This window comes from Arachis hypogaea, chromosome 4 (genome assembly GCF_003086295.3).
Source record: "Arachis hypogaea cultivar Tifrunner chromosome 4, arahy.Tifrunner.gnm2.J5K5, whole genome shotgun sequence".
In the NCBI taxonomy this organism is placed as follows: domain Eukaryota; kingdom Viridiplantae; phylum Streptophyta; class Magnoliopsida; order Fabales; family Fabaceae; genus Arachis; species Arachis hypogaea.
This window is the reverse complement of record NC_092039.1, coordinates 121,989,758-122,061,308: the sequence shown is the minus strand read 5'-3', so window position 1 is coordinate 122,061,308 and position 71,551 is coordinate 121,989,758. Positions and strand designations below refer to the sequence as shown.

The 71,551-nt window shown below is 32.2% G+C and overlaps 7 protein-coding genes, 2 long non-coding RNA genes and 1 pseudogene across 14 annotated transcripts; 4 read left to right on the top strand and 6 right to left on the bottom strand.

The window, feature by feature from the left end:
- Positions 1–6,025: 6,025 nt before the first annotated feature.
- Positions 6,026–7,129, top strand: LOC112797732 (uncharacterized). Its single transcript, XR_003199855.2, has 3 exons — positions 6,026–6,230; positions 6,382–6,601; positions 6,821–7,129. It is a non-coding gene; the product is annotated as an uncharacterized lncRNA (long non-coding RNA).
- A 459-nt stretch (positions 7,130–7,588) lies between these two features.
- Positions 7,589–10,794, bottom strand: LOC112797731 (hypersensitive-induced response protein-like protein 2). 2 transcript variants are annotated; one of them, XM_025840814.3, is made up of 6 exons: positions 10,376–10,794; positions 9,398–9,597; positions 8,912–9,032; positions 8,672–8,763; positions 8,484–8,580; positions 7,589–8,124 (listed from the first exon to the last, which is right to left on the bottom strand). In XM_025840814.3, the coding sequence occupies exons 2-6, from the start codon at positions 9,584–9,586 to the stop codon at positions 7,754–7,756; spliced, it is 870 nt and encodes a 289-aa protein (XP_025696599.1). In that variant the 5' UTR covers positions 9,587–9,597; positions 10,376–10,794; the 3' UTR covers positions 7,589–7,753. The 2 variants fall into 2 exon arrangements, with proteins under 2 accessions (XP_025696599.1, XP_025696597.1); XM_025840812.3 differs by having other exon boundaries at positions 9,743–10,507.
- Positions 10,795–13,514: 2,720 nt separating this feature from the next.
- On the bottom strand, positions 13,515–14,184 carry LOC112795353 (sugar carrier protein C-like; annotated as a pseudogene).
- Positions 14,185–23,270: 9,086 nt separating this feature from the next.
- On the bottom strand, positions 23,271–25,914 carry LOC112795352 (protein FAR-RED IMPAIRED RESPONSE 1-like). The gene is made up of 3 exons (XM_072234576.1): positions 25,185–25,914; positions 23,767–24,566; positions 23,271–23,522 (listed from the first exon to the last, which is right to left on the bottom strand). Exons 1-3 carry the CDS (start codon positions 25,912–25,914, stop codon positions 23,271–23,273), a joined length of 1,782 nt encoding a protein of 593 aa, XP_072090677.1.
- An 8,093-nt stretch (positions 25,915–34,007) lies between these two features.
- LOC112795351 (serine/threonine-protein phosphatase 7 long form homolog) lies at positions 34,008–35,710 on the bottom strand. The gene is made up of 4 exons (XM_072234575.1): positions 35,642–35,710; positions 34,688–35,251; positions 34,365–34,451; positions 34,008–34,280 (listed from the first exon to the last, which is right to left on the bottom strand). Exons 1-4 carry the CDS (start codon positions 35,708–35,710, stop codon positions 34,008–34,010), a joined length of 993 nt encoding a protein of 330 aa, XP_072090676.1.
- A 1,172-nt stretch (positions 35,711–36,882) lies between these two features.
- Positions 36,883–37,644, top strand: LOC114927593 (uncharacterized). Its single transcript, XM_029297644.1, has one exon. It carries the CDS (start codon positions 36,883–36,885, stop codon positions 37,642–37,644), a length of 762 nt encoding a protein of 253 aa, XP_029153477.1.
- Positions 37,645–43,762: 6,118 nt separating this feature from the next.
- LOC112797730 (uncharacterized) lies at positions 43,763–47,261 on the bottom strand. Of its 2 annotated transcripts, none has more exons than XM_025840811.3 (2): positions 46,715–47,261; positions 43,763–44,083 (listed from the first exon to the last, which is right to left on the bottom strand). In XM_025840811.3, the coding sequence occupies exons 1-2, from the start codon at positions 47,182–47,184 to the stop codon at positions 44,020–44,022; spliced, it is 534 nt and encodes a 177-aa protein (XP_025696596.2). In that variant the 5' UTR covers positions 47,185–47,261; the 3' UTR covers positions 43,763–44,019. The 2 variants fall into 2 exon arrangements, 1 of the variants encoding a protein (XP_025696596.2); XR_011880594.1 differs by lacking the exon at positions 43,763–44,083 and adding an exon at positions 44,527–44,850 and having other exon boundaries at positions 46,715–47,196.
- A 359-nt stretch (positions 47,262–47,620) lies between these two features.
- On the bottom strand, positions 47,621–51,498 carry LOC112797729 (serine/threonine-protein kinase PBL36). 4 transcript variants are annotated; one of them, XM_025840809.3, is made up of 7 exons: positions 51,160–51,425; positions 50,659–50,871; positions 49,864–50,198; positions 49,644–49,779; positions 49,293–49,432; positions 49,069–49,192; positions 47,621–48,589 (listed from the first exon to the last, which is right to left on the bottom strand). In XM_025840809.3, the coding sequence occupies exons 2-7, from the start codon at positions 50,855–50,857 to the stop codon at positions 48,081–48,083; spliced, it is 1,443 nt and encodes a 480-aa protein (XP_025696594.1). In that variant the 5' UTR covers positions 50,858–50,871; positions 51,160–51,425; the 3' UTR covers positions 47,621–48,080. The 4 variants fall into 4 exon arrangements, with proteins under 4 accessions (XP_025696594.1, XP_072090024.1, XP_072090023.1 ...); XM_072233923.1 differs by having other exon boundaries at positions 49,293–49,429; positions 51,160–51,380; XM_072233922.1 differs by having other exon boundaries at positions 50,659–51,498.
- An 8,321-nt stretch (positions 51,499–59,819) lies between these two features.
- On the top strand, positions 59,820–62,168 carry LOC140183986 (uncharacterized). Its single transcript, XR_011880593.1, has 2 exons — positions 59,820–61,362; positions 61,754–62,168. It is a non-coding gene; the product is annotated as an uncharacterized lncRNA (long non-coding RNA).
- A 4,582-nt stretch (positions 62,169–66,750) lies between these two features.
- On the top strand, positions 66,751–67,982 carry LOC112797728 (thioredoxin H2). Its single transcript, XM_025840807.2, has 3 exons — positions 66,751–66,985; positions 67,105–67,227; positions 67,688–67,982. The coding sequence occupies exons 1-3, from the start codon at positions 66,836–66,838 to the stop codon at positions 67,817–67,819; spliced, it is 405 nt and encodes a 134-aa protein (XP_025696592.1). The 5' UTR covers positions 66,751–66,835; the 3' UTR covers positions 67,820–67,982.
- Positions 67,983–71,551: the final 3,569 nt, after the last annotated feature.

Below are 71,551 nucleotides of genomic sequence, written 5' to 3'. Positions count from 1 at the left end.
TCAGTGAGGTGTTCATGTCCTCCGCTATCTAATTCGTGCATCCCAAAATTTAATAATACTTGAAAAATCTATCTATATTATCTAAAATAGAAGTTGATATTAAGATAAAATGAAGAGTAAAGTTTTGAGGGACTAACTTATAATAGAAACGGTAACAATAATTATTGAAGTAGAAAGAACAGCAGTAAAAAGAGTAGAAATATAGTTCGGGTCGCATTCACAACACTATCTCCAAATTCAGATTCTTTATGTACATATTAATCTTTCTAAACTTTAAAATTAAATAGATTAGTCTTTCAAAATATTAAAATTAAACAAATTAGTACCTGTCAATTAACTAACAGGAAAGTCTATGAAGGTGATGGACGCCATGACAAGGATGAAGATTAACATTATGTGTCTACAAAAAACGAAATAGGTTGGTACAAAGGTTAGGGAGTTTGATACTTCTGGTTTCAAACTTTGGTATATAAGAAAGGTGAAGAATAAGAATGTAGTTGGAATAATTGTGGATAAGCAGTAGAAGAAGGACGTAGTGGATGTCAAGAGGGTGGGAGATCGGATCATCTCTATCAAACTTGTGGTGGAGGGAGGTACTTGCCATGTGATTAGTGCCTATGCACCGCAAGTGGGTTCGGACGAACAACACAAGATAAGGTTTTGGGAGGATCTAAAGAGTTTGGTTCAAGGCATACCTTTGGGAGATAAGATTTTCTTAGGAAGAGATTTAAATGGCCATGTTGGGAGAGAAGTGACTGGATATGGGAGTATTCACGGAGGCTATGGTTTCGGGGTGATCAATACCGATGGTAAAACTATTTTGCACTTTTCCTAAACCTTTGATCTTCTCATCGCAAATACATGTTTTAAAAAGAGAGACGAACATCTTATAACCTATAAGAGTGGCATGACAAACTCTCAAATCGACTTCTTCTTGTTGAGGAGAGTCGACCGAAAATTTTGCATTAACTGTAAAATTATCCCGGGAGAGAGTTTGACAACACAACATAGGGTGCTCATCATGGATTTTCGCGTTGAGCAAAAGTTGAGGAAAAGACATCATACGAAGAACTCAAGGACGAGGTGGTGGCGAATGAAAGGTGAGAAACAAAGAAGCTTCCTAAGACGGGTAGGAGAAGAAGCAAAGTGGGATGGGAATAGAAGCGCGGAAGAGATGTGGAGGGAGATAGCAGAAGTTATTAGAAGAACAATAGAAGAAAGTTTTGGTGAATCTAAAGGAATCGGACCAAGAGACAAGGAGTTCTGGTGGTGGAATGCGAGTATACAAGAAAAGATAAAGATAAAAAGGAAATGCTTTAAAGAGTGATATTTATGCCGCAATGCAGATAACTGGAAAAAATATAAGGCGGCTAAGAAAGAGACAAAAGTGGCTGTAAGTGAAGCAAAAACAAGAGCATATGAGGGTCTCTACCAGTCTTTAGGCACGAAAGAAGGAGAAAAAGGTATATATAGAATCGCAAAGAGTCGAAAAAGAAGAACGAGAAATTTGGATCAGGTTAAGTGCATAAAGAATAAGGATGGAGAAGTGTTGGCTCAAGAGGAGAAGATTAATGAAAGGTGAAAGAACTACTTATACGAGTTATTTAATGAAGGACAGAAGACTCTTCCGAGCCTTGGTCGATTATGCACAAGGGAAGAAGATCAAAACTTTGACTACTATCGAAGGATTCGAGACTTTGAAGTAAAAGAGGCTCTAAAGGAGATGAAAAATGGCAGGGTAGTAGGACCTGATAATATCCCGATTGAGGTTTGGAAGGATCTTGGAGAAAAAGGCATCAATTGGTTAACCAAGCTTTTTAATGAGATTTTAAAGTCAAAGAAGATGCCTGATGAGTGGAGAAAGAGCACCTTGATACCTATCTACAAGAGTAAGGGGGATATATAAAGTTGCATAAACTATAGAGGGATTAAACTTATGAGTCATACTATGAAATTATGAAAAAGGGTGATAGAACGGAGGTTGAGAAAAGAGACACAAGTAACAGAGAACCAATTTAGATTTATGCCAGGAAGATCTACCACTGAAGCGATATACCTATTAAGAAGGATGATGGAGAGGTATCGTAGTAATAAAAGGGATCTACATATGGTGTTTATTGATTTGGAAAAAGCGTATGATAGGGCACCAAAGGAGGTCTTATGGAAGGTTTTAGAAAAGAAGAGAGTAAGGATCGCATATATTCGGGCAATTAAAGACATGTATGATGGGGTCACAACTAGTGTGAAGACTCAAGGTGGTGTGACGGAGGAATTCTCTATTGGTATAGGATTACATCAGGGATCATCCTTAAGTTCATACCTTTTCACATTAGTCTTGGAAGTACTCACAGAGCACATCCAAGAGCCTGTGCCATGGTGCATGCTTTTTGCCGATGATATCGTCCTTATGGGAGAGTCAAGGAAAGACCTAAATAAGAAGTTGGAGTTATGGAGAGAAGCTTTAGAAGTGTATGGTCTGCGCATAAGTCGTAGCAAGACGGAATATATGGAATGTAAGTTCAGTTTGAGAAGGAAAAACCCAATATAGAGGTGAAGATTGGAGAAAACATCCTAGGAAAAGTTAAAAGTTTTAAGTATCTTGGGTGCATCATACAGGATAATGGAGAGATTGAACAAGATGTAAATCATATGATCCAAGCAGGTTGGTCAAAATGGCGGAGTGCATCTGGTTTTATATGCGACAAAAAAGTGCCTTTAAAACTTAAAGGTAAATTCTATCGCACCGCTATAAGACCGGCTATGCTGTATAGTACAGAGTGTTGGGCGGCTAAAGGGGAGCACGAACATAAGCTGAGTGTGGCAGAGATGAAGATGTTGAAATGGATGAGTGGTCATACGCGATTGGATAAAATAAGGAATGGAGATATAAGGGAGAGAGTTGGAGTAGCACCCATTGTGGAAAAGATGGTTGAATCGCGTCTCAGGTGGTTTGGACATGTGAGAAGAAGACCGATAGAACATCCAGTTAAGAGGGTAGATGAGATGGAAGATGGAGAAAGGGCGAAAGGCAGAGGAAGACCTAAGAAAACCATCCATGAGGTGGTCAAACGAGATCTACATGTAAACGGTCTCTCTGTAGAAATGATACATAACAGAGCACAATGACATCGTTTGATTCATGTAGCCGACTCCACTTAGTGGGACAAGACTTTGTTGTTGTATTTTAAATATATTAAATATATTAAAATTTAAATTTTTTATTATTATACTCTTAACATGTTTTTTTAGGATACAAATTAGTTAATTTCTTTATTATATATATATTTTAATTTTTAGAATTAATTTTTATTATATTATCAATATAAATAAATTTACACGTACATCTAATTACATAATGTCATGTCATAAAAAATAATTATTTTTTACATCGATCATGTAAATGATAATCCAGAAGAACATAATAACTGAACAATTGTTTAAAATATTTTATACAATCAATACATCAAAATTAAACTCTAATTTATATCTAAAAATATAAAATAAAAATATATATTAAATCAATTTAATAAAAAATAAAACATTACTGTAACATTATAAATTAATAAATTTATTTAGTTAAAGTTTATATCTTTGAGTTTTTTATTTAACTTTTTATTATTATTATTATTATTATTATTATTATTATTATTATTATTATTATTATTATTATTATTATTATTATTATTATAAAAAGTTAAATTAATAACTACGTTATTATTTATTTATATATCAATATTAATAATAAATAAATAACAAATTATTTAATATTTAATATTTTTACATTATTTATTTTTATATATTTTGATATGTTTGTGTAATTTTTTATTTTTATGTATTATATATTTATTTCTACAATTTAAAATTTTTGAATCTGTCATTGAACTTCACGTATCCGACGAAACGTCAAAAACCTATTCGATAATTTTTATTTTTTAGGGATAAATTTGTTCGCACAAAAGTTTTTAAAGACTAAATAATCACCCTAAAATGAAATGAGTTTATGTTTATTATTCTTTCTAGCTAATTATGTTATGCCAGTAAATTTTATTAGATGTAAATTCTTTCTATTTGTTTTCTTCCCTAATTCATGCTACCAAGAAATACCATAACACAACAAAAATTATATAGAATCTTATCCTACTAAATTGCATCAAATACATAATCTAAGTATCTAACTCCATCATTATGTTTTATCATAGCAATGCCTGCACTTAGTTTATTTAGACTTAGATATTTTTTGATAAATTTGCAAGAGTTTAATTTTAATATATCGACAGTATAAAATATTACAGTATAATTATATTTGTTCAATTTTTTATAATTTAATTCATAAAAATTTTTATATTCAATCTATAAATATTTGTATTTTTAAATTTCATCAAGATCTTTAAAAAAAATTTTTAATTGGATTTTTTTTATATTCATTCATGTAGTTAATATATAGAGTAGTGATTTTTATTGATATGTCATTATATAATAAACTCTTCTCAACCTGATTTTATTTTAAATACACACGAAAATAATAGAGTCATCTAAACTTGTATCTTACCTACAAAATTATTATTTCAGTGAAAATTACGAGAAAGATTTTGCTTATATATATATATATTAATTTTTTAAATTAGTCTTTAAAAGATTTTTTTTAGTCATATTAGTTCTTAAAACATAAAACGTAAATTAAATTGGTCATTCCATTAGTTAGATGATAACAGCTGATGACGTATTACGTTAAGTACCATGTGGCATGATGACATGACAGATTAATGCCGCGTGTCACTTGAAAATTAATCCCTGAAAATTTAGACGTAAGTCATTTTCATCTTTAAAATTTTAAAAATTAATCAAATTAGTCCTTATATAAATTTCTTTTATTTTTTCTTCATAATATTAAATTTGAAGTATTTTTAATAGTACTAATTTTAATATTATTTTTAGACCTTAAAAAATAAAGTTTCTTTAAATAAAATAATAAAAATAATTAAATTATTATAAAATTATTTTGTCATTTGTATTTTAACTTTTATATTTTTAAATTGTAATTTTTTATAGCAAAATTTTTTTATTTAAACAAATTTATCAAATTATTGCTGATTATATATTTAAAAATTTAGACGTTTTAAATCTTACTATATAATATAATATTTATTTTAAAATTTAAATCTTTTAAATTTTTAAAATTATAATTTTTATTATTAGTTAATATATATGGTAGAACTCAATAATTAAAAAATTGATTTGTGGAATTACTTGTTGAATATTAATATTTTAATATATATATATTTTTTAAAATAACTACTATATTTATAAAGTGAGATATAAAAGATTAGAACATTTAAAATAACTACTATATCTATTTAGTAAAATCCAAAATATTAAAATTATATTTTGAATTATATTTTTAAATATATAATCAACAATAATTTGATAAACTAATTTAAATAAAAAATGTCACTATAAAAATTATAATTTAAAAATATAAAATTTAAAATACAAATGACAAAATAATTTTATAATAATTTAATTATTTTTATTATTTTATGTAAAAAATTTTATTTATTAAGGTCTAAAAATAATATTAAAATTAGTACTATTAAAAAATATTTTAAATTTAATATTATAAAAAAAAATAAAAGAAATTTATATAAGGACTTTGATTAATTTTTAAAATTTTAAGGATGAAAATGATTTTCGTATATATTTTCAGGGACTAATTTGATTATAAATAATTTTTTTACACGTCAAGTGACACGTGACATGTTAGATGTCATTAACCTGACACGTCAACCAATCATATTGTGACACATGGCATTAACCTGTTACGTCATCATGCCACGTGACACTTAACGTGATACGTCATCATGCTGTTATTATCTAACTAACGAAAACACCAATTTGACTTATATTTTATCTTTTAAGGACTAATATGACTAAAAAATTTTCGGAAGACTAATCTAAAAAATGAGCCATCTTTCAGGATAAATTTGACTATTAATTCTATATATATACCTATTGAATTTTAGACAAAGGAAAAACAAAAATCATCGCCTTTAGATTATTCAAGGGAACAGCTTTTCAATGTCTAATTGTTAATGCAACTCATTTATTTTTTCGTATGATAGTTTTGCTAAACTTGATTCACGATGGTTCTTTCAGCTCTTCACAACCATCACTGTTGATGAGCCTACCCCTGGTTTGAAGGCTATCTTTAGCTTCAAAGTTCCTGATCAAAGGTCTGGCAAGCTAAGAGCATCATAAATTTATGCATATTCATGCCTCTAGAATAATTATGCAGTTAGAGAAATCAACCTCGATAAATCTGGGTAAATTTATTACATTCTAATACTTAATTGGTATTAAGTTGTTGGATATTCTTTTAAACAGGTGGAACTTCAGTACTTGCACGACTATGCTGGAGACTGGAGTGAACACCAGTGTTGGGTTGACGGCAAACCCAATTGTGAACCTAGCTTTCTGCTGTTTTTGGAACTAGCATTCTTGCTCTCGGAGTGGGTCTTTCATATGATACCAAAAGTGGGGATTTGACAAAATCGAACGCTGGAGTCAGCTTCACCAAAGATGACTTGATTGCCGCATTGACTCTGTGAGTAATAGATGCCCCCTTTCAAGCCATAATTTTAGTTGAATTGTCTGCATTTATTTCACTTCAACTTTAATGTTTACCACGTGTGGAGATACTGAATTTTATGATGATCTGTTTAGAATTTGTAGCTTGTATGCTTACAGAATTTAACATGAAAAAATGAATTGATGTGTTCTCTTTTTAGTTTAATTCTATTTTGATACGAATTCTTGCGTGCAGGAATGACAAAGGCAATGCTTTGAATGCATCATATTATCATATTTGGATTGGGTTTGGTTCTCAAGCCCTAGGAGTTTTTATCCATCTTGGCATGACCTTTGTTATAGGGGGGAAGGGGGATAGGAAGCATGCAGTTTTTATTTTCTTAAAGTTGGTGGTTCTACTTGGGCAAGAAGTGTTTATGTTTTCTTTATATTTGAGCAATTCAACTTTGTAAAAATAAGTAGGTTTTTTTATAAACCAAATGGTTTGACTCATTGTTGAGGCTTTAACTTGCGCGAAATTTTTATATTGTTTTTGTTCCTACAATGGTTGTTTGTTTATTATGCCTCTTGGATGGGATACATGTTTGGTTCTGTTTCTGAAGAAATAATTGTAGGTATAATTGATTTTGATATAAAGTGATTGATGTATTTGTTTAATTTCTTTTAAGAATAACGTTTTCGAACTACATAAGCAAATATTAGTTGTAAATTTTTTTTTTCTGGCAAAAAAGGTGCAAATGTATGCTTACGTTTGGGATTTGTTTTAGAAGTGTTTTTTTTTTATAGGAAGTAAGATTTCATTTTTCTCAATGAATTATAGAAGCAAGAATCAATACCTTAGTTTGGATTCTGTAATATGATGTGAGTTTCCATCTCTCTATTCTTCTATCTATTAAGCTCCTTAGGAAGCATGATTAATAAGCTAAGGCAATTTTAATTGTTAGCAAGAATATACAAAATGTAAATTTAAACACACACAAATAAGACATAATTAAAAAAAATCTAAGAAGTAATCCTTGCAGCTTCCACCAATCTTTAATATTGAAAGCTTTAACAGCTAGTCTTTAACACTCAAAATCAAGCACAAAAACATCGATTATCCAGAAAGCACACACACACACACATACAATATACATTAGTATTGTTATTCACAACTCCAGAAAAAGGCTTAATTTAAGAGATTTGGTGAGGCATTGGCCTGAAGTAAACCATCTCTGATTTGCTCAGCAACATCCCTAACAGCACCAGGACCATGTGGTATGAACACTGCTGAGGACTTTGAAGAAGCACCAATTTCCTTCATTGTGTCGAAGTATTGTGTCACCAGAACCATGTCCATGATATCTTTTGCTGTCGTCCCGGGCACGTTCTCGGAGAATTCAAGCACACTGTCCCTCAGTCCATCCACAATGGCCTGGCGCTGTCGAGCTATTCCGAGTCCCGACAGGTATTTGGACTCGGCTTCTCCCTCGGCTTTCTTGATCTGAAGTATTTTCTCTGCTTCAGCTTTTTCATTAGCAGCTAGCCTCAATCTAGCAGCTGTTGAGAAAATAGTGAAATGGTTATTAGGAGATATAACCTTCATTACAATGATAAACCAACTGAGAAAAGGGTTTTAAGAACACTCTTTCTGTCCACTTATGCAGGTCATGTCTTTAACACATGCGCGCACACACTCACAAACTTGGGGTTTGAGACAAGAATAGCTCATGTCTTTAAATTTAAGACAAGAAAAGAGTTCCAAGTCTACCAAATGAGTGATTATTATTATATTTACTTAATTAGTTTGAACTTTGAAAGAGAAAGTTGAAATGCAAGCAAATATATGAAAAGCTGCATGTATATATGAATATTTATGCATGTTAAAAGTAAGTTTTGATCAACTAAGAACAGATTACCTGCATTAATCTCATTCATAGCTCTCTTGACATGAACATCAGGCTCTATATCAACAATAAGGGTCTGAACAATCTCATATCCATAAGCAGACATGGCCTAAAACAAGAGTTTAAGATAATTTGTTAATCACAAAGTAATTGACAAGGATTATGATAACAAAAGCCGAAATTGCAGGCCGAAATAACACCTTTTCAAGCTCATCTTCGACGGCCCTTGCAATGTCGTTCTTCTGCTCAAAGACAGCATCCAGCTCCAACTTTGGCACACTTGCCCTGATAACTGAAGAAATACAAAAAAAAGCATAAGCAGCATTTTATAGAAGCAGTAGATACTAGATAGTTCCATTAATGGAGTGATCTTGCATTAATTTCAGGTAAGTAACATTTCTAAAACAGAATCAAGCACAATAATCGATCATTCCACATACCGTCGAAAACATATGACTGTATCTGTTCCTTTGTGTTGGTGAGCCTATAGAAGGCGTCAGATGCTTTATCGGCCAAGGCGCGGTATTGCACGGAAGCAACCACATTGACAAACACATTATCCTAACAAGTATATCAGAGTTAACCTTTAACAATTGTTCAAAATAGATCAAATTGAAAATACACACCTACCTTCTAAATCTTAAAAGGTAAAAGGTATATTGGAGAACAAGGAAATTTCCTGAAGCATAGATCAAAAGAAATAACAAATGGAACAATATGCAACTGTACTACTTCTTTGCAAAATTCATCACAGTTGAAAAATTAGAAGTTTTAAAATTCACAGAATTTCTCATAGGCAAATTGTTGTTCTTAAACAATTATAACTTTCAGTAGTGTTCTGAACAGAAAGCAAAGTGATCACAGATCATATCATCTAAAGAAGAGCTAATATTACAGAAGGAGGAGGAAAAGGAAGCAAAAGAAACCTTGGTTTTTGTCTCGCATTTGACATCGAGTTGCTGCACACGGAGCGAAAGGCCGCCGGCTATCTGGTATCCGAGGCACCAAGGCAAGCAGTGACACCCAGGTTGCAGAACATCATCAAATTTCCCAAAGTGTTCCTTAATTGCCACATTTGATTGTCCAACTATAATACAACCTAAAGCTTGACCCATATCTTTCAATTCTGCACTTGGATAGCATTTACTCAATAAACTAGGTTACAATTAATGAAATAATCTTTGTCAAAACACAAGAATCTAGCAAAAATTTCAACACAAAACATATATCCAAGGAGAAATTTTAAACAATAAGAAAAATAAAGGTAATACCAAGTTTTCGTTTTAAGCTATTTATGGCTATGATCTTGGTGTTTCAGGTAAACATGCATAACTTCATTGAGGCTCTTAAATAGCAGCTGTCGTTCCATAGTGTTGGTCCCTTTGTCTTACAATGTTCTTCCAGAACCAGTGATTTTTAAAGAGGAGATTAATTTTCTCAATTGGAACTTGTTTTGTTTCTGGCAAGAGGAAGAAGATAAACATACTCATGAAGACAATTAAGCCACCAAACAGCAAGAAAATCCCATATTTAAGATGGTAAAGTGACATAAGGAACAACTGTGTCGCAAGTGCAGGGTGTCGATATAGTTATTCCTCATGTCACTTTGCCAACTCAAATATGGGATCTTCTTGCTGTTTGCTGGCTTAATATGTTTATCTTCTTCCTCTTAAAAACAAAGCAAATTCTAAATGAAGAAATTAATCTCCTCTTTAAAAACTACTAGTTCTGAAAGAACATTATAGGACAAAGGGACCAACACCATGGGACGACCAGCTGCTGTGATGTTGAATGCGCTGCTGTGATGTTGAATGCGCTCCAGCTGACTTTGAGGGGGGGGGGGGGGGGGGAGGGAATCTCTAATGAATACACTAAGTGGGTGAGGAGAAGCGGGAGGCTATTACCTCCCGAATGGACGATGCCCGACCTTGTTAGGGCTGTTATTGGAGACGACCTTGTTGATCAGTCAATCTCCACTCTTTTCAGCTTTTTTTCTTTTGTTTAAAATAATCAAGGAATTTTTCCTCCACTGCAGTACTTAGTTCTGAACACGGTTGACTATTTAAAAGAATACAATGCATAAGCAAGAAAATGCCAATTTTTTGTTTTTAATAAAATAAATTAAAATATTACAAGCAACCTTTAATTTGCTTATAACTAAAAAAATATTTTTACATACTACTATTACCTACTAAAATAATCTTCACGTTAATTAAGCATTATAATACAATTATCTTTGTTAAACATTTGCTGTCAGAAAGACAGAAACGCGTTATTTGAACTTGAGCATTTCTGAAAGGAACAAAGAAAAAGGAATCGGATAATTTATGATGCAATTGTCCTTAACTGAAAATTATATACATGTTTGTCTTGCTTTAAATTTGTCTAATTTTTTAGATCCTAAACCGTATTTTAAGTTTTCACGTGATTTATTTTATGTTACAGCGATTTAAGAAGAAACTGCCCAACAAAGTAGATTATTGTGTGCTAAATTGGATTGAAAAAATTTAGAAAGTAAATATTTTTATTAAAATTTAGTCAATATTTAAATAATTATAACCTAAATAATTTACATGAAAATCTCTAAATGATTTAGAGTGCTACAAATTATACAGATTTAAAACAAAAGAAAAATATAAAAAATATATATAATTTTCAATCAGGGTAATTTTACGTAATATCTCAACTCAAACAATTTATACACGTAAATTACTCGAAGGAAAAAACCAAAGAGAACAAAATTTATGGGAAGAGCTTCATAGGCACACAATAAATGTTGCAGATACAATAGTTATTATCAATTATGATGATGATGATGATGGGTAGTGTGGTAGTAAATGCAATTAATAGCTTCCATTGTTGCGTGTTGAGAGCACCCTGTTTAATTTTCTGACGGTGCACGTGTAGCACATATGTCTAATAATGTATATATCATCATTTCTCGATGCTACTCTTATTTTGTAGAGGCTTACTATACATACAAGTCTTTTTGACTTACAAGTTTTACAAGTTGCTACACATTAGGGTCTTTTAATGCGTTATTCAGTTTCCAAAGCGCTACATTCACAGTGAATTATGAACGACTCCTCTTCCTCTTCCTCTTCCTCTTCCTCTTCATCACTCACCGTGGATTATGAACAACTCATCTTCCTCTTCCTCTTCCTCTTTCTCTTCCTCTTTCTCTTCCTCTTCCTCTTCCTCTTCTTCTTCTTCTTCTTCTTCCTCCTCCATGTATTTCTTCGTTATTCTCTTTGCCTTTTCATTAGTTGTTTTACTTGCGTTTATTATTGGTATTCTTACTTCGTTTTTTTTCGATTTTCATGGTTTCTGAAATCAAGCTTTGAAATCGTTTTGAAGATAATGGAACTTCAGAAATACACCCAAACGATTACAGAAATACACCCAAACGATTATAGAAATACACCTAAACGATATTTCTTCGTTATTCTCTTTGCCTTTTCATTAGTTGTTTTACTTGCATTTATTACTGGTATTCTTGCTTCTTTTTTTTTCGATTTTCATGGTTTCTGAAATCAAACTTTGAAATCGTTTTAAAAATAATAGAACTTCAGAAATACACCCAAACGATTATAGAAATACACCCAAACGATTACAGAAATACACCCAAACGATATTTCTTCGTTATTCTCTTTGCCTTTTCATTAGTTGTTTTACTCGTTTATTACTGGTATTCTTGTTTCTTTTTTTTCGATTTTCATGGTTTCTGAAATCAAGCTTTGAAATCGTTTTGAAAATAATGAAACTTTAGAAATACACCCAAACGATTACAGAAATACACCCAAAGGACACCTTATGCATAATTCAGAACTCTTTCTCTTTCTCCTCCTCATATTCTGCTGCTTCTTCTTCTTCAAAAATGATTTCAGAGCTTGATATAAAAAAATAATGGAAATCAAGAATAACGAAAAAAGAAAACAAAGAGAAAAGCACGTAAATGAAAAAGGAGAAAGAGAAGGCAAAAAACGAAAGAAAAGAAGAAGAAGAAGAGGAGGAAGAGGAAGAAGAATGTGCAGCAAGAAGAAGAAGACGATGCAGTGAAATTGTGCAGTAACAGTTGAAGAAGGAGAAAGAGAAAGCAAGAAACGAAAGAAAAGAAGAAGAAGAGAAAGAGGAAGAAGAACGTGCAGTAACGTTCAAGCGCGTTAATATAATAACTTATAAAGACTTGTATAAAAAAATGCTTGTATATGGAAAATTTTTCTGTTTTGTATAACTTATAAATAAAAAATATTCCGCATACAATTATTTGTCCTTGAGTGAATAATTCGCGTATGGTTAAAGGATTAGTCGGATTCATTCGGTTTATAAAAAAGAATAAATAAATGAAAAATCTCAAATGGAAACCATATAGGTCCACACAATCTTAATTAATTCAATAATATTGCAATTGATAATAAACGAAAGCAATCATGATTGTTATTATTATTATTATGGTGGTAAGTGGTACCAATATTATTGTACACACTTTTGCTTTCTTCTCTGTATCTGAATCTACTTAATATACTAAAATTGAGTTTTTTTCAACTAATAAAAGTGAAGTATTGATTTCTCATGAATCTATTTCTTCACCAAAATAAATATATATTTTTTCTTCTAAATTTATTTTATAAAAATATCTTTATTATACTTATACTATAATTAGCATTTAGTATTAATGCATAATTATATTAATTTAAAAAAATATCTTTATTATAATTATATAAAATCAATATTTAATGCATTATTAAACTACTTATCAATTATCGATCGAAAATATTTTTAATAATAATAATAATAATAATAATAATAATAATAATAATAATAATAATAATAATAATATGATAACTATAGGGATAAGTATTATTTTGTTCATAACGTTGAGGGTCAAAATCGAAACCGTCTCCAACATAATTTTTTATTTAGAATCTTCCTTAACGTTCTTTTTCGTATTAAAATTGTCCAATGTAACAATAATTTTTTGTTTTGGTATTTTTGCCGGAGATAAATACTTAAGCAAAAACGTTTAAAACATGGGATTTGATCTCATTCGTTGAATAGACAAATAAACATCATCACCACAACAGCATACCACACTGGCAAATCACCGGGGTTTCCATCAATTCCGAACTTGGTTCCAATAGCAGCGGCTACTACGGCCTGACATATAATCATTTGCGTTCCGCCTTCTAGAAAAAGGGCTCTCTTATCCCACTTATCAATCCCATAGATAGACACAACGGTGACAGCCACATTTACGACGCCGGTGATGACGGCTGACATGAGAGTAGAGTTGTCGTTAAAGCCAATAGAGCCGAACAACACAAGCGCATAAAACATGATGACAATAATGCCTGTGAATTGCTGGAAGAATGGAATCATGATTGCCCTGGTGAGGTGAGGCCTGTACTTGCGCCGCAGCAGGTTCCTCCAAGGGTGTTCCATCTTCTTCAATTCCTCACTTGCGGCAATAAGATCGTTGAACTCTTCATCAATGTCTTCCAAGCCGGGAACCTTCCTCAGTTGTTGCCTAACTTTTTCGTGCTCTCCACGCTTATGTGATGATGAGTGCAGAGACCATTGCACCACCAATGCTAAGCCTCCATCTCCATCCACTGTCGATATTTGCGAAAAAATAGTTGAGCACATTTGCCACTAGGATCTCAACTGTGATGGACAATTGGAACCCAATGTTCAAAGCTCCCCTGATTTCAATTTTTTAATTTGTTTATAATGATATTAGATATTTTCTTTATTTATTATTGTTTTTTATAAATTTTGTAACACTATTTTTCTATTTTTATTTAATTATCAGTTTTATATTTTATTCAATCTTATCACATGCATCACACATACATCACACGTGCGATGCACGTGTATCGCACATGCATCGCACGGATAATTACACTTGATATTATACATATATCACTTTGATTCTAGCCACCATAACTTTTTTTATTTGGTCCAATATTTATCAAGCAATATCATAATGCAACGAAATCTAGTTTCCCTTCTAAGTTTTTCACGACTAGTTACAGTTTCTTTTTTTTTTCGGGTAGTAGTTGCTTTGTATAGTTTGTACTAATATAGTGATTTTAATTTATTGATTTGAATAATTTACTTTCAAAAAGAAAAAGAAAAAAAAGGAAGAAATTCTACTACCACTATTTATATATGAGCACCGCTAGGGGCCAGTAGTTTTCTAACTTTTGGGCCAGCAAACAACCAGCAATACTAATTTTATACCTAAAACAAAATAAAACCCAAACCCATAAAGAGAGCGTGTATTCACGCTCCTTTACCACGCTCTCTTCTTCTCCCCAAAAATTTTAGTCTCTCCTCTACACTCTTGCACGCCATTTTTGTTGCTCTCAACGCTGGAGCACGCTCAACACGAATCAACATTCTTGAGCTCGCTGTTCATCTCAAGTAGCATCTCCAATAGCAGCGTTACTCTCTGCAACATGCAACAGCATCTCTCAGCTCTCTATCCATTCTTCTTCGTTTCTACTAATGCGTGATGCTTCTTCAAGATTAATGTGAACTTAAATGAGTTTTGATTTTTGTTCATTTATTGCTTTCTTCAACTCTTACCTTCTTGCTGGCCATCATTCTGTATCCATTCAAAACATGCAACCAGAAATTCATAATAACACCCAAAAATATTACTCAATGTTTCCTGTCTTTCATGAAAAATCTTTAAGTACTCTATAATAAAATTTCTTTTCATTTTGATTTTGATTTTGATTTTGATTTTGATTCATCATTAAGTTATTATCTCAGTTGTTACTAGAGGTTTGTTGTGGTAGAGCTTTGGAAATTGAAGCTGAAGTTTAATATGATAAGACGCAGCAACACCATTTTCATGAGTAGATTGCCCACCACCTGTTTGAGAAATTACCGCAGCAACTCTATAATAACTCTTCTCTTCTTTTACCTTTATTATTACTTTTGCCAGTCCATTTTGTCCTTGGTATGCTCCTGGATGTTGGTGGTTTCTGGTCAATGATTTATTTTACTGTGCATGAAAATTATTCAACAGTGTGAGGAGCTATGTTATATCATATGACTTAGGTTCTTAATCAAGCCACCTCGTTGATGTCAATTTTGATAGACCACCTAAATACATTGTTGTTGATGCTATTATATTAACTAATCATACATAGAAAAGCAATCTCTGTAACAAGAATTGAGCACCGCTAGGGGGGCCAGCAGCTTTCTAACTTTTGGGCCAGCAAACAACCAGCAATACTAATTTTATACCTCAAACAAAATAAAGCCCAAACCCATAAAGAGAGCGTGTATTCACGCTCCTTTACCACGCTCTCTTCTTCTCTCCAAAAATTTTAGTCTCTTCTCTACACTCTTGCACGCCATTTTTGTTGCTCTCAACGCTGGAGCATGCTCAACACAAATCAGCATTCTTGAGCTCGCTGTTCATCTCAAGTAACGTCTCCAATAGCAGCAGCGTTACTCTTTGCAACATGCAACAGCATCTCTCAGCTCTCTATCCATTCTTCTTCGTTTCTACTAATGCGTGATGCTTCTTCAAGATTAATGTGAAGGTAAATGAGTTTTGATTTTTGTTCATTTATTGCTTTCTTCAACTCTTACCTTCTTGCTGTCCATCATTCTGTATCCATTCAAAACATGCAACCAGAAATTCATAATAACACCCAAAAATATTACTCAATGTTTCCTGTCTTTCATGAAAAATCTTTAAGTACTCTATAATAAAATTTCTTTTGATTTTGATTTTGATTTTGATTTTGATTCATCATTAAGTTATTATCACAGTTGTTACTAGAGGTTTGTTGTGGAAGAGCTTTGGAAATTGAAGCTGAAGTTTAATATGATAGGACGCAGCAACACCATTTTCATGAGTAGATTGCCCACCACCTGTTTGAGAAATTACCGCAGCAACTCTATAATAACTCTTCTCTTCTTCTACCTTTATTATTACTTTTGCCAGTCCATTTTGTCCTTGGTATGCTCCTGGATGTTGGTGGTTTCTGGTCAATGGTTTATTTTGCTGTGCATGAAAATTATTCAACAGTGTGAGGAGCTATGTTATATCATATGACTTAGGTTCTTAATCAAGCCACCTCGTTGATGTCAATTTTGATAGACCACCTAAATACATTGTTGTTGATGCTATTATATTAACTAATCATACATAGAAAAGCAATTTCTGTAACAAGAATTGAGCACCGTTAGTGGGCTAGCAGTTTTCTAACTTTTGGGCCAGCAAACAACCAGCAATACTAATTTTATACCTAAAACAAAATAAAACCCAAACCCATAAAGAGAGCGTGTATTCACGCTCCTTTACCACGCTCTCTTCTTCTCCCCAAAAATTTTAGTCTCTCCTCTACACTCTTGCACGCCATTTTTGTTGCTCTCAACGCTGGAGCACGCTCAACACGAATCAACATTCTTGAGCTCGCTGTTCATCTCAAGTAGCGTCTCCAATAGCAGCAGCGTTACTCTTTGCAACATGCAACAGCATCTCTCAGCTCTCTATCCATTCTTCTTCGTTTCTACTAATGCGTGATGCTTCTTCAAGATTAATGTGAAGGTAAATGAGTTTTGATTTTTGTTCATTTATTGCTTTCTTCAACTCTTACCTTCTTGCTGTCCATCATTCTGTATCCATTCAAAACATGCAACCAGAAATTCATAATAACACCCAAAAATATTACTCAATGTTTCCTGTCTTTCATGAAAAATCTTTAAGTACTCTATAATAAAATTTCTTTTGATTTTGATTTTGATTTTGATTTTGATTCATCATTAAGTTATTATCACAGTTGTTACTAGAGGTTTGTTGTGGAAGAGCTTTGGAAATTGAAGCTGAAGTTTAATATGATAGGACGCAGCAACACCATTTTCATGAGTAGATTGCCCACCACCTGTTTGAGAAATTACCGCAGCAACTCTATAATAACTCTTCTCTTCTTCTACCTTTATTATTACTTTTGCCAGTCCATTTTGTCCTTGGTATGCTCCTGGATGTTGGTGGTTTCTGGTCAATGGTTTATTTTGCTGTGCATGAAAATTATTCAACAGTGTGAGGAGCTATGTTATATCATATGACTTAGGTTCTTAATCAAGCCACCTCGTTGATGTCAATTTTGATAGACCACCTAAATACATTGTTGTTGATGCTATTATATTAACTAATCATACATAGAAAAGCAATTTCTGTAACAAGAATTGAGCACCGTTAGTGGGCTAGCAGTTTTCTAACTTTTGGGCCAGCAAACAACCAGCAATACTAATTTTATACCTAAAACAAAATAAAACCCAAACCCATAAAGAGAGCGTGTATTCACGCTCCTTTACCACGCTCTCTTCTTCTCCCCAAAAATTTTAGTCTCTCCTCTACACTCTTGCACGCCATTTTTGTTGCTCTCAACGCTGGAGCACGCTCAACACGAATCAACATTCTTGAGCTCGCTGTTCATCTCAAGTAGCGTCTCCAATAGCAGCAGCGTTACTCTTTGCAACATGCAACAGCATCTCTCAGCTCTCTATCCATTCTTCTTCGTTTCTACTAATGCGTGATGCTTCTTCAAGATTAATGTGAAGGTAAATGAGTTTTGATTTTTGTTCATTTATTGCTTTCTTCAACTCTTACCTTCTTGCTGTCCATCATTCTGTATCCATTCAAAACATGCAACCAGAAATTCATAATAACACCCAAAAATATTACTCAATGTTTCCTGTCTTTCATGAAAAATCTTTAAGTACTCTATAATAAAATTTCTTTTCATTTTGATTTTGATTTTGATTTTGATTTTGATTCATCATTAAGTTATTATCTCAGTTGTTACTAGAGGTTTGTTGTGGTAGAGCTTTGGAAATTGAAGCTGAAGTTTAATATGATAAGACGCAGCAACACCATTTTCATGAGTAGATTGCCCACCACCTGTTTGAGAAATTACCGCAGCAACTCTATAATAACTCTTCTCTTCTTTTACCTTTATTATTACTTTTGCCAGTCCATTTTGTCCTTGGTATGCTCCTGGATGTTGGTGGTTTCTGGTCAATGATTTATTTTACTGTGCATGAAAATTATTCAACAGTGTGAGGAGCTATGTTATATCATATGACTTAGGTTCTTAATCAAGCCATCTCGTTGATGTCAATTTTGATAGACCACCTAAATACATTGTTGTTGATGCTATTATATTAACTAATCATACATAGAAAAGCAATCTCTGTAACAAGAATTGAGCACCGCTAGGGGGGCCAGCAGCTTTCTAACTTTTGGGCCAGCAAACAACCAGCAATACTAATTTTATACCTCAAACAAAATAAAGCCCAAACCCATAAAGAGAGCGTGTATTCACGCTCCTTTACCACGCTCTCTTCTTCTCCCCAAAAATTTTAGTCTCTTCTCTACACTCTTGCACGCCATTTTTGTTGCTCTCAACGCTGGAGCATGCTCAACACAAATCAGCATTCTTGAGCTCGCTGTTCATCTCAAGTAGCGTCTCCAATAGCAGCAGCGTTACTCTTTGCAACATGCAACAGCATCTCTCAGCTCTCTATCCATTCTTCTTCGTTTCTACTAATGCGTGATGCTTCTTCAAGATTAATGTGAAGGTAAATGAGTTTTGATTTTTGTTCATTTATTGCTTTCTTCAACTCTTACCTTCTTGCTGTCCATCATTCTGTATCCATTCAAAACATGCAACCAGAAATTCATAATAACACCCAAAAATATTACTCAATGTTTCCTGTCTTTCATGAAAAATCTTTAAGTACTCTATAATAAAATTTCTTTTGATTTTGATTTTGATTTTGATTTTGATTCGTCATTAAGTTATTATCTCAGTTGTTACTAGAGGTTTGTTGTGGTAGAGCTTTGGAAATTGAAGCTGAAGTTTAATATGATAGGACGCAGCAACGCCATTTTCATGAGTAGATTGCCCACCACCTGTTTGAGAAATTACCGCAGCAACTCTATAATAACTCTTCTCTTCTTCTACCTTTATTATTACTTTTGCCAGTCCATTTTGTCCTTGGTATGCTCCTGGATGTTGGTGGTTTCTGGTCAATGATTTATTTTGCTGTGCATGAAGATTATTCAACAGTGTGAGGAGCTATGTTATATCATATGACTTAGGTTCTTAATCAAGCCACCTCATTGATGTCAATTTTGATAGACCACCTAAATACATTGTTGTTGATGCTATTATATTAACTAATCATACATAGAAAAGCAATCTCTGTAACAAGAATTGAGCACCGCTAGGGGGCCAGCAGTTTTCTAACTTTTGGGCCAGCAAACAACCAACAATACTAATTTTATACCTCAAACAAAATAAAGCCCAAACCCATAAAGAGAGCGTGTATTCACGCTCCTTTACCACGCTCTCTTCTTCTCTCAAAAAATTTTAGCCTCTCCTCTACACTCTTGCACGCCATTTTTGTTGCTCTCAACGCTGGAGCACGCTCAACACGAATCAGCATTCTTGAGCTCGCTGTTCATCTCATGTAGCGTCTCCAATAGCAGCATCGTTACTCTCTGCAACATGCAACAACATCTCTCAGCTCTCTATCCATTCTTCTTCGTTTCTACTAATGCGTGATGCTTCTTCAAGATTAATGTGAAGGTAAATGAGTTTTGATTTTTGTTCATTTATTGCTTTCTTCAACTCTTACCTTCTTGCTGTCCATCATTCTGTATCCATTCAAAACATGCAACCAGAAATTCATAATAACACCCAAAAATATTACTCAATGTTTCTTGTCTTTCATGAAAAATCTTTAAGTACACTATAATAAAATTTCTTTTGATTTTGATTTTGATTTTGATTTTGATTCATCATTAAGTTATTATCTCAGTTGTTACTAGAGGTTTGTTGTGGTAGAGCTTTGGAAATTGAAGCTGAAGTTTAATATGATAGGACGCAGCAACACCATTTTCATGAGTAGATTGCCCACCACATGTTTGAGAAATTACCGCAGCAACTCTATAATAACTCTTCTCTTCTTCTACCTTTATTATTACTTTTGCCAGTCCATTTTGTCCTTGGTATGCTCCTGGATGTTGGTGGTTTCTGGTCAATGATTTATTTTGCTGTGCATGAAAATTATTCAACAGTGTGAGGAGCTATGTTATATCATATGACTTAGGTTCTTAATCAAGCCACCTCGTTGATGTCAATTTTGATAGACCACCTAAATACATTGTTGTTGATGCTATTATATTAACTAATCATACATAGAAAAGCAATCTCTGTAACAAGAATTGAGCACCGCTAGAGGGTCAGCAGTTTTCTAACTTTTGGGCCAGCAAACAACTAGCAATACTAATTTTGTACCTCAAACAAAATAAGGCCCAAACCCATAAAGAGAGCGTGTATTCACGCTCCTTTACCACGCTCTCTTCTTCTCCCCAAAAATTTTAGTCTCTCCTCTACACTTTTGCACGCCATTTTTGTTGCTCTCAACGCTGGAGCACGCTCAACACGAATCAGCATTCTTGAGCTCGCTGTTCATCTCAAGTAGCGTCTCCAATAGCAGCAGCGTTACTCTCTGCAACATGCAACAACATCTCTCAGCTCTCTATCCATTCTTCTTCATTTCTACTAATGTGTGATGCTTCTTCAAGAATAATGTGAAGATAAATGAGTTTTGATTTTTTTTTCTTTATTGCTTTCTTCAACTCTTACCTTCTTGCTTTCATGAAAAATCTTTAAGTACTCTATAATAAAATTTCTTTAGATTTTGATTTTGATTTTGATTTATCATTAAGTTATTATCTCAGTTGTTACTAGAGGTTTGTTGTGGAAGAGCTTTGGAAATTGAAGTTGAAGTTGAATATGATAGGACGCAGCAACACCATTTTCATGAGTAGATTGCCCACCACCTGTTTGAGAAATTACCGCAGCAACACTATAATAACTCTTATCTTCTTCTACCTTTATTATTACTTTTGCCAGTCTATTTTGTCCTTGGTATGCTCCTGGATGTTGGTGGTTTCTGGTCAATGATTTATTTTGCTGTGCATGAAGATTATTCAACAGTGTGAGGAGCTATGTTATATCATATGACTTAGGTTCTTAATCAAGCCACCTTGTTGATGTCAATTTTGGTAGACCACCTAAATACATTATTGTTGATGCTATTATATTAACTAATCATACATAGAAAAGAAATCTCTGTAACAAGAATTGAGCACCGCTAAGGGGCCAGCAGTTTTCTAACTTTTGGGCCAGCAAACAACCAGCAATACTAATTTTATACCTCAAACAAAATAAGGCCCAAACCCATAAAGAGAGCGTGTATTCACGCTCCTTTACCACGCTCTCTTCTTCTCTCCAAAAATTTTAGTCTCTCCTCTACACTCTTGCACGCCATTTTTGTTGCTCTCAACGCTGGAGCACGCTCAACACGAATCAGCATTCTTGAGCTCGCTGTTCATCTCAAGTAGCGTCTCCAATAGCAGCAGCGTTACTCTCTGCAACATGCAACAGCATCTCTCAGCTCTCTATCCATTCTTCTTCGTTTCTACTAATGCGTGATGCTTCTTCAAGATTAATGTGAAGGTAAATGAGTTTTGATTTTTGTTCATTTATTGCTTTCTTCAACTCTTACCTTCTTGCTGTCCATCATTCTGTATCCATTCAAAACATGCAACCCGAAATTCATAATAACACCCAAAAATATTACTCAATGTTTCTTGTCTTTCATGAAAAATCTTTAAGTACTCTATAATAAAATTTCTTTTGATTTTGATTTTGATTTTGATTTTGATTTTGATTTTGATTCATCATTAAGTTATTATCTCAGTTGTTACTAGAGGTTTGTTGTGGTAGAGCTTTGGAAATTGAAGCTGAAGTTTAATATGATAAGACGCAGCAACACTATTTTCATGAGTAGATTGCCCACCACCTGTTTGAGAAATTATCGCAGCAACTCTATAATAACTCTTCTCTTCTTCTACCTTTATTATTACTTTTGCCAGTCCATTTTGTCCTTGGTATGCTCCTGGATGTTGGTGGTTTCTGGTCAATGATTTATTTTACTGTGCATGAAAATTATTCAACAGTGTGAGGAGCTATGTTATATCATATGACTTAGGTTCTTAATCAAGCCACCTCGTTGATGTCAATTTTGATAGACCACCTAAATACATTGTTGTTGATGCTATTATATTAACTAATCATACATAGAAAAACTATCTCTATAACAAGAATTGAGCACCGCTAGGGGGCCAGCAGTTTTCTAACTTTTGGGCCAGCAAACAACCAGCAATACTAATTTTATACCTCAAACAAAATAAAGCCCAAACCCATAAAGAGAGCGTGTATTCATGCTCCTTTACCACGCTTTCTTCTTTTCCCCAAAAATTTTAGTCTCTCCTCTACACTCTTGCACGCCATTTTTGTTGCTCTCAACGCTGGAGCACGCTCAACACGAATCAGCATTCTTGAGCTCGCTGTTCATCTCAAGTAGCGTCTCCAATAGCAGCAGCGTTACTCTCTGCAACATGCAACAGCATCTCTCAGCTCTCTATCCATTCTTCTTCGTTTCTACTAATGCGTGATGCTTCTTCAAGATTAATGTGAAGGTAAATGAGTTTTGATTTTTGTTCATTTATTGCTTTCTTCAACTCTTACCTTCTTGCTGTCCATCATTCTGTATCCATTCAAAACATGCAACCAGAAATTCATAATAACACCCAAAAATATTACTCAATGTTTCTTGTCTTTCATGAAAAATCTTTAAGTACTCTATAATAAAATTTCTTTTGATTTTGATTTTGATTTTGATTTTGATTCATCATTAAGTTATTATCTCAGTTGTTACTAGAGGTTTGTTGTGGTAGAGCTTTGGAAATTGAAGCTGAAGTTTAATATGATAGGACGTAGCAACACCATTTTCATGAGTAGATTGCCCACCACCTGTTTGAGAAATTACCGCAGCAACTCTATAATAACTCTTCTCTTCTTCTACCTTTATTATTACTTTTGCCAGTCCATTTTGTCCTTGGTATGCTCCTGGATGTTGGTGGTTTCTGGTCAATGATTTATTTTGCTGTGCATGAAAATTATTCAACAGTGTGAGGAGCTATGTTATATCATATGACTTAGGTTCTTAATCAAGCCACCTCGTTGATGTCAATTTTGATAGACCACCTAAATACATTGTTGTTGATGCTATTATATTAACTAATCATACATAGAAAAGCAATCTCTGTAACAAGAATTGAGCACCGCTAGGGGGCCAGCAGTTTTCTAACTTTTGGGCCAGCAAACAACCAGCAATACTAATTTTATACCTCAAACAAAATATCTAACTCATTGGCATTAGATGATGAGTTAGCAACATGCTTTTGACACTCTGCCATAGCCATATCAAGATAACGATGTAAGATATCACTTGTTTCCTTTGTTTGGGATGCAAATTGAGCAACACTGTTCGAATGGGAGCATAAATCATCAAACCTCTCTGTTTTTGGATTCAACAAACTTGAATCATGGCTGCTCTTAATATCACTATGTCTTCGCTTCACAAGTTTGCTCCAACGGTCCATAATGTATCTTCTTGGAATTTTTCTCACGCGTTCATGCCCTAGGACAACCAAGCTATGATGGCATAATATGCCTCTTGATTCAAACATTTGACACATGCATGTAATATCCTTCGTTTCCGCATTGTAGTTAACTTCATAAACCCTCTCTTTAGAAGTAGATACATCCTCCAAAATAGAATAGACTTTAGATGTAGAAACTGCTTTCATAAGGTGCAAAATACAACTTGCTTTCTTTCTAAATTGCTTTTGTACTTCCTTAAACTTTGCATTAGTATAGGCACCTTGAAATTGCTTCTCTATTAAGGAATTAGTGGCACAAGGTATTATTGATTTATAGTCTTCAACATCAGCCTCCCTTTCTTGTTGCTCTTTCCATCCAAGGCAATTGTCATATTGTTTGACAAATTGAATCAACAAGCTCTTGTTATTTATAAATTTGTCAAAATATGAATGCATGCTCTCACTTCGTTGTGTGGATCTCATACCAGCCCAAAAAAAGTTGTCAAGAAAAATTGGAACCCATCGATGTCTTTCTTCATAGATATCTATGTATCATAGTAAACAAATATACATAAAAAAATTTGTAAGCAAACTTAACAAAAGTGGATGCAAATGTTGTCATAAACATGTTAATAATGCATTGAATCTTAAAAAAATTAGAATAAGAAATTTGTACTAGAGGCATATTCAAACACATGTTAGAATTCTAGCAAATAGAATATGATGGCCACTTGATACTTTTTTAAATACTAATATGCTAATTCCTATGTGCAAAATATAAAAATTCATGTTTAGAAAAGTACTTGATAGCCACTTGTTATCTTCTAAACCATATTCAATCAGAAAATCTTCCCATTGATTTTGAAAATCATCTTCTGAAATAGACTCCCAAACAATATTATTTAAATCATTTTGTAACTCTTCATATCTCTTGTGTCTTTTGAATTTTTCTGGAATCTTTTTCGTAATGTGCCAAATGCATAACCTATGACGTGTCTCTGGCATCACATTCTCAATTCTAGCTCGTATTCCGAGGCATTGGTCTGTTATAATGCCTTTAGGAGCCTTTCCATGCATACATGTAAGCCAAGCATTAAATAACCAAGTAAACGAGCCTGAATTTTTCTTAGTCAACAAACCACACCCAAGAAGCACTGAGTTACCATGGTGATTAACCCCCACAAAGGAACCAAATGACATATCGTAACGATTGGTTTTATAAGTAGTATCAAACGAAACTATATCACCGAAGTACTCATATGCTGCTCTACTTCGAGCATCAGCCCAAAATATAGTTTTGAGACGCTTGTTTTGATCAAGTTCAATATCAAAATAAAAATCAGAGTTCATTTCCTTCATCCGTGTAAAATACTTCAACATCTCCCTAGCATCCATTTCTTCCGTAACATTGCGTACCTTTCTGCTGAGATAGTTCCTAACATCTTTTTCCATTAAGTTTATCTTGGAAAAACCCCCTGCTTCACCCACCAATACTTGATATCTTTTGCTTGGTCTCACACCTGCTTCATCATTCCTCTCAATGACTCGACACATGTGCATAGTCATCTCTCTATTACGTGTCAACAGTTTTGCCATCTCTGGATCACAAGGATGTGAATGATCCAAGCACACCTTCGATATAATCCAAAGACCCTCCTTATTCAACCTAATAGAAATCCTTGCGGGGCAATTGTAGTTGGTTATAGGGTTGGTCTTTTCTATTGGTGAAACTCTAGACTTGCATTTCCCCTCCCTATTGCAATTGATCATTTGATTCTTAGGAACCTTATCTTTACCAACTCTTCGGGTAAACCTTATCTTAGTAACAAAACCAACGCGCTTGGCATAATTCTGATAAAATTGATTTGCATCTTCAATGGTTCCAAAACACATGCCAACCTTGGGCACATCCTGTAAAAAAGTTAGCATACATCAGATAGTAAATCAAAATCTCATTAAAGTAGGTGCAAACTATGGTAAGTCATGTGTGCAGAATCTCATTAAACTGGTTGCAAAATGTACAAAAAAGAATGCAAAACAGGACCCTACAACAACAGACTGCATTTGAATGCATCACAAACCCAACCAAAACAAAACAACTACATAAAACACAACACTACCTATTAACTAGCTTAGCCTCACTTTCCTAACCCTTGGAAATTATGTACCTCCAACCCCAAAAAAATCATAGAACATGTTTACTGTTATAGAACAATTACAAATTTGATGCTTCTACTTCTACTTCAGGTTCTTAGCAGCTAAGGTTAGATCAGTTTCATTGAGGATGCATCTTGTCTTATTATCTATTTTCCTTTCTTATTAAATATTGTGAGGTAATGTTATTTAAGGAATTAACTATTAGTGGTTAGGGCTTTACTACTATGTGCTCTACTTGGGCTTAATTACGTGCATTCTTAGGGTAAAGAAGAGGAACACCTTTGAATAGAGGGCAGAGCCTTAAATGAAGGGCCACAGCCAGAAAATAAGCAAGAATTTTGGGTGGAGAATTTGCACATATCTAAAAGTTTTACATGGAAATAGCAAAATAAGAAAACCATGACTCCTAGACCCAAATATCTGAAAATTGAAAGTCAAGTTGAAAGTCCAAAAAGCACGTTTCTTATTGCTAATTATTAAGAACAAATAGTGGATATGTATATGAGAAGCATGCAAACAATTCACAGAATCCTTAACAAGAATGAAGCTACCTATGAAAATTGACAAATCTGAAAGAAAAGATAAAGATTGTGGTGATGTGATTCAGAATCATGAAAGCAGCAATAATAACAACATCATATCAGAAATTGATGATGTTAGTAATAATAGTAAGAAGAAAAAAGATGGATCAAGAGTGTTTTATGGTAGCAGGGCATTCTTCTAAAAACCATTATTCATTACTCAGAAACAACAAACAAGAAACACTAACATTTTTTATATTTTCTGTCTTAGTCATTTCATCAAACAGTTGATTTGCGTTAATTGTGAATTGTTGCATTATAAAAATCAAAAGCGAATAAGGTATAATTTGAATTCTGTACATTCAATTTAAACTCTATTATGAAAAAAAAGCAGCATGCTTTGCAAGCTCAGAAATTCATAATCATAATCATCATTGTGTTCATTGATGCACTATGAAAATCATTACAAAAATCATGAAATTAGAAGAGGGAGAAATTGCTTACTTCAATATTCTGTTCTTCTAACACTGATTCCTGATAAACGGAGAAGAAAATATTATCAAAGAGTAAAAGGTGAAGCTTCAAGCTTTGTCAACGAAACTGCGATCGTAGAAGAGTGTATCCGGCTAGCGGTGCTTTGCGGCTAGTTCCTTGGAGAGGAGCGTGAGAGAAAGCCGTTTGGGATAGCGCGTGAGAGAAAGCCGTTTGTGATAGCGCGTGAGAGAGCCCTAGTGTAAAAACGCATGCTGGCTGAATGATGGTTAGATATTGATATATTTGCTGGTCCCTGAGAGTTTTCCTTTATATATAGAGAGACAAAGTAAAATGTGATTGAAGGAAAAATTATTTATAACAGACAAATAGTACTTAAATACAAACAAACTAGCTAGGGTATGCTATTTTCTGAAGACATATTGTACAGAATATGACACACATCCTTTATTGTAAAACCGTGTTCTTTGGAAAAGAATTTCAAACCGCTTACTGTTTTATTGAGGAAACAGAAACCACTTTATATGGCAAAAAAAAAAAATCTTATTATATATACTTTCTTTAAAATTTAAAAGAAATTAAAATTTATATAAAATAAAAATTATTAAAAATATAAATATTGTTGTGTCTTTTTTATTATTTTAAATTTAAAATTTTTTTATAATATTGTATTAATTTTTTTGTAATCAAAAATTACAAAAAAAGAGAGATAATAAAGAGAATCAAATAGAAATTTCAAAAATTATAATTAAAATTTCCAATTACATTATACATATTCACACTATTACATTATATTTCTATTTATAAGTTCAATACTAATTCTAATATTACTTTCTTTTTCAAAATAACCTTATCCTTGGAATTGTGATAAAATATATAAACAAGTTTAATATGTTAAATGTCAAAAACATTTCTATTATAATTTATTATTCTAATTTTGCCTAAAACCTATTTAATTTTCTTTCTTCTCTTTATTAAAGAGAAAATTATAAAAAAAGAAAATTTAACTCATATAAGAGTTATTCAAAATTAAAGAATGATTTTATTTTTAAAAGAAATATAATTCTTTTTTCATATTCAAATAATTTTTAAACAAACTCTTAAAGTTTTTGTTTTTCAAAAATTTCAACCCCTCTATTATCACTATTTTTTTATTAACATAAAATACAATAAATAAAGAGTTAAAATGTATTTAATTAATAAAAATTTTAAAAATATAACAATTTTTACTTAATAAGAAGTATTTAAAAATAGATAATATTTTCATGTCATATTTTTGAAAGCAATTACATATAAAAGAAAAAAAAAGAAAAAATATAAAGTTGGGTGAGTATTATTGTTTTTATTTTTTCCTTATGTGGTATTATTTGTACTATAGCATATTATTAAATTTGAATAATGTATAAATGTATATAAAATAACTAGTTGCCAAGTTCATAGTTCATAGATTTAATACGGGACAATTTACCCAAATAAATAAATTTGGTTAAAGCTTTACTCAAATACACAAAACAGATTTCAGTTACGTTTTTGTGCAATTTCCACTTTATGTAAACCGTGGTAAGCTACCACGGTTTCTGATTAAAACGTAAACCGTGGCAAGCTACCACGGATTATGCTTTTTTTGTTTTGTGTGTAAACCGTGGCAAGCTCCCACGGTTTATGAAGAATGCGAGCTGCATGTAAACCAATATGGCTTACCACGGTTTATGTGTCTGCACGCCTTTCGTTGGATCGATTGCATGTCCACGATGTGAGTCATTTAGTTATTGCTCTTAGTTTCAGTGGTTTATGTCAAGTGTCGTGCTCTGACGAAACCCATACTATTTCGATACAGTTTGTGTGGGAGTCTTATTCTTCTGCCGAGGTTAGTGCTGTTATTCACCCGGAGATACTAGCCGACGAGCACCGTAAGCTATGGACGGCCGTCACTAGCCTGATATATTTTGCTGCGATTGAGTGGCATCAGGTTGACCGGGTTCTACCGCAGTTTGGCGGTCTTCAGCATCTCCCTGAGCCAGCTCTGAACATAGATTGGCTACATGCAAAAGATGGCAGGGGTGGGGACAAGTGGTTCCCCACCTATTATCAGGAGTGGCATCAGCATTGGAAGAATCGGCTTCATTCAGTCATCTGGGTCGATCGAGTCCTTGATCCCGGTCCATCATCAGACTACCTGGAGTGGTGGTGCCGTGTGGCGCACAGATTTCTATCCCCAAATGTTGCATTTTAGGATTCTAGGCCGATTGTGTTGACTGAGGAGGCTCGTCAAAGAGGATCGTCACAGGCACCTCCTAGAGTGCACGTTTACGACAGACCAGATAACAGGCGAGCCGATTGGCGTCGGCATATAGGCACCCGTACCACGGATCGAGAGTGGCGAGAGCTGGCTGACCATTTAGAGGAGGACATCCCTAGAGCTGATCATGGAGATGCGGCGGATTTTCGTATTCCTCGACGTAGAGGCAGACGACAGGCAGGGTGGGACGGCCGTAGAGGGGGCTCGAGGTAGAGTACCTTCCGTTGATGATCAGGGCACTCAGCATGGTGTTGGTGAGGATGTAGTTGGTTCAGCCTCAGCTATGGATGTGGGTAGTAGCTCTCAGCTCTTTGAGAATGTCACCCCAGATGCGTTTGCTGGGTATACCACCGCGGCTGTTGGGATGGACATCGATGATCCTGTTACTGAGTCAGAGTTCTATAGGGATATAGCAGACATGCTCATGGATGATGATGGGACCCATTATAGGCCACAGATGCCTGACGACCAGCCCCAACTTGCTGATCCGCAGCCACAGACTTACGATGTTCTTCCTCAGTTGGCCGTTGACCTCAACGAGCCTGCAGCATCTCCGACTGACCCATGTATCCCATTAGGAGGGACCCCAGCCTCAGCATTCAGCGGCGTTCCCGCACAGCCATCAAGACCAGCGGCAGAGTAGAGACTTAGGAGGGTGAGGCGTCCTCCATTGTGTGGCACCGGAGGTCACCTGCTCGGTCAGTTCAACGATGATGACAGCGACACCATTGAGGATTCTGATTAGTTATGTCATATTGTCATGTCCAGTCCCTATATTAGTTTATGTTCTTCGCATGCTATTTAGCCTTATGTATTTCAGACTTCTGTAATTTATTATCTGCCATGTATTTGATAGTTAAAAAGGTTTGAGAATTGTCTAATATGTTATCTGCTATGTATTTGATAGTTTAAGCGGTTTGAGCTTCTATTATATACATGTATTCTGTCACAATTATCATGCGCAGTCTAAATGATATCACATTGATGCAATAAAACACTTTAACATAAATGGTTTAGGATTAAAATTCCCCCTTCATAAACCTGGGAGCTTGCCACGGTTTATGGTTATATTTCTCTCTTTGTAAACCGTGGGAGCTTGCCACGGTTTACACACAAAACAAAAAAGCATAATCTGTGGTAGCTTGCCACGGTTTACGTTATAATCAGAAACCGTGGTAACTTACCACGGTTTACATAAAGTGAAAATTGCACAAAAACATAAGTGAAATCTGTTTTGTGTATTTAAATAAAACTTTCACCAAATTTATTTATTTGAGTAAATTGCCCTTTAATACGCTATGAGGCTGGTTACCCAAAATACTAATTAGAAAATACGAAAAAGGAATCAGAATCCATAGAATTGACAATCACATAATTAGTAATTTACACAAGTCTATGGGCCTTGTATATATATAGTATGCCTAGTAAATTCAATTCTAAACTTTTTTTTGCTTAATTGCACCAAAATTTCATTTAGGACGAGTGTGGTTGAATAAAAAGATTCATCCATGCTTAACTAAATATTGGAAATTTAATATTTACTTTGAATATAAATAAAAAATAATCTTAAAATACTTAAAACTGAAAATAATCGATTGTAATTTAGTACGATTTTGGTTTTTAAGATATAAGTAAAAAAAAAATTTGTTTTTAACTTTTTTTGTATACAAAATCGTCTCTAAAATTTAACTTGATTTTAAAATTATCCTTATTTTAGCTCTTAGGAACCAAAATGAAAGTGGCCACAAAAATGAAGACAAAGATAGATTGTAGACAATTTTTTCTTTCTTTTTTTTTCGTAGGAGAAAAAACGCTCTTTTTCTCTTATTTTTTTATTTTATAATTTTTTTTGTTATAGATAATTTAATTCAAAATTTTAATATTTAAATAAAAAAATAATTTTAAAATTTGATTTTAAATTTTAGAGATAATTTTGTATATAAAAAATTAAAAACAAAAAAATTGTTAATATATATGTTAAGGACAAAAATCATACTTAATCCTAATTATATTCTAGGTAAGTATTTTAAATTTCTAATGATTATAGAGGGAAAAAAAAAAGCAAATACCAAAACGAGGAGCGAATCAATTAATACCTGAGAATTAGGGTTCTTTAAAGACCTCATGAGTCGTGACAAAGTCTAAGAACGCGATACCTAAGCAATAAATACATATATAAATCCGGAAACGTTTCAAGTGCTCCAGTAGCAAGGTTTGACTTGAATTTGTCATGATAGTGAAGTTCGCAGTGGCATTTATAGCCCTGAAATAACAAAGAAAAAAACTGTAATAGGCAGCTAAAAAAAAGGAGAATGCAAAGCTGTGACCTAGCGGCTATGTTGGGAGTTGGGACGGACAAGATAAATAGAAGAATTTAAAATTGATTAAGCCAAGAGATGGTTTAAAAAATCAAATAAAAAATTAAATAAAATTTCTTTACACATAAAAATTTGAGTCAAATAAATTTTTTTAATAATAATAATTTCTAAATTTAATTAAAAATCAATGTCAACCTAATTCTTTCTTTTATTTAAAAATAATTTTTATTTTATTTAAATATTAGAATAAATTTTTTTCTTACGAAAATATATAATTATCAAGTAAAATAATTAAATTTGTATAAAATTTGTGAAATTGACATAAAAATTTCTTATAATTTTAAGTTACTCGCTATTAGTTTAAATTTCATAAAGACAATAAAATAATGTTCGATGAAAATTCAAATATATATATTATGCCTTATAATTCATCTGTTAATTATTTTTTATTATCATATACTATATACTATGCCGTGTCTTATAGATACACATGACTATTATTACATTATTAAAAAATAACATTAATTTAATTTTATAGTATTAGCGATAATAAGTTTGGGTAATATTAAATTTTTACTTAATAAATTATTAAGTTAGCTATAAAATTGAAAAAAGATCATTTAAGATGATTAAGTAAAATTTTATTAATTGAGGTGTGATAATAGTCTTTTTTTTCCTATATAATAATAGATAAATAGTCAAATAAAAATTAGGACAATTTACCCAAATAAATAAATTTGGTGAAAGTTTTACTCAAATACACAAAACAGATTTCACTTACGCTTTTGTGCAATTTCCACTTTATGTAAACCGTGGTAAGCTACCACGGTTTCTGATTATAACGTAAACCGTTGCAAGCTACCACGGTGCTTTTTTTGTTTTGTGTGTAAACCGTGGCAAGCTCCCACAGTTTACAAAGAGAGAAATATAACCATAAACTGTGGCAAGCTCCCACGGTTTATGAAGGGGAAATTTTAATCCTAAACCATTTATGTTAAAATGTTTTATTGCATCAATGTGGTATCATTTAGACTGCGCATGATAATTGTGACAGAATACATGTATATAATAGAAGCTCAAACCGCTTAAACTATCAAATACATAGCAGATAACATATTAGACAATTCTCAAATCTTTTTAACTATCAAATACATGGCAGATAATAAATTACAGAAGTCTGAAATACATAAGGCTAAATAGCATGCGAAGAACATAAACTAATATAGGGACTGGACATGACAATATGACATAACTAATCAGAATCCTCAATGGTGTCGCTGTCATCATCGTCGAACTGACCGAGCAGGTGACCTCCGGTGCCACACAATGGAGGACGCCTCACCCTCCTAGGTCTCTGCTCTGCCGCTGGTCTTGATGGCTGTGCGGGAACGCCGCTGAATGCTGAGGCTGGGGTCCCTCCTAATGGGATCCATGGGTCAGTCGGAGATGCTGCAGGCTCGTTGAGGTCAACGGCCAACTGAGGAAGAACATCGTAAGTCTGTGGCTGCGGATCAGTAAACTGGGGCTGGTCGTCAGGCATCTGTGGCCTATAATGGGTCCCATCATCATCCATGAGCATGTCTGCTATATCCCTATAGAACTCTGATTCAGTAACAGGATCATCGATGTCCATCCCAACAGCCGCGGTGGTATACCCAGCAAACGCATCTGGGGTGACATTCCCAAAGAGCTGAGAGCTACTACCCACATCGTAGGTCGGCTGATCCATAGCTGAGGCTGAACCAACTACATCCTCACCAACACCATGCTGAGTGCCCTGATCATCAACGGAAGGTACTCTACCTCGAGCCCCTCCACGGCCGTCCCGCCCTGCCTATCGTCTGCCTCTACGTCGAGGAACACGAAAATCCGCCGCATCTCCATGATCAGCTCTAGGGATGTCCTCCTCTAAACGGTCAGCCAGCTCCGCCACTCTCGATCCGTGGTACGGGTGCCTATACGCAGACGCCGATCGGCTCGCCTGTTATCTGGTCTGTCGTAAACGCGCACTCTAGGAGGTGCCTGCGACGACCCTCTGTGACGAGCCTCCTCAGTCAACACAATCGGCCTAGGATTCTGAAATGCAACATCTGGGGATAGGAATCTGTGCGCCACACGGCACCACCACTCCAAGTAGTCTGATGATGGACCGGAATCAAGGACTCGATCGACCCAGATGACTGAATGAAGCCGGTTCTCCTAATGCTGATGCCACTCCCGATAATAGGTGGGGAACCACCTATCCCCACCCCTGCCATCCTTTGCATGTAGCAAATCTATGTTCAGAGCTGGCTCAAGGAGATGCTGAAGACCGCCAAACTGCTGTAGAACCCGGTCGACCTGATGCCACTCAATCACAGCAAAATATATCAGGCTAGTGACGGTCGTCCATAGCCTACGGTGCTCGTCGGCTAGTATCTCCGGGTGAATAATAGCACCAACCTCGGCAGAAGAATAAGGCTCCCACACAAACTGTATCGAAATAGTAAGGGTTTCGTCAGAGCACGACACTTAACATAAACCACTGAAACTAAGAGCAATAACTAAATGACTCACATCGTGGACACGCAATTGATCCAACGAAAGGCGTGCAGACACTAATCTCTGATCCCTTGGATCGTTCCTCGGCATAAACGTAGCCACCTACAATTTTAATTGAAATCATGTGATAACTAGAAATAACACATGATGTTGACCAACTTGTGAACCGAAAATAATAAACCGTACCTGGAGGCAAGAGGAAACCCGAATACATCAAACCCACTAGGCCTCAACGTGGGAAACCTCCAGAAAATCCAAGACTGTAGAAGCTGTAGCGGCCCGGCCATGTTAACAATGTTTTTGTTCGTCCCACGACAAAGACATCTATACAACCAGACCAGTGCAGCCGAACCCCAGCTATATCTGCCCAAGTCGTCCAACGATGCCAAATAAGGCAACCAACGAAGGTGGACCCGGTTTGCATTTTTGTCCGCAAACAGCTGAGACGACAATAGCATCATAATATAAGCACGTGCGTATATACGCACGGTCTCATCAGTAGCATCTGCTGGGAGAACCCGGAACCTCTCATGGAACCTTGTGTAGCACACTGTCATCTGCTTGACTTTATTCTGTGGAGGTAACTCCCCAAACAACTCGCGGATCCATACCCATGCTGGTCTACCCTGCTCCATCAGATTCTCAAACTCAGTCAGGCACCCGCTGACGGGCTCACCATCGATTGGCAAACCCAGTTGATATGCCACATCTTGCAAAGTAATACTGCACTCACCAAAGGGCATATGGAAGGTGTGCGTCTCAGGATGCCACCGCTCAATAAATGCGCTAAGGAGAGGCTCATCAACCCAGAGCCACTGGCTGTTCAGCCTAGCCAAATGATACAAGCCCGCCGTTCCAGGTAGAGTATAATCCGGTCGTGTAAGGACATATTCTGTTGTCTTCTAACGCCGCTAATCACCCTAGCAGGCTACAAAATATGGGCAACAAAATCCCTCAACATACGACCATTACTAATAACATCAGACGTAATTTATAAAAAATTATTACAAGCCTCACATTGTTTTTCTTAATTTCCTAATTATAGCAATAACAGTGATTATAATAATAAGCGGTCCAATTCTAACAAAATCTAAGAGTAACAATAATAACTACCATTATCAGAAACGAGGACAACAATAATGATAATAACAATAACACTACTAATACTATGCACTCACAATAACAACAAAAATTAAATGTAAAAAATAATTTTACTAACAATAACCATAATAATATCAATATTTATATAAATAGTAATAATAAGAATATTAATAATAATAATAATAACTAACCTCGGCGTCGATGTATCCAGCCACGTGAGCGACGCCATTTAATCGGTACAAGCGATCCTCATCCTCCATGCTCCACCAACTAAACCTCTTTCCAACCTTCTTTATTTTCCACAGATTCTCTCAAACCAACAACCCCCAAATTTTGCTTTGTGTCACAAATGATCCGTGAGAAGTTTCAGCGGATTATGTATTTATAGGCACTCACACGTAAATCGTGGTAAGCCATAGCACTTTACGTGCAGCTCGCATTCTTCATAAACCGTGGGAGCTTGCCACAGTTTATGGTTATATTTCTCTCTTTGTAAACCGTGGGAGCTTGCCACGGTTTACACACAAAACAAAAAAAGCATAATCTGTGGTAGCTTGCCACGGTTTACATTTTAATCAGAAACCGTGGTAGCTTACCACGGTTTACATAAAGTGGAAATTGCACGAAAACGTAACTGAAATCTGTTTTGTGTATTTAAGTAAAGCTTTAACCAAATTTATTTATTTGGGTAAATTGCCCTAAAAATTAGGGCAAAGTACGTAAATAAATAAATTGATCAAACCCTTTACCCAAATACACAAAACTAATATTCCTTACCTGATTGTGCAATTTGACACTTCTATGTAAATCGTGGGAAGCTACCACGGTTTACAATTTTAACATAAACCGTGGCAACCTACCACGGTTTATGAATTGTGTGATTTATGTGTAAACCGTGGCAAGCTACCACGGTTTATGAAGGGAGAATGTTTAACATAAACCGGGGCAAGCTCCCACGGTTTATGAAGAGTCGACGGTGTACTTTCACCGATTATTCTGGACATTCCCACCCTGTATTGAGGCATTCCATCATTGCAAGCCCCTCTTCAGTATTGACGGTACCCACTTGTATGGCAAGTATGGAGGGACACTGCTGTTGGCGATTGCGCAGGATGGGAACTCCAACATCCTCCCTATTGCATTCGCCCTTGTGGAAGGAGAAAATGCAGAGTCGTGGTCATTCTTCTTGTCCAACCTATGAGAGCATGTGACTCCTCAGGAGGGTATCCTTGTAATCTCTGACAGGCATAATGGGATCAAGGCAGCGCTTGAGGCACCTGAGACTGGGTGGCTGCCGCCTCGTGCTTTCCGAGCGTACTGTATTTGGCATGTGGCAGCGAATTTTGCCCTAACTTTCAAAAGGTAAAGATTCAAGGAAGTGAATGCTGCCTACGCAAAGATTGAAGCAGAGTTTTATTACTGGTTTGACATCATGCGGACTGAGAATCCAGCAATGTGTAAATGGGCCAATCGGATGGAGTACGACAAATGGACCCAACATGAGGATAGTGGTAGACGGTTCGGGCACATGACAACCAACATCAGTGAATGTGTGAACTCGGTGCTAAAGGGAACTCGAAACCTCCCGGTCACATCGTTGGTTCAGTCAACTTACGGGAGGCTTGCTCAGCTTTTTGTGGTACGAGGACAAACAGCAGAGGCACAACTCGGATCTGGTAATGAATTTTGCCAGGCATTGGCCAAGGCAATTGATCAGAATCTAAGAGACTTAAGGTGCTTCACTGTCACGTTATACGAAAGGCATCAATCGGAGTACACCGTAGCCGAGACAACACCAACCGGGCGCTTCTCGCTGGGTAGCTATAGAGTTTTCCTTATAGATCACAGATGCGACTGTGGCCACTTTCAGGCGCAGCATTATCCTTGTTGCCACGCCATTGCATGTTGCACCTACTCCCGCCTTAATTGGGCGTCATATGTTCACGAGGTCTATCGTATGAGTGAAGTTTTCAACGTTTACAAGCAGGGTTTTGTTCCGCCTATCTTGGAAGGCCTATGGCCTCCATATGCTGGGCCAACCATCATTCCTGATCCTAACATGAGGCGTGCAAAGGAAGGTCGTCCAAGGGCAACCAGGATCCGTGGTAGTATGGATCAGTCTCTGGAGAACCAGCCGAAGTGCTGTGGGCTATGCCGTCAGGCTGGGCATACGCGGAGGAACTGTGACCAGTGAAGACATACTACCGGGGAGGATGCGTAGATCTCATTACCTTGTTGTTTTAGTTGTTTTATTAACTGTTTAGTTGAGTTATGTATGGTTGGTTAAGTCTATGAATGTCACCATGTTGATTTTCTGCATTAATTTCATATGAATAAAATCTGTTTATTTTAGATGTTTGATTGCATCAATGTGGTATCATTTAGACTGCGCATGATAACTGTGACGGAAATAATGTATATCTTAGAATCTCAAACCGCTTAAACTATCAAATACATAGCAGATAACATATCATTTAGACTGCACACTGTGATAAAAATTTTTCCTTCATAAACCGTGGAAACTTGCCACGGTTTATGTTAAACATTCTCCCTTCATAAACCGTGGTAGCTTACCACGGTTTACACACAAATCACACAATTCATAAACCGTGGTAGGTTGCCACGGTTTATGTTAAAATTGTAAACCGTGGTAGCTTCCCACGGTTTACATAGAAGTGTCAAATTGCACAATCAGGTAAGGAATATCAGTTTTGTGTATTTGGGTAAAGGGTTTGATCAATTTATTTATTTACGTACTTTGCCCCATAAAAAAAATTATACTTATAAAAAAGATAATTAATCCTTTTATTTAAATATATTTTATCGAGATTAGTTTTATAAATTATAAACTCTGAATTTTAATACAATCATATCATTTAATTCTATTAATAAATAAATATTATTGTTTAGATAAAATACTTATTAAAGTTATTTTATTGAAAACTTATATATTTGACTACCAATAAAACATAGTAAATACGATATATTTAGAAATTTCTATTTTTTTTAAAAAATAAAACAAAAGAATACCTACATGGTTTATTTTTTAAGAAGAAAAAATAAATATACAAATATAAGAAACAACAGTAGTATTATACTATTATATATATATTATTTCAGTAATTATTAAAAAAGCTTTTAATTCTAATTGTTTATAGTTTTAAAAATACTAATATAAATTTATTTAACTTCCTAACTTTTATAACATTTTAGAGAAAGAATAAAGAGAAAATGCATGAGTAGCTTTGATTTTAGTTAATTCTCAAAATTTTGAACCATTTATTATTAGTAATGTCCATATATTTTTTTCTCTTAGTAAATTGGAGTAGCTAAAATCGATTTATTTATATTTTTTTTCTCGTAATAAATCGATTTCAACTGAATTATATATAAATCGTACTTAGTTAAATAATTTATCTACACTTCTATCTTCTATTATGGCCTAGAACAATTTACTAATAATTATTACTAAATTATTTTAATTCAAAACAATTTATATAAGACATATTAGTAACACAAATCAATTAAGAGTAAACGAATAATATTAAACGAAACAAGATTAATTACCCGTGCCATGCACGTAATAAAATTGAAATTATAATTTTAAATTATTTTTTTAAAATTAATTTGAATTACAATAATTTAATTAATTAATAAAAAATAATATGTTATGCATTGTTTGATTTTTTTTAATCTAGTGTTAATTAGATTAACTCTAAAATAGTTATTAATCGATTTTAATAACCTATTTTCTTCAATAAATCAGACATATATACTGAATGTGATCATAAATATAATATAGTAATAGTTAAATCCACCAAAAAATATATTGGCTATTATCACAATATAAAACAAATTAAATATAAAGGCTATTAGCACTTATAAATCTATAAAATTGCACTATCTTTGATTCGTGCAAGAATTTACTTATCAAATAAACTTAAAATATGAACAAAAAATATTTATAAAATGGACCTAGCATTACTTGAAAAAATCATAAAAAATAATCAACTTACCTTATTATCTATGAGAATCATTTCTATGTAAGTCGTCTTATTCTTGTCAAATTTGGATGAGACTTTCCATAATCTTATAATTCTTGCTTTTATTTTTCAAACTTTTTCATTACATAATCTACCATAGGCAATACTGTTGATAGAATCGTAATTAGTAGCCCTTAGGTATGAGAAATAATAAACAGAAGAAGATCTATGTTTGGGTACAAATTTTCTAGATGATAAATAATTGTAACAATTCACTATTAATCCTTATATATATATATATATAGATCTATGTTTGGGTACAAATTTTCTAGATGATAAATAATTGTAACAATTCACTATTAATCCTTATATATATATATATATATATATATATATATATATATATATATATATATATATATATATACACACACTAATTATACATGATAGTAATTAGCAAATATTTTCAATGGAGATACTTGCTACAATTAGATGAAATTTATGCCATTATATTTTATTAACCTTTATGATTAATGCAATAGAGATAGTTACTCAATATATATGTTATCGACATTAATTATATGCCAATATATTTAGGAAAGAGCTAAAAGAGGAGATATAAATATATATAATATTATTGCTATATAGGAAGCATACATAAATTGCTACCTTTTTTATTATATTATACAACTTAAAATTATAGTATCATGTTATTATTAATTCTAGATACTTGCTATAATTATATCAAATTTAATTATGACTCTAAATAAATAAAATAGATAACATTCAATATTATTTTTTTCTTTTTTACATTCAATATTTACTGTAATTATAAAAAGTAAACAAATTAATAAAAAATATGAGTAGAAAATAAAACATATTAATCAAAATTCAATTTGTTATCTAATTAATTTTGTGTCCATACAATATAACTTTACAAAAATGTTATGAATCATAACATTTTTTATTCTATAAAAAAATACTATATGTAGCCTTTAGTAGTACAAAAATAATTATAAAAATTAATTATTGATATTGATATTAATCACAATTGATTATTGATACCCTAATTTTTTTAAAATATATTTTACCTTTTTAAAATATAATGTATGTACCGTGTAGACCTTTATTATTATTATTATTATTATTATTATTATTATTATTATTATTATTATTATTATTATCAAAATAAATGGGTCACTATTAATGTATGTATTAACTATCTCCTAATAAAATTATTGCACTTAAATGAGAATTAGAACTATATCAGTTGATATAATTAGAATGATTAAAAATATCGATGATTGATAAGTAATTTAATAACGTATTAAATATTGATTTGATATAATTATAATGAAGATATTTTCTTAAATTAATATAATCATGCATTATTCATGAGCTAATTGTAATATAATTAGAATCAATTTATTTGAGAGAAACCAAACTAACAGTCACTCCTCTCAATGGCATTGCATGCATGCAAAAGAAAGCCGATAATTTTTGAAAAAAATCAATGTTATAAAATTATTCTAATAATGAACAACTTAAAATAAGATAATTTAAATATATTATCAATCGTTGAAATTACATATCCGAGTTTGTTACGAATTTAGCAAAACTGAACTTAAACTGAGAGAATTCAATCTCATTATGTGCTCCACTTTGAAGATTTTCGGGCAGACGTAAAAAACATGGAGGGGATGGAACTTGAACTTGCCCTATAAAATTCTGTGGATGCAATTCCTCAATCAAAAATCGAGCTCCTCCCAAGAAAGCTAACTTTAACCACATTTCATTAGGTTGGTCATAATATGTGAGTAGATCCAACCATCCTTCGGTAAAGTAGAGATTATTGCACCTTTTTTGAACGCTTACATCCATATAGTTGGAACCTGAATCAGTGAAGACAACTCGATGAGGTATTTCATAGATGTGATGCATTGTAAACGATTGTGGTAAAAGACAATCGAACTGGAACATTAGACGATAAGAATAACTTAGAGTAACAACAATTAATAAATTATTAAAAAAAATAATATAATATAATGAGTATATGAAAAATATTATGAAAAATTATAAATTGTACCTTAAAAGGATTAACTTTAATAAAAAATGAAGAATACATTCTTATTCTATGAAGTAGTAAAAAAAATATTAAATATAAAATTATGAGCTGACTCTCAAATTTAGATTCATGTACCACCGAAAAACACTATTTATAGACCTTAGTAAAACAAAAATAAATATGTAAATTACTTATTATTAAGGCAATTTTTTATTATGTACAGTAATTACGCATTATAATTGATAAGTAGTTTAATAGTACATTGAATATTGATTTGATAATGAAGATATGTTCCTAAATTAGTATAATTATATATTATTCATTAAATATTAATTATAATATAATATAATTATAATAAAAGTATTTTTTATAAAATAATTTAGAATAGATGAAAAATTTCATTCGTTTTGGAGAGAAAACGGACTCACGAGAGATCGACAAGTCACCCTTATTGGTTGGGGGAAAACCCAGTTTTAGTATATTAAGTAGATTCATTTTAGATAAACGATTTACTCTTAAATTTATAAAGACTTAAAACCTAATATTAAAAACCTGACAATAGTACTTACCAAAAAAATCTGACAATCGTATATTACTACGATTCACTTTCCCTACTATTCACACCCGAAACGCTTCCTATAAATCCAACTCCAACTTTAGTAGCGTGTTTGAATGATCAATCACGAAGGATGTATTTTGATTCTATTTATTTAATTATTAGATTGAACCTTATGTTCATGGGTTTGAGGGTGCTTTTTGTTTTAACCTAATAAAAAGTTATAAATATCTTCTTAACTATTGTAATCGTAGCGTAGAATAATTTAGAAATTTAAAAACTTCTTTTGGTTTCGTGATGAAATCATGGTGTAGACAATTGAGGTTGAGGAGTCCCTTTTTTGTTGTATTGGAAAATTGGATAGAAGGTTGAGGAGTCCCTTCTATTCAAGTTCCAAATTATGGCATTGACAAGTTAGGTTGAGAAATTTCTTTTTTGTTGCGCCAAGAAATTGGATAAAAAGTAGAGTGATTCTCTTTATATGCAATTTCAATATATCCTTTTGGAAACGTTTCACGTGTGCCATGGTACGGTACTGGAGTTTCAGAACTCCATGTACGATCAAGTTGCTTGTAAATTTTTGTCTTTTAGCAGTTTTTTAAATTACTGACTCACCCCACATTTAAAATAAAAAAGACTATGTTAGACAGCTTGTAACTTTGAGAGAAAAGACGGGGAGTTGATCGACACACAGTGAGTCTCAAAAGTTTGTATGCAATATGAACTGATCGGGCAAATAAAAAATAGATGGGTGGGAGTTACTAGTTTTTTTAGGAAGCTCTGTAGTAACCACCCGTGACTGGCGGCGATTCTAGATCTGTGTGGTTTCCTGCAGCCGGCAAGTGAGTGGGTTTGGTCTGCGCAGTGTTGAGACCCGACGGCGTCTGCGGGCAGACGACTGGTACTATGAGTGTGCTGGTGTTGCTGTTGTTCTGCCTGGGAATCCATTCGGGCAAGAGCTTTTCGCTAAGGTATTCCGTGATTGAATTAGATGTCAGAAAAGATGTCGCTTTTAATGCTAATTAACAAAAGTTGCGTTTTGTTACATTTAGAATACTGTTATCCATGCTTATTGTAATCAAATTCTCCGGTGTTTGTCCTTGTTTCAATCTCATCATTTTCTTCTTAGCATGAAGAACAACGAACTAATTTAGTCTATTTCTATTTTAACATATATGCTTTTCTACATGAGATGTAGTTTAATTTTGCTAGCATTCCGGAGATAAAAAATAACAACTTATCCACTTTAATTTAACTTCTACTTCCATTCAATTTATAAAATAAAAAATAAGTTAAACCAAAAAAAGTTTGCGATATAATTTATAAACATCACAATAAAATATGTTAATAAAATAATTACATTAAAAACAATCCTTTTTATTTAGTTCTTGTTATATATGAAAACTGAATTAACAATTAAGTACATTAATTCTATTCTTGTTATGTATCAAAACTGAATTATATAGCAAAAATAATTTAATACATTCAAACAAATTCATAATATCCCTAAACCTTTAAAAAACGAAACTAATTTTTTGGAATCATTAGTTTTGATATATTACAAAAACCAAGTAAGATTGTGTTTAATCTTTTTTTGTTAACATATGTCATTGTGTTATTTTTTTTTATTATTTTTCACAATATTTTTTCAGTCTCAATTCTGATTTTTTAAATTAATTTTTTTTTTAGTTTGATCATCTTAGCCATATGAAAAGAACACTTTCCTTTAACACAAGTTACGAATTATCAAAATATTCCATTTCTAAAAAATAAACCCTGTCTTACCAGCCCACCTCAATTTCTCATCTTTTATTTTTTTGGGTTTTACCTCAATATGTCATTAAAGGGCCCATGATTAATCGGACCTCAATGTCCATGTCCGGAAGCCTAAGCCATGCAGCTGTTAGGGTAGCCGGCTACAGATTCCGTCAGTTCACTCAACCAAATTTTGGCTAAATTTGGCCTTTAACATTGGGTTAACAACTCACTTTCACGACCAGTCGAATCTCCACGCTGCATCTCACCTAACCTGAGTCCACAATATCAAAGTTTCGGTTCATCTTAGTCAATGAAATTTTTTATATTAAATCTGAACGCTTTTAGACATTGGAGTTTTGAAACTCCAGTCCCGTACCGTGGCGCACGTGAAGCGTTTCCTATCCTTTTTATTTCTATTTCTATATCAATGTATTTTTTTATTCAGTCTGAATTATTGTCTTTATGTTTATCTTTTATTTTTTTTATCATACACTATCTCTAAATTTAGATTCTTTATGTACATATTAATTTTTCTAAACTTTAATTAGATTAATCTTTTAAAATATTAAAATTAAACAAATTAATACCTATCAATTAAGGACATTAGGTGATTTTTAATGGAAAAACTTGACCTATCCGATGAAATAAACATAAAAAATTTATTGAGTCAATTTGTAAATTGATTCTTGAAATTACACTCGAACTTTAAAGTAATTATTGAAATTAATAGTCATCTAATATTATTTTAAAACTTTACTTCAGAATTTATACTAGTTCCTAATACATTTTTTGTTCATCAGAATACTGAAACAACGTTATTTTGTATCTATAACAAAAATAAGCCTCTCTTTTTCCTTCCCCAACTTAAGCCCCTTCCCCTTCTCTTTCTTCTCTGTCTCTACTTTTTGCTGGTCTCTGTCACAACACCGCGTCGCCCGCCCCGCTTTCTTCAACTTAGTCTCTTACACTCATATCTCCTAATTGTCTCTCTCTGATTCTCTCTTTTCTCTTGTCTCTTCTCTATCTTGATCTGCCACCCTGATTTCAAATTTAATTTTCTCATTAACTCATTTTATTTTTCTTCATACACAATTAACTATCAATTTTCACAAACACATTAACTAAACATTCTCATTACTCATTAATACACATTATCTCAACAGACTCCATTCAACTTCATCTTTCACCTAAACCACAAAATCTATTTATAGTTCAAAATTTTATACAATCATTAATAGAACAAACTCTATTGCAGTTTAAAAAATTGAAAAAAAATAAATGAACCCCGAAGCAAAGCAAAGTGACCCTGGTGCCAACTTTAAAATCAAAATCATACTTTTAAACGGTCTCAATAAACTAATCAATGGTGAAGGAAACATTTTCGATGGGAGCAGTGCGGCATCTCCCATAAACTTGTTCGAAAAGTTCTTTCAACTTCATTCAGGAAGTGCAGTGACAAATTAATTTTGGAATTAGCGAATATAAAAAGGATCAGGAAGGCAGAAAGAGACAGAGAGGAGATAAGAGTGTGAGAGACTAGATTGAGGAGGGAGACGAGCAGCGTGATGCCGTGATCGAAGCTGGCGAGTGGTGGCAACAAAGGTCTCGGGTTGGGGAAGGAAAAGGGAAAAGGAAAGGGAAAGGAGGGAGAAGGGGAGGCTCAGGTTTTTTTTTTTTATAAATACAAAACGACATCATTTCAATATTTCGATGGGCGGAAAGTATTTTAGGGACTAGTATGAATTTAGAGTGCAAGTTCAAAGATAAAATTGAGTAATTATTAACTTCAAGAACCATTTTAAAATTTGAGTATAACTTCAAGAACCATTTTAAAACTTTTAACTCAACACCTATTTGATAATTTTCATTTTTTTAGAGATAAATTTATTCGTACGAAAATTTTCGAATACTAAACAATCATCCTAAAATGAAATGAGATTTTGTTATATTATTCTTTCTAGCTAAATGTGTTACGCCAGTAAATTTTATTAGAGGTAAATTCTTTCTATTTGTTTTGTTCCTTAATTCGTGCTACCAAAAAAATTCCATAACACAACAAAAATTATATAAAATCTTATCCTACTAAATTGCATCAAATACATAAATCTAAGTATCTAACTCCGTCATTATGTTTTATAATAGCAATGCATGCATGCACTTAGTTTATTTAGACTTAAATATCTTTTGATAAATTTATAAAAGTTTAATTTTAAATTTGTAAAAGTTTAATTTTAATGTATTAACATTATAAAACATTTTACAGAATTATGAAATTACATTTGCTCAATTTCTTATAATTTAATTCATAACAATTTTTGCATTCAATCTATAAATACTTGTATTTTTTTAGTTTTATCAAGATCTTTAGAATCTTTTTTTTTTAGTTAAATTTTGTAGAATAACCATTCACCTAGCTAATATAAAAAATAGCTAAACTTGATTTTATCTCAAATACACACAAAAATAGGCTCATCTTAACTTGTATCTTACCTACAAAATTATTATTTCAGTGAAAATTACGAGGAAGATTTTGCTTATCAATAGATATATACCTAATGGAAAATGAAGCACCATTTACATGAAAACAATAGGTCTATGAATTCTATTTACATGGAAACAATAGCACCATTTACTAATCAATAATCATGCTCGAGATAATTAACAATTTAACAGCAATGCTAATTGAAATCTTGTTTCTATATTTGTATGTCTAAACTCAACGATTAATTTTCCTATGAATAAGGGTACAAAATTAAAGTACACATGATAATAAAAGATAAAACAACCAATCTTCATTTGTTTCAAAATTAGGAAGAAAGCTAATTAAGATCCCTTGAATACATCAGAAGGGTTCAATGGTTGAGAATCCAGCTGATAAAGATTGAGTGCAGGACCAACAAACCTGAACAAAATCCAAGCACCAATCATTATGAATATTGATGCATATGCAAACTTGTTGAGCCAAAACAGTGCACCCTTTTCTCCCATGTATAGTTCCACTGCCTTCTCATTCAATGTCATCTCCTCCCATTTCTTCTTAGGGGCACTTTTGACATTTCCCATTCTTGTAGCAACACCTCCATCATTGTTATTGTTTTCTTGCTTTCTTGATTGTCTTCTTGATGACCTTCTCCTGAACCTTACTCCTACAGCAGCTGAATCAGTTGGTGCTTGAACTGATGATGATGATGATGATGATGATGAGTTTAAATCACTACTATTGTCATTGTTGCTGCTGCTGCATTTGAATCTGAGAGAAAGTTGGTGTTGATTTTGTTGGGGTTGTAAGAATTGTTTGTGTTTGTGGCTTCTTGATGATGGAACGAGGTGTCTAGTGAGAATGAAGTGTGAAGAGAGAGAGGTTGTTTCCATGGCTTACTTGACAGAAAGAAAGAAAGAAAGAAAGGATAATGAATAATGATAATTTGTGGTTAGATTTTCCTGCTTATCTTGTTGGATTTTATTGGATAATAATATATGATATACTTTGGGTTATTGGACCACAAAGTTAATAAATTTCAAAATAGGCCTACAAGTACTTGCTAGTTTACTTTGGTTTGGACTTTGGGGGCAGTCCTTCATATCAAAATTGTACTTGCTAGTTTACTTTGAGGATAGAGAATTTAGTAAATTTTGTAACTAAAAGTTTTGTACTTCTATCTTTTATCAAATAAGATATCTATCTGTAATAAATTTATTAAATTTTTCTCAAATAAAAGTTTGAGTTGAGCATAACCATGTAATAATACTAACAAGTTTATTACTTTATATAGACAGGAAAATAATAGATTCTGGACCCAAAAATAAATTGAAACAAAGAAGGAATCTTCAGCACCTCTAATTCAGTGAAACTCTACCATGTTTCTGGTACAAGTATGGAACATAAGTTACATTAATAAGTTATTTACTAAAAAGTATAATGACCAATGAGTATGTAAACATCTATGAATAACATGAGTTATCACCACCACCATTTTTTTATACAAAGTTACATTATGAAAGGAAGGAATCCTAATAAACTATAACAAGGTGGAAAAAGGTAAAACAAATTCCACACATAAAAGCTGTAGTATATTCTGTTCTTTTTCCTCAAATTGTGAAACCAAGTCCCCACCATAATGGAATAAACTATCTTAGGATTCGGCTCCTCTAAAGTGAGAAGGTTGGTATACACAGAAAGCAAGGGACTAATTTAGTTACTCTTGGATCCATAAGCTTTTGTGAATGAACAGAGAAGCAAACTAAGGATAGTGTGAGATTTGTGATTCTCATCCATTAGGTTTGGGAGACTTGCTATAATGGTGAAATGGAGAACCAGGAGGACCTCTTGGACTTGACAAGGTCCTTACAGGTTGACCCTTCCTTGAGAAAGATCCTACTTGTGTTTGCATGCCGTTTTTAGGATTCGGCATAGACATGGTTCGATCAACTCGAATGAACTGGAAGTGGCGAGACGCAATGGCCATGTCCTTGAGGTTTTGTACAGGCTTTAGAGCTTGAACAACTTCACTCATCATAGGTCTGGATTTCGGATCGCGGGTAAGGCACTGAGCTGCTAGCTGGACTGCTTTTTGTGCACCTTTAATGGAGAAGTGGCCTTCAAGGCGATGGTCGATTATCCGATAGAACATTCTTCGGTCTAAGATAAAAGGTCTTGCCCACTCCACAAGGTTGTGCTCCCCATTTGGTCTATTCTTATCAATAGATCGCCGGCCGGTGAGCATTTCCAGTAGCACTACTCCGAAACTATAGACATCACTTTTCGTCGTCAAATGTCCTGATCAAAATAGGTAGTTTCATGTCAGAATTAAAACTCAAAGTGAAAAAGATAAAAACTTTGTAGTACAAAGCTTAGAACTCAAAGGATGTTAGGATAATATAAACAATCTAAGTATAGAAATAGAATCCATATTCAAGCCCCTTCAAAATTTTGTTTGAGATGCAGAGTATTTTAAAGTAACAGAAATTAAGTTTGAATATCTACAGAAGTGTCAATAACCCATCTTCAGTAACAGATTCATAGCACATAATACTATATCCTTTAACAGGATTCATTCTAAGTTTTACTTTGGATATATCTGACAACAGTTCTTTTAATTGCTACATTATAACTTGGCTCACCGAGTAATCAATGAAACATGTTAATAAATGAAACAGAAAAATTAGGCTGGCATAAACCAAGCTGGGATATTTAACATTAATGAAAAGCTTAGATTTATGACAGTTCCAATTGCTATTGATAAGGTTCGAACTCACCCGTCATCACATACTCAGGAGCTGCATAGCCATATGTTCCCATAACTCTTGTAGATATGTGTGTCTTCTCCCCTTCGGGACCATCTTTGGCGAGTCCAAAATCAGAGAGCTTTGCATTGTATTCCTAAAACCAATTTTGATTTGTGATTTTACATTAAGAATATGAATACTGAATAGCAAACTAGCTTAAAAGAAAATGCCTTGTTTGTTAATAACTCGCATACCGCATCTAATAGTATGTTAGATGTCTTAAAATCGCGATAGATTACAGGCCTCTGAGCTTCTTCATGGAGAAAAGCAAGACCTTTTGCAGCACCAAGTGCAATTTTCATTCTGATAGACCAAGGAAGAGGCATAGACCCTTCTGCATAATTCATGGTTGTTACCAGAAAACAATTAAACTTCCTCATGCATACATATTTATAAGAACATAGTGCAAGAAAAAAACTGTTTTCAACCAACATTTACATTAGGTGTGTGTTAAATTGTGATATAATATTTGTGACTTGAGATTGCAGATATAAATAAGCAGTGGTGAACACATCAATAGAGATGAAAATAAGTTCGTATCGTACTTCTAAAGAGGTGGTTCTCTAAGCTTCCTCGGGGCATAAACTCATAAACCAATAATCTTTGGTCATCTTCAATGCAGAAACCAATCAATTTTACAAGATTAGGATGGACAAGATCACCAAGAATGTTTAATTCAGCCTGGAAAGAAGAAGAAAGACACCGAGAATGTTAACAAAAAGCAATCACAGAATTAAAAGGAAAATCCTTGAATAAGTTTCTTACAAGCCACTCTTTGTGACCCTGAAGTCCATCATGGTTAAGGGTCTTGACCGCAACAGTAAGACCGGTCCCCGGTCTCACAGGTGCAGTTCCATTCTCCTCAATCCAACCCTTGAAGACACAACCGAACCCTCCCTCGCCGAGAAGACTCTCCGGTTTGAAGTTCCTAGTTGCCAACTTAAGCTCATTGAAGGTGAATTTTCGCAACCGAGGAGAAACCTTCAACTCCTCGCTGAACTTTGGAGTCGAAGGGACACTTCCAGCATTACTAGTTGTTGTTGAGGACTCTGGTGCAGCACTTGCTTCCCTCTTGCTTCTCTCATATGCAGATGCTTTATCTACTTATTGAAAATAAATTAGAAAAACCTTCAATTCATTCATTGTTTCATGGTATTACCACCTAAACACTTGGGATTTTAAAGGATTAATAAAAACTAGTACATGATATGAATCTGATATGTATCTATTTAAGCAATCTGATCATGGAATTAGAACACATGTTTAAGTCGTTCTAAAATTCTCATACCGAAATTGACATCCATGGTTTAACTTTCTTTAATCTATATGATTCAATAATGATCTCTCAATGTCACAACTCAGAAATAAAAAACTATGATCCTTAAATTATCACAAAAGTTAGCAGCTCAAAGATACAAAAGGATGAACAGAACCAAAAAGTAAAGACAACCAAAATTTATTTTTCCTTCACTTAAATTTTGATACCAAATAGAAAAATATCATGAAGCCAAAGAAGTGAGACATACATAAAAAATATACTAACAAAATGAAAAAACTTACAACTATGAGCACTAGTAGTGGTGCCACTTATGGAGTTATCAACCTTTGATCTTGAAGGTATGCAACTTCCAATGAAACTCAATCTAAGGCAACATCCACTCTCATCACCATCTCTATTCTTCTTCTTCTTCTTCTTCCCTCCCTTTGACTTTTCAACATCTAAACTCCCTGCTTTAATTGCATTATTCTCAAACCCCATCTTCCCTCAAATTCCTACCAATTATTTTGATTACTCAAAAGTCCTTAAAGCTTCAAAATTCAATAAGAAAAAAATATATATTTACATTAAGAAAAGAAAAGAGTCCTTAAGCGACCTTAGCTACAATAATTGAAGTCTTTTCTTAAAAATACAGCTTCTTCACCATCAACAACATATGAAACATAAAAAAACAAGGAACAAGAACCTAGTATTCAATGATAACAAGGATCAACAACATAAGTACAGTGCTAAATAACTAAAAAGAAAAGGAAAACAGATAACAAAAAAGACATCAAACCAACCCAGTTGTGAAATTGAGTCTAGAGGGGCTGTAGGTGGAGGAGAGAGGGAGTGGAAAACTGAAAACTTGCATGTGAAAGGGAGAAATTTTTTTTTTTTTTTCAACAACGGGCCGGCCGGGCAGGCTTGGAATGTGAGAGTGTGTATCCGGGCAGGGCGGGCAGGAAAGAGAAAGTGACAGCCATTTGCTTTCTTTCTTTTATTAATTATTATGAGATGAGCACTTGCAAGTTACAACATCTCCTTTTTCTCTCAATTGTTTGACCTCATCATTTTTGCACCATGAATGATGAATCATTATTTCATAGATAATGTTTTTTTTTTATTTCTTGTTCCCACCCAAAATTTATTAATATAGCATTTAATTTGTATTAATTATATTGTAAAATATACTATCACATTAGGAAGAATATATTTGACCTATTTATTTGTTAGTTTAAAAATTATATAGATATGGATATTTGATTCAATAACAACTTTTTTTAAATATATAATTTAATCAGAACTCAACCTTTAACATTAATTACAAAATCACCGTTTCAAAATAAAAGAATTCTATAAACAAGACCTATAAATATTTGGTTGAATAATATTTAAAACTCTATTTTGTGATCTTCAAACAAAAAACTCTATTTTTCTATTAAAAATAACTCCAATCATTAAAAGAAATTAATAAATAATTAATAAACTATGCTGTATGCTATTTATACATGAGTGTGCATAGTTGGGCTTTTTTTTTTTTCATGCAAAATCTTCTTATCTCTCCTCTTTTAGGTTTTTTAAAATATTTATGTTTTTGGTGTGTGCTAATGTAGGACTTAGCAATACTACCACTATCATTAATTGATAACATGCCACGTTATTCTCAATGATTTATTCCACACTTTATTTAATCTAAAATGACTAATTACTCTTCTTCTTTTTTTCATATAATGGGATTGGACTAATGAGTCATTAGCCATTAGCAAAATGGGGTAGTGCCTAACTTTTGGAATCTTTTATGAGCCAATTCCACAAGGAAAAAAGAAAATGGAATCAATTATTTTCAGGGTGCCTAATAGACCTTCAATAAGTTATGTATGCCTGTTTTATTTTCACATATTTTCTCGTTATCTATCATTATATATATAATATGGGCATGTAAAGATTGAGACACCTCATAATAAATAAAATATTTATCGTCACAATATATTATAGTATATAAACTATATACACACACAATACAGTTTATATTAAATTAATGTTAATGAAAAAAGACATGATCAAATCAAGTTGGAAGCTTATGTATGGAATAAAACAGAGAAAGGGTTAAAGGGCATGTGGGAGCAAGTGTAAACAAAATTATATAAGCTAGTTGACAAAAATAGTAATAAAAAAGGTAAACTTGACAAAAATGGTAGCACAGAGGATCAGAGGAAGAATAAAACAAAGGAGATTATATAATTTTGTTTGTATTAGCTTGATCTAAATTACTTTTAATCCCATTGATTTATTTGGATTCTAGCAGTGGATATTATTTAATTTTTTTTTATCTTATTCACTACTGCACAGACGGCCACATGTTGCCTAAAATATATAGTTAATTTTCTGTCTTTGTATAATTCCTGATGATTTTTTTTACAGGAACATATTTAAATTAGGTTAAAACACGTTGATAAACCAAACACACGCCGTGATCCTAGGGCAGTTGCAATTCCGGCTGAGACGATGCAGAGAGGTTCAAGACTGATTTCTGATGTAGATCAGGTATCTGATGTCCTAAACAGATGCCGTGTTGAGCGAAAGCGTCATGTTGGGACACGTTCGAGTCAGCGTGAATAGAAGTGGCTCGACGATGCGATTAATGTATTGGAGGACAGGGTCCGAAGCTGCAGTGGAGCCAGGGGTCATGGCCAACAGAGAGGGAGGGGTGTTGGTCGACGTGGAAGGAGAGGCAGAAATGATGATGAGGATGGTGGGGACAACGATAGTGATGGTGACGATGATGTGTAGAGATGATGCTGGAGGTAATGGCGATGATGACGGTGGAGATGAATGTGGTAGAAGAGGACACAAAAGTAGAGATGTTGCTGCGATGGGTGGTGGGTATGGATGAGGTGGCGGAGGACATGATGGTGGAGATGCTAGTGGGTTGGGTGGTGAGTATGGAGGAGGTGGCAGGGGCCCTAATGGCAGACACGATGGAAGGATGGGTGGGGGTTATGGAGGAGGTGAGGGCGGTTCAGGTGGTGTAGGAAATGTTGGTGTAGATTGTTATGGTGATGGTATAAAGTCTGGTTATGGAGGTGACAAGGATGATGGTGGAGGGTTTGGTGATTATTTTGTCAAGGTTCTCAGCAGCGATGAGGCGGTACACGAGAGGCAGACATACATTAGCCTAGGTGAAATACTATCGGGGGCTTGGCAGTGAGAAGCTCTCAGTAAGAGGGAGAAGCTCTGTAAGAGCCAAGTGAGAAGCTCTCAGTCGGAGTTGTCTCGGCCATAGTAAACTCAGAATTATCCTTGTCGTACAAAGTCACCGTGAAATATTCGGAGGCCTTCATATTAGCCTCTATTGCCCTCATCAGATGCTGATTAAAATGCTGCCTGGCTCCTAACTGTGGCTCTGCCTCTTTTTTCTTGCGAACAAATAGTTCGTCCAATCTTCCATAAGTGGACTTCACCAACGAACAAATTGGAAGGTTTCTTACACCCTTTAGTATTAAGTTTACACACTCGGAGATATTAGTAGTCATATGCCCAAATCTCCGACCTTCATCTTGATGTTGAGTCTTCTGTGCATAATCAATCCTGTTAGCCTAATCACACATTGTAGGATCTTCAGATTAGAGAATGTCAAACAAGTAGTCAAACTCAACCTCAGTCTTGACGTAAGCAGCATTTACTAGAAACTTCCGTGCATCTTTGTCCTTAAAACTCAAGGCAAAGTTTACCGCTATGTGTCGGATACAAAATGCCTGGTATGCACTTGGTGGAACCCAACCGCCATCAGGAGCCTCAAAGTAGCCTTGATCCCGTTTTACCTATCCGATATGACTAGAATACCCGGCAGAGGTGTCACATGCATCTGAAGGTGAGATAGAAAGAATAACCACAACTCTGCATTCTCACCCTCCACAAGTGCAAATGCTACAGAAATGATGTTGGAATTGTCGTCCTGAGCAATCGCAACAAGCAGTGTATCCTCGTACTTTTCGTACAAGTGGGTCTCATCAACACCAACCAATGGCTTACAATGCCGAAATGCCTCGATACACGGTGGAAATGTCCAAAAAAGTTGATGAAAATAAGATGATGACTCATCAACTTGCCCACCAACTCGCACAGGACTCGTTCTAACACTGCAACACTACCTGGCATCGTGATCTGCACACCCGGTACCCATCGCAGCAACTCATTATGTGACTCTTTTCAGTCTCTATAAATCTATGCAACGGCCTTATGCTTAGCCAACCAAACTCTCCTGTAAGTCATTCTAAAACCAAAATGTGCCTCTGTCGCATTCTGCAGTACCTTGATCTATACGGCAACATCAACTCTAAGTATGGGCAGTATGAAAGCCGATATCACATGATAATCAAGTATCCTGTGATTACTAGATATCGATGTGGCCAGACAAGTATGAAATCCATTGTACCGTTTTACCACCCAAACACATCTGCGATGGTGAAGACTAATCCGAATCAATCAAGTGCACCCGTTGTCAAACTCCTTACACTTCCCATGGTACTTGCGATGATCAAATTCCAACACTTTGTACTCAATCCCACGGGATATGCTATAAGTCTTCACACTTAAGACAACCTCCTCTTTATCCTGTAACTGCTGACCAACTTGGAACTCAGCTAGAGCTCCTGTATCTTGTATATTTCTGAACCCAAATCCAGAAGGTACCCCTGGTAACCCCTGTCATGTCATGGCATCCAAGTCCAAAGTTGAAAATGTGTGAGTACTACTGAGTTTCTGAACTAGATGCTCCACCAATGCCAGCTGGAATACTCCTCACTATGTCATCATCACTATCATCAATAATTGTGGCGGGTTCCACATCATCATCATCATCATCCCGTAGTACATCCTCGACACCATCCGGTGCTCCACCTGCTCCGAAAACTGGGATCATAACAGGAGTACCAACCATTGCAATTGCAAGCTCATTGAAAGGTCAATTATCACCTATTTTTTTGTCACAATTGCAGTTTAGATCAGCTGCGAATGACAGATATGCAACCAAAACTGCCTTAGGTGCAATCACAGGCACAAATGATGAGGCACCAAGAGGCATTGAATTAGAAGTGGCTGGCATTGCTGAAGATTAAAGATTTTGGTTTGAATCTTCTGAACTATAAACCACATCTACAAGCTTGGCCAATAGCTCAGGGGTCTTCAGCTCGAAAAACTAACAATGATAATGGAATCGAACTTGCAAATCTTCGTCACTGTCTATGACGAAGGAATCGTACTTCACACCATCACACAACACGAAAATCGGAATTCTATAGAATAACTTCTCCTCCCATTTCACACAATGTAGTCCCAATTTTTAGATTATAGTATTCTGAAACTCGGTGAAACTCATAAAAGATTTGAGAAAAACACTCAGCGGATCCTTATCAGTAAATTTTATTCCAGATCATGTTTCTTCTTAATCGACTCTCTATAGTGCATCAAAATTAAAAAAACTATCATCGCTAGCCATTGTGAGTCCAACTATAATGAAGAATTCACGTTTAGCATGTATTTATATACATTAGTATTAGAATAAATCGAATTAATTAAGCTCTCTCTCTATATATATAGGTAACTACATACTAAATCTAATTTAGTAATGCACCATATAATTAGAATCATGTTAATTTTATTTAGGACTAGTTCGAATTCAATTAATTTGATTTATATAAAGTTTTAATGCACCATATAATTTGAATCAAATTAATTCGATTTATACAGTTATGCACAAGAACATACACGTAATCTCATTTGATTTAAAACTTTCATGTAATATTATAATAAATTTGGTTTATCAACCTATTTTATCCTTTAAATTATCACTTAAATAATACTAAATTTCATTGTATTGTTTTACAAAAAGAAAAAAAAATTTATATTCATAAAAAAATATTATATTCATCAAAGTGGTCATATTTATTAATCCAATTAGGACGGTATATATATAAACTAAATTTCATTATTTGTTTAAAGTTTAAACTGCTCTCTCAAATTTAATTCTACTGTATAATTTAACAATCTAAAATATAGCCCTAGTGTTTCTAAATTCTAATGGAAGCAGAGATGTTAACCCACCAAAAAGCCATATGTACCCTGAATCTTACCATAATTTTTTCCCAAAGTTTACAGAGTTGAAATCTCATAACATAGTTGAAGCAATAGTATTTATACTTAAAATTAATCACTAAAATTAATTATTAATATAAAATATATATTAAAATAAAAATATATATACTATTTTATTTTAGTGAATAATTTTAATATACCACTAACATTTTCATTCTCCTACTCTATTTGGTTGACAGTTATGTTTGCAGTTTGCACAATATCTTTATCACTACCATTTATCCCTTCCAATAAGCAACTAGGAAAAGGAAATTTTTGAAAGAAGCTCTGCCATTCCACACACCCCACACCACACACCACCCTCCCAGACACACCATAAAGTGCTCGGAAGCTTCTCTGAAAATAATCTCCTTCGTGCATCATGCAATGCCAACACCTATGATGACATCATTATACACTTCAAAAATATTGTTTCTTTTTCCACTTTATTTTCAGGAATGCTGAAAAATTCTCTTGCATCTGTAATTTTCCACTAGTTTTGGACCGATTGATGGATTACGTGTTTAGATAAGATCATATATAATTTTAAAATTAGCTACTGTATATTTATATATAAAGATATATATTATTCAATTTATTTATAATATATATTTTATATTAATAACTAATTTTATATACATTTAATATAATCGCATAAAAAACATATTAAATAACCAATGATAAAAAGAAAACCCAAAAAAGGTTAGCTATTGTTCTATCCTTAAAAATACTACAATAATCCGTAAGTGATACTTCTATTGAGATGGTGAATTTTTGTCAGTATTTTAAAAAATTAAATAAATTTTTTTATTTAATAAAAATTCATGTATAATTATTTTTATGTGAAATTAATAGTTGAGAATTATTAAATAATAATTTAATTAAATTATCAAATTATCTAACGATTTTTAAATATCAACTTCACATAAAAATAACTGAACGTGAGTTTCACTTTTTTTATTTAATATTATTTTTACATATCTTCTTCTCTGATTCGACACCCTTTGCAATTCTTTCATCCCTCACTTCTTCTCATTTTTCTCCAATACTGTCTTCTTCGGTTATTCCAAATTTCCAATTCTAGTAGATACTTCTATAAGATGCATTTATGTTTTTGATAAAATTCATACTAATGAGATTAATTTCGTAAAAAAGTTAGGGTTAGGAGTTGATTTTGTTAGGCAAGCTCCTAGGTAATTTGGATAGCCTTTACAAATAGGTTATTGCATTTTATGCATAGTTATCAGAATCGAACCAATAATTAATTCGATCATATGATTGAATTATTAAATCATTAGTTTAATCGATGAGTTACTGATTTACTTGGTTAATTCGGTCATAATTAAATAAAATAATAAAATTATAAAAATAAATTAAAATTAAAGTTAATATTTAAAATATATGTCCTTATAAGTATATTAATAATACTACATCAATACAAATAATTATCTTATATATTAATTATATAAATAATTATTTAAAAGAAGAAATATAATAAAATAATTATGTAAAATATTTTATAATATCAATGTATTAAAATTAAATTATAAAAATAAATAAATACAATATTATTATTGAAGAATAAAAACAATATTTTATAATATAATTATTTTAATATGATATAATTATTAATTTTTTAGGATGATAAGTGTTTAGTAAATAAAAGATATTGTTTTTTAGTATATATATAAAATTATTAGTATATTATTTAACAAAGGAAACACTAGCCTAATTGATGACTTGTGCTCAAATTTGGGAATGTCCAAGTTTGAACCATAGTCATGCTTTTTGTATGATCAATTTGGGTTTGATAACTAGTATACTGATTTTTTGATTGAATCCATTGGTCCAATTTGAATTTGATAACTATAATTTTGTGGGTATTGATTTTTTCAATTTTTTTTTCTTAAATTGTGAATTCGAACTACATATTTGAGGAGATTAGAAACGAAGAAGAAAAAATTGGTGGATGATGATGACAAAGAAAAAGAGATGAGAAATTTAGAAAGGGAAATTAATATTTTTTTAATTGAAATCGGGTGTTTCCAAAATTATAAAACTTAAAAGTACGAGTTAACTTAAGTAATTATAATAATTATTAACTGAGTGTTTAATTTTAACTCCAAGTAACTCAATTGATAAGTGGTCATTTACTCAATTAATATTTTTTAACAAATTTTTTATATATCGATAACAACTTTTAAATTTTTTTCAGTTAGTGTCTGAATCTTTTGAATACAAAATTAATAGTTAATTCTTAAAATTTAATTTTGATACACTGTTAATATAAAATAATTTTATATGTGTAATTATTACGTAATATATCAATAAAAATAACTATCTTTTACATTAATCTGTAAACGATCATTTAAAACAATAAATATAATTATACAACTATATAAAACATCCTACAAAGTCAATGCATCAAAATTAAACTCTAACTCTCTGTAATAACAAGGAGTAAAGTTGAGAAGGTAATGGCTTTTAGCGGATTAAGATGCGTTTATGGCTTTGTCTTTGTGTGTGTTTCACGATCTAGTGATGAAGACTTTGAGGTGTATTGATCCACCAATTACCGATAGTACACTGTAATCTTTTTTAATTAAATATTAAAATTTTAAAAAGTATTAACAAATTTATAATCCTATAATTAAACAAATTTTGTTGGTAATAATGTTCTAACTAATTTATATATAATAAAAAAATTATTTACATTTGTGTAATCTTAAAAATAAATCAAAATTATTTTAGCATTACACATAGTTTTCCTAACTAATTTTAAATAGGATTTAGATCTTCTAAATTTTGAATTTCACTTTAGAGAGTAAAATGTAATCTCTCATCATTTATTTTATAGATGAGACTAAAAATAAATATGAGAGAAAAACCATTCAAAAGTAGAAGATCACACTTTATCTTCTAAAGTACAAATTCAAAATTTAGAGGATCCAAATCTTTTTAAATAACATATATATATATATATATATATTAAAAAATATATAATCGGTATTTCCAAATAAATATAGTTATTTGGGACTAGAAAGTGTTATTGTAATGCACCACAACCTATTATTGATTGATATAGCAATCCATCACATAATATCTGCACTAGTGCACCTTCATATTGTAGGGTGTACCATGCACATTGATGAGAAAGGAGCATGTTAAAAACAATCCCTATCAATTCTCAACTTCTAAGATACTTACCAAAACGACCCAACACGGAAACATCATTGCCAAGAAGCCACACTCCCACTTTCTAAGAAGCCAATAGTGTAAATGTGTTCATATTTAAATTGGACAACCACCCTTTATAGTGTTCCATCTCCAATTCACTTCACTCTTTACATTAAACACACACCAAAATGATCACAAAAACAAAGGGAAAAAAGGGTTCTTCTTCTACGGCTCATATTCCTCTCTTCAATTCCAATAATGTTAGTTCCAATTTTCTTGACACTGATAATAGTGTTCTCTCCTTATTGCAATTCTTAAGCATGGCCTTTTGTTGTGGTTCCACAATCTATAGTTCATGGATCAAACGTGACTTTCAAATGCTAACCTTTGTTACCTTTGTCTACTTTGTTCTCTTCATGTCATATTTTTGGTCTTGGGTGTACCAGAGATTGCCACCATCAAGTGAGGAACATCCTAAGAATCATCGAAGGCTAAATTTTGTCATGTGGGTTTTGGAGAGTGTCATCATGTTTGGATTTTCCTATGCTTTCTCTAAATTCATGGGCATGGCTGCTTCTATTTGCATCTTTGTGATTTTCATTGTTGCTAGAACATTAATTTTGTATGCTTCTTTGTATAATTAGTACAATGGTTAGTAAAATATATAGGTGCTTTGTGCACTTATCATTCTTCCCTTAATCTTTTGTAAATTAAAAATTGGTTAATTTTTTTTTGGTTAGTTTTTCACAATATCCGTCAATCCGACAAGTCAAGGGTTAATTCGCTGTGATATTGAGCTCCATTTAAAGGTTTGCTGTTAGCTAATGGGTTGCTGCATGTACAAGGTGGAATTCAAATCCCCAACACTTGTTTAAGCAGACTAGTGAGCTAACTATTATACTCCAATTAAAACCGTTTATTGTTATATCAATAATAATTTGAATAAAAAAATAGTTATATAACTTTAACTAAGTGATTAAATAAGTTTTAATCTTGTGGACTAGTTGAAACTCTCCACCTTATGAACTTGATCACACTTTTAGCCAAATGGATTTGGAATGCTTTTTGGAAGAATATTATATGCATTATTTTTGTATATATTTATTTTGTATTTTTTATTTTTAATATTGAAAATAACTGACAAAAAATTATAAAGGTAAAAATTTTGTTTTTTATATAGCTAATGAATTTTTTTTCCTGTTCCTTCTGTCCTTTTTTTCTTCTCTCTCTGGTCACACATAAGTGCGTAAAATTTTTAAATGCACTTTTCTTCCATATACTTAGAGTCGGATTTTTTATTTTAATAAATAAAATAAATATAATTTTTACCAAAATAAATAATTTTTAGAGAAATTATCGAATTAAATTTTTCTGTCATATCTTGTTTACAATGTATGAGATGACAATGTATATATTTTATTTATATTATAAACAAGATATGACACATCAGCGTAATATGTGTATATTTCATTTACACTGTAAACGAGATATGGGTCGTACGCGCTTATATATAGAAGTCGTTTATAATTGACTTCTGAGCTCCAATTTGACTTTATCAACTTCTTTCTCCCCTCTTTTAATCCTTTCTGACTATACCTTTGACCCAAATGGTGATGGCGCGGCAAATGGGGAATGACTGGGATATAAACAGGCTGAACGAGACGACACATTACGCCGGAGCGGCTGACTTCGAGGTTAGTTTCATTATGGTTGTCAAGTTTAATGATGTTGCCATTGTTAGAGTAGTCATGAAGATCTGGAACGTTGGTATATGTGTTAGGAGTTAGGTCTGTAGGCTTAAATTAGAACTCTATCCGCTTATGGTAGGTTGGTATGACATAAATATTATTAGTTTGGAACGCTGTTATTGCTATGTTGTTAGTAGTTATAAATTTAATGCCATTATAATAGTGTGTTGACACTGTAATACGTTAATAAATTTTGATAAGAGGAAGTTTTATTAGACTTTTGAGAGATAAATATTACCAAAAGTAGAATTAATTTTTTTAAATGTTAAACAAAAAATTTATAAGCTATAATTAATTTTATATAATTTAAATTTAATTTCTGTTTGTAATTATTCAGAGGTCTCGCCTTCTGTTGTCCCGATGAGTGAGCCATAATTTACCTCCACAGGACGTCATCATTCCGTATCTGGCTGAGGAATTTTACTTTTGACAATTCTCTCATTTCGGCATTGGTGGAACGATGGCGTCTAGGGACCCACACATTTCATCTCCCATGGGATGAGATCATTGTCACTCTGCAGGACGTGGCGTAGTTACCGTTGGGGGTATCTCCGTGACTTTGTTAGGTGGTACCATACGGAGACGTAGGCGTTGGTGGAGCAGCTCCTTGGCGCCAAGCCTCCCGTGACAGCACAGCAAGCGGCTCAGAGAAAGGAGTTATTCACTCTGAAATGTGTGTGAAGAATACCAAAGATTACACATCCTTTTATAAAACCTGAACATTTGTCATATATATATATATATATATATATATATATATATATATATATATATATATATCTTTTTTACAGTGTAAACGAGATATGATATGAAAATTTAATTCTATAAATATTTGTAAAAATATTTATTTTAGTAAATATTATATTTATTTTATTTAATAAAATAAAAAATTCACTTAGAGTCACAGGAAATATTGTTTTCTTTTTTTTTCTTTTTTTTTTTAAAACCAGCATAGCAGTTTCCATTAATGATAAAAGAGTATAGAAAGGACTCGTAGCATAAAAAAGGATAGAATTCTCAACAAAATAATAAAAATAATTAATACTAAACAATTTTTTTTGAGTAAAAAAAAAAAAGAAAACTAAACATAAAAAAAACATAAATCCAAACAACTATAAAATAGAAAAAAGAATCCAGTCAAAAGAAAAGCCAGAACTAATTTCCCGCCCATCCTAAATTTCTCGAAGCCCTACCCTAATTGCAATTTTTTTTTTGGCAATAAATGTCCAATCAGCAAGCATAAAAATTATACTAAAATCTAATTTTTAATTTTTTTTATAATGTATATTTAACAATTTAATATTTTTATCATATTTTAAAGACGATAAAAACTTATACATAATTATCTTTTTGTAAAGTTAATATTTAAAAATTGTTAAATAACTTGACAAATATCAAAGACATATTTGTTATTTAATAATTCAAGAAATATTTTTGCCTATATCTAAATTTTTGGAGAACATTGTTAGTGATTTTTAAAACAAAATTGTCTCTGGTTGTATATTTTCATAAGTTTAAATTTTAGTATGTAATTCTTTTCAAAAAATATTTAGTATGTAATTTCTAATTATAGATATGTTTAAAATGAGCACAATAATTATGTGTTTATTGGATGTGCTATATTTATATAGGCCATTAAAATTTATTAGATGAAAATCAAAGGCTAACATAAAAAAAGAATATTAATAGACTCTAATAAATACAAAATATCCTAATACATAAATGCTTTAAATGATAATACTTTAAATAGTAACATAATTTTTTATTCTTAAAAAATTAAATATAAAATATATAAATACAAAATATATGAGTATTTTTTATTCATTAAAATTAATTATTATACAAAATTTTTTTATAATATTAAAAAATTATATTAAAATAATATTTTAAACTTTAACATAAAAATTTTATTAACTAACTAATTTTATTTTATATTACTTGTTATTATATTACTTGTTATTATATTCAAAATTTATTAACTAACTAATTTTGTTAAAAATATTCTTATATAATATAATTTTCATCAAAATATTTTAAAAATATAATTTATTTAAAATATTATATATAATACATGAAAATATTAACTTTTTTATTTTTTTTAGAAAAACAGAGTAAATAATAATTTTAAATACATGCTTATTACATTATATATTTATTTATATTAGTAAGATCTAAACTAATCAAAATTACGTAATTAAAAATATAAAATATATAAATACAAAAGATATAAATATTTTTTATTCATTAAAATTAATTATTAAATTTTTTTATAATATTAAAAAATTATATTAAAATGATATTTTAAACTGCAAAATAAAAATATAAAATAATTATATTTTATTTTATATTACTTGATAAATAATTAAATTATTATATTCAATATTTATTAAGTAACTACTTTTATTAAAAATACTATTGTATAATATAACTTTTTTTTTTATCAAATATTTGTCAAAATATAGCTTATTTAAAATATTATATGTAATATATAAAATTTTTTTATATTTTTTTTAGAAAAACTGAATAAATAATATATATCAACTATGTATATATATCATATGTGTATATTAATAGTGATTGATATAGAATTTGTATATATTTTTTTATTCTTTAGACTCTCTACTGTATATGAAACCTCGTAACTCTCTCTCCTCTAATTTTTATTATTTATATTTATTTTGTAGTAATATTAAGTAGATAATAATTTAATTTTTTTAAAGTTAACATTTATAGTTTCATATATATAATATTTATAATTATATATTTATAATAATATTTTTTTTTATTATTTCTAATTTTGTTTTATTTTTCTAATTAAATTTTTTATTTTTTAATTCGACCAGACTTATATATATACACGAGAAATTAGTGTACACATGTCTTTTTTAAAATATTTTTCATCATATATGATTTATTAAAAATATATTTTGTTAAATCTAAGAGTAAAGTATATAATTTTTTAGTTTTCATGTAACAAATTTAATATGTTATCTAATTTTGATGTTATTATATTATTATAATTATTTAATATATAAAAAAAGAGTTAAGTATGATTGTAGTTTCTAATGTAGAGGTCGAAAAATTTTCATCCCCAAGTTTATTTTGCGAACAAAATCGTCCCTCAAGTTCGTGTTGGATCCTTATATCATAATGCTGCAATGTTGGACTACAAGTATCCAAATTGTCTTAGCTCTTTATAGGCCTTAAACACAGATCATCGATCGCCGTCAATGTCTTCGATAATTGTAATTTGTCTCTTCAAATATTTAAATACCCCGTCTTTATATCCGAATGCACCACTATGATGCACCCTCATGTTAATATATACGATCTTCTGCTCAAACAACCTTGTTATTCAACACACTACGTTACTACAACAAAGAAGAAAGAAATGAAATAGATAATCACAAACCCTAGCTAGCTTTAGCAACAGTTTCGGAAGCCTACATTAAACCCTAAATAGTTCAAAGCCAGTAACATTGTTTTCAACCTCAAACCCCTCAAATGCAATAAACAGTTGACGTGAAGCGACAATGCATGAAAAATAACCATACCTCAACAACCACTGTTTGCAACGATGAAGATGGGTCACGAATGTCACAGCGCACCGACGATGAAACTTCCAACAACCAAATCTCTTCAACCACTATTGTAGACTTTTTTCGCATGAACGTTTTCGAGGGTTTTACACAAACGTTTCAGGTACCAAATATGTTAAAGAACATTATTATGAGTTATTTGAGGAGTAGAAAATGATTTTGTGGGAATGAAATTAAGGGAAACAAATCTCATGGGTCAAAATTGTTTTTAAAATTAAATTTTGGGTCGAAAGGATCATTTTAAAACCAACATGAACTTTAGAGACGATTTTATTTGCAAAATAAATTTGGAGACGAAAAAAATTTTCGGCCTCTATGTTAGGGACTAAAATTGTACTTAACCCTAAAAAAAATTAACAGATTATATATATATATATATATATATATATATATATAAGAAGATTATCACATATTTTATTATATAAAGGTGGAAGTTTTTTATCCCAAAAAATATAAAATAGATAAATACAAAAAAATAAGTAATCTTTATTCATTAAGATTTATTATTATACAAAATTTTTTATAATATTAAAAAATATATTAAAATGATATTTTAAACTACAACATAAAAATATAAAATAATTAAAATTTATTTTATATTATTTGACAAATAATTAAATTATTATATTTAATATTTATTAACTAATTATTTTGTTAAAAATATTATTATATAATATAAATTTTTATCAAAATATTTGTAAAAAAAATTATTTAAAAATTATATATAATACATAAATTTTTTTTTTATTTTTTCAAATTTTTTTGAAAAAAATAAATAATATAATTTATGTTTTTCAAATTTTTTAGACAAATCTATATAAGTGTAATTACACATAATAACTGATCTGCATTTTAATTCAGATAGTATATAGTATATATATTAGTTTGGAAAAGTTATAAAAAGAAATATTGTATTCATGTGATAGTATATAATATATATATTAAGTTTTTTTTTTTTACTAAAGATATGAAGACTCAAACTAACAACCTCTTAGATGAATATGGAGAACTTATGCTATTTGAGCTATAACTTATTGACTATATATATATATATATATATATATATATATATATATATATATTAGTTTAGGTCTTACTAATATAAGTAAATATATAATGTAATAGGCATGTATTTAGAATTATATTATTTATTTTATTTAAAAAAAATAAAAAATAAAAACATTTATATCTCCATATATTATATATAATATTTTAAATAAATTATATTTTTAAAATATTTTGACAAAAAATTATATTATATAATATAATTTTAACAAAACTACTAAACTAGTTAGTTGATAAATTTTAAATATAATAATATAATTATTTGTCAAATAATATAAAATAAAATTTTAATTATTGTATATTATAATTTAAAATATTATAAAATTTTTTCATAATAATTAATCTTAACGAATAAAGAATATTCATATTTTTTATATTTATATATTTTATATTTAATTATTTAAAAATAAAAAATTTTATTATTATTTAAAATAATGTGTATTAAAATATTGTTATTTAAAATATTTATTTATATACTAAAATATTTTATATTTATTAGAGTTTATAAATACTCTTCTTTCATATTAATCTTTAATTTTCACTAATAAAATCTAATAAATCATATAAATGTGATACCTCTAATAAATACATAATTATTGTACTCATCTTAGACATACCCCCTAATTACTACTAATTAGTAATTATCCCCCTTAAGAAAAAAAAAAAATTCAAAACATCTTGCATATAAAACGGCCTAATAACAAAAACTTGTAGAATAACTTTGTGAACGGAAAAGAAAAAGAGGAGGACAAAAAATGGGCGGTGTGCTGTCTGCGGTGCTCGGCGGCGATGCTGCAGCGGCCACGACGGAGGGAGGCTCGGCCGAGGACTCTCATGTGAAATCGTTCCATTCCTCCCCTCGATTTCAGCTCCATTTCAACGAACTCAAAGATTCCTCTAAGCTCGTAATTTCCTCAATCTCTCTCTAGATCTCCGATCTCTTAACTATTTTTTTTTTGGATCTGTCTTTTCTTTTTTGTTTCTGATTATTGTTGCTGTTGTTTATGTGCTTTTAATTGGACAGGTTGTGATAGATTTCTCAGCTTCGTGGTGCGGACCATGCAAGTTCATTGAACCGCATATTCACGCCATGGCCGAAAACTTCTCTGACGTCGAGTTCATCAAGCTCGATGTCGATCAATTACCTGTGATTCTCTCTCTCTCTCTCTCTCTCTCTCTCTCTCTCTCTCTCTCACACACACACACACACACACACACACACACACACACGTAATTAATCTATATGCAGTTTTCGGTTGATTAGATGATACAAAATTGTAGTTAGTTTGCGTTTTACACTTTAGAGACTAGTTTTATGACTTGTTGATTAGATTAGGGCTGAGAGAGTAAATTGACTGTGATTCCATTCTTTTTAGAAATAAATTGATGCTAAATAATAAGAAATTGTGGAGTTCCGCATATTGATGAACGAAATAGTTGTTACAAGTTTGTTGAAGATGGACCAATGATAACAATTCTAATGGTTTCAGGATGAAAATAAGGGGTTTCTCTTTCTGTAACTGAAAAATACCAGTCTTTTTTCTTTCTTTCTTCTCATGATGGTGTCTTTATGTGTGTGTGTGTGTGTTTTTTGGGAAAAAAAAAAGGATGTAGCAAAGGATTTTAAAGTTCAGGCGATGCCGACATTTGTGCTGGTGAAGCAAGGAAAGGAGATTGATAGGATTGTTGGTGCAAAGAAGGACGAGCTTGAGAAGAAGGTTAAGCAGTACCGAGCCTAATTTGGTCCTGCTTGAATTCCTCATTCTTCAGCCATGTATGGTACTATGGTTCCCCTTTTCCATGACTAAACTAAAATCATGATGATTATGATTGATTTGCCTCCTAAAAACATAACTGATTGGGTCCTTGCTTGACAAATATACATAGTTTAATATTGGTGTATGCCTACATATCTTCTATTTTCTTTTTTGGTTTTCCTTTCACTGCAAGTGTTTGATGGATTGAGTTGTGTGGCATCCTTCAACTTAATAAATATCGTAGTTTTATGCCTTGTATGTGATAATACGATTAGATCTAGATATATGAGATTGAACCTTTGACCATGAGTTTTGTTGGGCGTGGTACCATGCTGTGATGGATATAAGTGGTTTTTTTGTGTGGTTTGAACTAGGATATATGTACATATTTTTCAGTTTAAACCAACTAGGTTAAGAAATGGATGTATATGGCTGTGCCTAATGTTCAACCTCGGGAGTTGTGACTCGAAACCAGAAAACAAAAAGTGAAGAGGAGACAGAGAGAGTTGAGAGAACAGAGAGTTTTTAGGGAGGAGAAAGGTGAGATTTAGCATCAGCTTTACAATGGTGAACCACACATTTCAAAAGGGAGAAGTGTTGCTTCTATAGTACCTTCAGCTAGTTAACTTCACTTACTAACAATCTCTTGTAACTAGCTCAGGGTTTTCACCTTGCTATATCTTGTAACCAAATTAACTGTCATAACTAACGTGGCTGATCCTAGTTTACTTGCACAGTAAGAGAAGTCTACCCATACCTAATAAGATATGAAGATTAAAATTATCTTTTGGTTGCGGACAACCTTTGAATGGTTCACTTTGTCAAAATACAATTTTGGCGAACGAAAATGCTTGTAATAAATTGACAAACAGAGCTCATTTGTACTATAGAAGTACCTATTTAGTGGTAGATCATAGATATGCAGTAAGTTAAGTATACATACATTAAGTACCCAAGTATGAAGTATATCCATGAAATTGTTGAAATGGCTTATATGTAGGTTTTGGATTTAGGGTAAGGATAGTATTTAGCACCCAAACATAGTGGAATAAGTAGCTTCCGATCTTGGCCTCCATCACCCAATTTACTCTGCATCTGCATCCTTGATTATTGCTCTAGTCTGTTTATAGTTTTTACTCTATTGTCCTTCTAAGTTCCTACAAGATTTTCGGACAAGTGGGAATATTAGTGGAATATACTATTGTTATTAATTAATTGTGTATTTAAATTAATTTTAATTAATAAAACAAAGAAAATACGTATTGGTTGCTAAAAAATATTAGCGTCAAAATGATATCTACTAAACTATAATGGGTATACTTAAAAATATAGGTCTTTTTTATTTTCATTTATTCAAAATTTATATTATCTAATGCATTCATTATTTTAGATGACTATTTAAATATAAAGGGTATATTTTTGTTTTCTTTTTTCTTTTTACTGATGTGAAAAATTATCATTTCATATGTATGGGACCTTTTTTTAATTAAAAAATAGCTGCACTAAAAGGTGCATGTAAATTTACTATAATATATAAAAGAGATCAAATTAGCGTTATAACAAGTTAATAATATCTACGTTTTTTAATTTTATATGAATTTATTATGTTAACATTAAACATAGTTTGTAGCAACATAGACAAAAGAATTTATATATGCAACCATATTTACAATATTATATTGGATTTATACAATCGAACCAGTATCAATTTCATAAGTTCACAAATTAATTCATCTATTATTGTTTTGTTGATTTTTAGTAAATCGATGGTGGTTCGATTCTAATAGTGTGAGGGAAACTTTTTTTTTTTGAACAAAAGAAACTCTACACAAAAGTGGAGCAAGAAAGACATACACAACATAACTAAAACACAAGGTATAATCCGTTGTCAATCTCCGGCATAGTCATCAACAACCAAACGGATCAATGTCACACCATTTCCTGTAGCTAAAAAAGATCTATTTATAATTCTATCAACATCTGTCTCTAAATTTTGAAAGATTCTGCTATTCCGTTCCAACTATATGTTCCAAATAATCGCAAAGAAGCTTGTCATCCACCTCTTTTGTTCAAACTTATGACCCGATGTTCCAATCCAGCTCTCAAAAAGTCCTTTGACAGATTTTAGAATACACCAATTTCTATGAGTACACTTTAACCAAGCACACCACACCTGTCATGTAAACTCGTAGTCAAGAAACAAATGATGAACAAATTCTATATTTTGGGGGCATAAAGTCAAGAAACAAATGATGAACAAATTCTATATTTTGGGGGCATAAGTTCTATAAGCGCATCAAAGATGCTCTAATTAGACGAGTATTAAAATAAGAAATAAGTTTGAAAAATGCAAATAGGATAAAAGAAGTGTAAAAGATAAAATTTAAAAAATAAATTGACTGAAATCGAAATGGCTTATGTTGAATTATAAAGAAAGCAATTAAAATGTCTTCGATCAGATCAAAGGGCTTTTGACAAAAATTTAAAGATACGGAAACATAAATTGGGCAAGAAAGTAAAAGAAATTTTGAATGTAAATTTGGCAATAAAATTAAAAGATGCTTTGAAGATAAATCTGACAAGAAAAAAGTAAAGTTTACAAAAATTGTAAATAGAAATCTAAAGGCAATGGAAGGGACCATATAGAAATTGAACTCGAATGCAGACTCAAGAATTTGCTGGGGATGTGAGTGTGCTTGAGTGTATTTATGAAGAAAAGTTCAAACCTTTGTTTCCTAAAACTTTCTAATATTTATAACCCATGTCTGTAACCGATCCTTAATTACACGAGGCTGCCTTGTATGCGGATTTTTAGGTAACTGTTCATGCTCTTTTACTCACAGACGTTACTTATAAACTCCTCATTCAGAGAAAGCCTTCAACTTCTCTTTTTACATAACCGTTCAATTTTCTATTCGAGTAACTATTCGATTTCTCATTCAAATGCTTGTTCGATTTAATAAGGTGTCTAAGTCGAGTCCATGTCGAGTAACTTCCAATTAATGCATGCACGTGCGTTCTTTCGACCTTTGCTTTCATCCTAACATCTCTCCAGCATTTTAAATTAGTTTCTTTTCGAAAATATTTTTCGACCAACAATAATATTAAAATTTAATATTCTAGATGTTAATTTATATCAAAAGTCTAAATTTTAATATTATATATTTTAATTGTTATGTAAATTTTATTTTATAAAATTATGAAACTAAAGTAGGTGCTAGAGAAAGCTAATGACATAAATTTGTTAAGTTCCCTATAAAATTTATGTCACGCTAAATTTAGTTTTTAACAGCGTAGGAAAAATATAATTTAAAAGTGTATATCAATTATACTTTTGAGTGTGAAGATTAAAAATATCATGTGAAATCTAAGAGTTTTGCGTATATTCATAAATAAATAAAATTGAAAATAATTTGAAATATATATAATTTTTCTCGTGTACTAAAAGTATCAAGAAGCTAAGTAAATTCATATTTGTGTGAATTAACTTTAAATCAATACCTATATATTAAATGAAAGTCAAACATGTTATAAGTTTATACAAATATACAAGAATATTTGCAAATAATAAGTGTTCATACCCTGGTTAACACTAAGGTCCAGGATCAAATAAGACAAAGAGGCCTAATCCAAAGATTGACTTCCTCTCGCGACCGACTTCCACCGAAGAGGTTGGTTTCTACACAAACTCCACTAAAAAGAAGTTCGGAGTCA

Bases quoted from the DNA above. Each gene is read 5' to 3' on its own strand.
- LOC112797731 (XM_025840814.3), bottom strand. From the start codon at position 9,586: ATGGGTCAAGCTTTAGGTTGTATTATAGTTGGACAATCAAATGTGGCA. The intron at 9,033-9,397 runs GTTTCTTTTGCT...TATACTTGTTAG, and splicing joins AATGCGAGACAAAAACCAAG to GATAATGTGTTTGTCAATGT. The intron at 8,125-8,483 runs GTAATCTGTTCT...TTTTCTCAACAG, and splicing joins TATGAATGAGATTAATGCAG to CTGCTAGATTGAGGCTAGCT.
- LOC112795352 (XM_072234576.1), bottom strand. From the start codon at position 25,914: ATGTGTTTTGGAACCATTGAAGATGCAAATCAATTTTATCAGAATTAT. The intron at 24,567-25,184 runs GTAACTCAGTGC...TATGATACATAG, and splicing joins TGTGGGGGTTAATCACCATG to ATATCTATGAAGAAAGACAT. The intron at 23,523-23,766 runs GTATAAAATTAG...TTTCATGCACAG, and splicing joins AGTTAGATATTTTGTTTGAG to CAAAATAAATCATTGACCAG.
- LOC112795351 (XM_072234575.1), bottom strand. From the start codon at position 35,710: ATGGAGGATGAGGATCGCTTGTACCGATTAAATGGCGTCGCTCACGTG. The intron at 35,252-35,641 runs GTTAGTTATTAT...TAGCGGCGTTAG, and splicing joins CTGGATACATCGACGCCGAG to AAGACAACAGAATATGTCCT. The intron at 34,281-34,364 runs GTGAGTCATTTA...ATTTCGATACAG, and splicing joins ATCAATTGCGTGTCCACGAT to TTTGTGTGGGAGCCTTATTC.
- LOC114927593 (XM_029297644.1), top strand. From the start codon at position 36,883: ATGCGGACTGAGAATCCAGCAATGTGTAAATGGGCCAATCGGATGGAG.
- LOC112797730 (XM_025840811.3), bottom strand. From the start codon at position 47,184: ATGGAAACAACCTCTCTCTCTTCACACTTCATTCTCACTAGACACCTC. The intron at 44,084-46,714 runs GTTTGTTGGTCC...TTGTGGACTCAG, and splicing joins GGTGCTTGGATTTTGTTCAG to GTTAGGTGAGATGCAGCGTG.
- LOC112797729 (XM_072233922.1), bottom strand. From the start codon at position 50,857: ATGGGGTTTGAGAATAATGCAATTAAAGCAGGGAGTTTAGATGTTGAA. The intron at 49,780-49,863 runs GTAAGAAACTTA...TCTTCTTTCCAG, and splicing joins AGGGTCACAAAGAGTGGCTT to GCTGAATTAAACATTCTTGG. The intron at 49,433-49,643 runs GTACGATACGAA...TGAATTATGCAG, and splicing joins AGAGAACCACCTCTTTAGAA to AAGGGTCTATGCCTCTTCCT.
- LOC112797728 (XM_025840807.2), top strand. From the start codon at position 66,836: ATGGGCGGTGTGCTGTCTGCGGTGCTCGGCGGCGATGCTGCAGCGGCC. The intron at 66,986-67,104 runs GTAATTTCCTCA...TTAATTGGACAG, and splicing joins TCAAAGATTCCTCTAAGCTC to GTTGTGATAGATTTCTCAGC. The intron at 67,228-67,687 runs GTGATTCTCTCT...GAAAAAAAAAAG, and splicing joins TCGATGTCGATCAATTACCT to GATGTAGCAAAGGATTTTAA.